Below are 71,302 nucleotides of genomic sequence, written 5' to 3'. Positions count from 1 at the left end.
ATTGACTAAACTTGGGGAACTAAAAGGTTCAGGGACTTCTCTTCAAAGAACAACAAGGTTCAGGGACTTCTCTTCTCAGAAGTAAAAGGTTTAGGGACTGCTCTTCATAGAACTAAAAGGTTCAGGGACTTCTCTTCATAGAATTAAAAGGTTCATGGACTTCTCTTCATAGAACTAAAAGGTTCAGGGACTTCTCTTCATAGAAATAAAAGGTTCAGGGACTTCTCTTCTCAGAGCTAAAAGGTTCAGGGACTTCTCTTCATAGAACTAAAAGGTTCAGGGACTTCTCTTCTCAGAGCTAAAAGGTTCAGGGACTTCTCGTCATAGAACTAAAAGGTTCAGGGACTTCTCTTCATAGAACTAAAAGCTTCAGGGACTTCTCTTTTCAGAACTACAAGGTTCAGGGACTTCTCTTCATACAACTAAATGGTTCATGGACTTCTCTTCAGGAACTAAAAGGTTCAGGGACTTCTCTTGAGAACCTAAATGGTTCATGGACTTCTCTTCAGGAACTAAAAGGTTCAGGGACTTCTCTTGGGCAACTAAAAGGTTCAGGGACTTCTCTTCATAGAAGTAAAAGGTTCAGGGACTTTTCTTCTCAGAACAAAAAGGTTCAGGGACTTCTCTTGAAAGAACTAAAAGGTTCAGGGACTTCTCTTCTCAGAAGTAAAAGGTCTAGGGACTGCTATTCATAGAACTAAAAGGTTCAGGGAATTCTCTTCATAAAACTAAAAGGTTCAGGGACTTCTCTTGAGCAACTAAAAGGTTCAAGAACTTCTCATCATAGAACTAAAAGGTTCAGGGACTTCTCTTCTCAGAACTAAAAGGTTGAGGGACTTCTCTTCATAGAACTAAAAGGTTTAGGGACTGCTCTTCATAGAACTAAAAGGTTCAGGGACTTCTCTTCATAGAACTAAAAGGTTCAGGAAGTTCTCTTCTCAGAACTAAAAGGTTCAGGGACTTCTCTTCATAGAACTAAAAGGTTCAGGGGCTTCTCTTCATAGAACTAAAAGGTTCAGGGACTTCTCTTCATAGAACTAAAAGGTTCAGGGACTGCTCTTCATAGAACTAAAAGGTTCAGGGACTGCTCTTCATAGAACTAAAAGGTTCAGGGACTTCTCTTCAGGAACTAAAAGGTTCAGGGACTTCTCTTGGGCAACTAAAAGGTTCAGGGACTTCTCTTCATAGAAGTAAAAGGTTCAGGGACTTTTCTTCTCAGAACAAAAAGGTTCAGGGACTTCTCTTGAAAGAACTAAAAGGTTCAGGGACTTCTCTTCTCAGAAGTAAAAGGTCTAGGGACTGCTATTCATAGAACTAAAAGGTTCAGGGAATTCTCTTCATAAAACTAAAAGGTTCAGGGACTTCTCTTGAGCAACTAAAAGGTTCAAGAACTTCTCATCATAGAACTAAAAGGTTCAGGGACTTCTCTTCTCAGAACTAAAAGGTTGAGGGACTTCTCTTCAAAGAACTACAAGTTTCAGGGACTTCTCTTCTCAGAAGTAAAAGGTTTAGGGACTGCTCTTCATAGAACTAAAAGGTTCAGGGACTTCTCTTCATAGAACTAAAAGGTTCAGGGACTTCTCTTTATTGAACTAAAAGGTTCAGGGACTTCTCTACAGGAACTAAAAGGTTCAGGGACTTCTCTTCAGGAACTAAAAGGTTCAGGGACTTCTCTCCATAGAACTAAAAGGTTCATGGACTTCTCTTCAGGAACAAAAAGGTTCAGGGACTTCTGTTCAGGAACTAAAAGGTTCAGGGACTTCTCTTCATAGAACTAAACGGTTCATGGACAACTCTTCAGGAACTAAAAGGTTCAGGGACTTCTCTTGAGCAACAAAAAGGTTCAGGGACTTCTCATCATAGAACTAAAAGGTTCAGGGACTTGTCTTCATAGAACTAAAAGGTTCAGGGACTTCTCTTCATAGAAATATAAGGTTCAGGGACTTCTCTTCTCAGAACTAAAAGGTTGAGGGACTTCTCTTCAAAGAACAACAAGGTTCATTGACTTCTCTTCTCAGAAGTAAAAGGTTTAGGGACTGCTCTTCATAGAACTAAAAGGTTCAGGGACTTCTCTTCATAGAATTAAAAGGTTCAGGGTCTTCTCTTCACGAACTAAACGGTTCATTGACATCCCTTGGGGAACTAAAAGGTTCAGGGACTTCTCTTCATAGAACTAAAAGGTTCAGCGACATCTCTTCATAGAACTATAAGGTTCAGGGACTTCTCTTCTGAGAACTGAAAGGTTGAGGGACTTCTCTTCATAGAACTAAAAGGTTCAGGGACTTCTCTTCATAGAACTAAAAGGTTCATGGACTTCTCTTCAGGAACTAAACGGTTCATTGACTTAACTTGGGGAACTAAAAGGTTCAGGGACTTCTCTTCATAGAACTAAAAGGTTCAGGGACTTCTCTTCATAGAACTAAAAGGTTCAGGGACTTCTCTTCTCAGAACTAAAAGGTTCAGGGACTTCTATTCAGAAACTAAAAGGATCAGGGACTTCTCTTCATAGAACTAAAAGGTTCAGGGACTTCTCTTCAAAGAACTAAAAGGTTCAGGGACTTCTCTTCATAGAACTAAAAGGTTCAGGAAGTTCTCTTCTCAGAACTAAAAGGTTTAGGGACTGCTCTTCATAGAACTAAAAGGTTCAGGGACTTCTCTTCATAGAATTAAACGGTTCATGGACTTCTCTTCACGAACTAAACGGTTCATTGACATCCCTTGGGGAACTAAAAGGTTCAGGGACTTCTCTTCATAGAACTAAAAGGTTCAGGGACATCTCTTCATAGAACTATAAGGTTCAGGGACTTCTCTTCTCAGAACTAAAAGGTTCAGGGACTTCTCTTCATAGAACTAAAAGGTTTAGGGACTGCTCTTCATAGAACTAAAAGGTTCAGGGACTTCTCTTCATAGAACTAAAAGGTTCAGGAAGTTCTCTTCTCAGAACTAAAAGGTTCAGGGACTTCTCTTCATAGAACTAAAAGGTTCAGGGGCTTCTCTTCATAGAACTAAAAGGTTCAGGGACTTCTCTTCATAGAACTAAAAGGTTCAGGGACTGCTCTTCATAGAACTAAAAGGTTCAGGGACTGCTCTTCATAGAACTAAAAGGTTCAGGGACTTCTCTTCAGGAACTAAAAGGTTCAGGGACTTCTCTCCATAGAACTAAAAGGTTCAGGGACTTCTCTTCAAAGTACTAAAAGGTTATGGGACTTCTCTTCATAGAACTAAAAGGTTCAGGGACATCTCTTCATAGAACTAAAAGGTTCAGGGACTTCTCTTCTCAGCACTAAAAGGTTCAGGGACTTCTCTTCATAGACCTAAAAGGTTCATGGACATCTCTTCAGGAACAAAAAGGTTCAGGGACTTCTCTTGAGGAACAATAAGGTTCAGGGACTTCTCTTGAAAGAACTAAAAGGTTCAGGAACTTCTCTTCCACAAACTAAAAGGTTCAAGGACTTTTCGTCATAGAACTAAAAGGTTCAGGGACTTCTCTTCATAGAACTAAAACCTTCAGGGACTTCTCTTTTCAGAACTACAAGGTTCAGGGACTTCTCTTCATAGAACTAAATGGTTCAGGGACTTCTCTTCAGGAACTAAAAGGTTCAGGGACTTCTCTTCTCAGAACTAAAAGGTTGAGGGACTACTCTTCAAAGAACAACAAGGTTCATTGACCTCTCTTCTCAGAAGTAAAAGGTTTAGGGACTGCTCTTCATAGAACTAAAAGGTTCAGGGACTTCTCTTCATAGAATTAAAAGGTTCAGGGTCTTTTCTTCACGAACTAAACGGTTCATTGACATCCCTTGGGGAACTAAAAGGTTCAGGGACTTCTCTTCATAGAACTAAAAGGTTCAGCGACATCTCTTCATAGAACTATAAAGTTCAGGGACTTCTCTTCTGAGAACTAAAAGGTTGAGGGACTTCTCTTCATAGAACTAAAAGGTTCAGGGACTTCTCTTCATAGAACTCAAAGGTTCATGGACTTCTCTTCACGAACTAAACGGTTCATTGACTAAACTTGGGGAACTAAAAGGTTCAGGGACTTCTCTTCATAGAACTAAAAGGTTCAGGGACTTCTCTTCAAAGAACAACAAGGTTCAGGGACTTCTCTTCTCAGAAGTAAAAGGTTTAGGGACTGCTCTTCATAGAACTAAAAGGTTCAGGGACTTCTCTTCATAGAATTAAAAGGTTCATGGACTTCTCTTCATAGAACTAAAAGGTTCAGGGACTTCTCTTCATAGAAATAAAAGGTTCAGGGACTTCTCTTCTCAGAGCTAAAAGGTTCAGGGACTTCTCTTCATAGAACTAAAAGGTTCAGGGACTTCTCTTGAAAGAACAAAAAGGTTCAGGGACTTCTCTTCAAAGAACTAAAAGGTTCCCGGACTTCTCTTGAGGAACTAAAAGGTTCAGGGACTTCTCTCCATAGAACTAAAAGGTTCAGGGACTTCTCTTTACAGAACTAAAAGGTTCAGGGACTTCTCTTCAGGAATTAAAAGGTTCAGGGACTTCTCTTCAGGAACTAAAAGGTTCAGGGACTTCTCTTCATAGACCTAAAAGGTTCATGGACATCTCTTCAGGAACTAAACGGTTCATTGACATCCCTTGGGGAACTAAAAGGTTCAGGGACTTCTCTTCATAGAACTAAAAGGTTCAGGGACTTCTCTTCTCAGAGCTAAAAGGTTCAGGGACTTCTCTTCATAGAACTAAAAGGTTCAGGGACTTCTCTTGAAAGAACAAAAAGGTTCAGGGACATCTCTTCAAAAAACTAAAAGGTTCCCGGACTTCTCTTGAGGAACTAAAAGGTTCAGGGACTTCTCTTCATAGAACTAAAAGGTTCAGGGACTTCTCTTTATAGAACTAAAAGGTTCAGGGACTTCTCTACAGGAACTAAAAGGTTCAGGGACTTCTCTTCAGGAACTAAAAGGTTCAGGGACTTCTCTCCATAGAACTAAAAGGTTCATGGACTTCTCTTCAGGAACAAAAAGGTTCAGGGACTTCTGTTCAGGAACTAAAAGGTTCAGGGACTTCTCTTCATAGAACTAAAAGGTTCATGGACAACTCTTCAGGAACTAAAAGGTTCAGGGACTTCTCTTGAGCAACAAAAAGGTTCAGGGACTTCTCATCATAGAACTAAAAGGTTCAGGGACTTGTCTTCATAGAACTAAAAGGTTCAGGGACTTCTCTTCATAGAAATATAAGGTTCAGGGACTTCTCTTCTCAGAACTAAAAGGTTGAGGGACTTCTCTTCAAAGAACAACAAGGTTCATTGACTTCTCTTCTCAGAAGTAAAAGGTTTAGGGACTGCTCTTCATAGAACTAAAAGGTTCAGGGACTTCTCTTCATAGAATTAAAAGGTTCAGGGTCTTCTCTTCACGAACTAAACGGTTCATTGACATCCCTTGGGGAACTAAAAGGTTCAGGGACTTCTCTTCATAGAACTAAAAGGTTCAGCGACATCTCTTCATAGAACTATAAGGTTCAGGGACTTCTCTTCTGAGAACTGAAAGGTTGAGGGACTTCTCTTCATAGAACTAAAAGGTTCAGGGACTTCTCTTCATAGAACTAAAAGGTTCATGGACTTCTCTTCAGGAACTAAACGGTTCATTGACTTAACTTGGGGAACTAAAAGGTTCAGGGACTTCTCTTCATAGAACTAAAAGGTTCAGGGACTTCTCTTCATAGAACTAAAAGGTTCAGGGACTTCTCTTCTCAGAACTAAAAGGTTCAGGGACTTCTATTCAGAAACTAAAAGGATCAGGGACTTCTCTTCATAGAACTAAAAGGTTCAGGGACTTCTCTTCAAAGAACTAAAAGGTTCAGGGACTTCTCTTCATAGAACTAAAAGGTTCAGGAAGTTCTCTTCTCAGAACTAAAAGGTTCAGGGACTTCTCTTCATAGAACTAAAAGGTTCAGGGGCTTCTCTTCAAAGAACTAAAAGGTTCAGGGACTTCTCTTCAAAGTACTAAAAGGTTATGGGACTTCTCTTCATAGAACTAAAAGGTTCAGGGACTTCTCTTCTCAGAACTAAAAGGTTCAGGGACTGGTCTTCATAGAACTAAAATGTTCAGGGACTTCTCTTCATAGAAATATAAGGTTCAGGGACTTCTCTTCTCAGAACTAAAAGGTTGAGGGACTTCTCTTCAAAGAACAACAAGGTTCAGGGACTTCTCTTCTCAGAAGTAAAAGGTTTAGGGACTGCTCTTCATAGAACTAAAAGGTTCAGGGACTTCTCTTCATAGAATTAAACGGTTCATGGACTTCTCTTCACGAACTAAACGGTTCATTGACATCCCTTGGGGAACTAAAAGGTTCAGGGACTTCTCTTCATAGAACTAAAAGGTTCAGGGACATCTCTTCATAGAACTATAAGGTTCAGGGACTTCTCTTCTCAGAACTAAAAGGTTCAGGGACTTCTCTTCATAGAACTAAAAGGTTTAGGAACTGCTCTTCATAGAACTAAAAGGTTCAGGGACTTCTCTTCATAGAACTAAAAGGTTCAGGAAGTTCTCTTCTCAGAACTAAAAGGTTCAGGGACTTCTCTTCATAGAACTAAAAGGTTCAGGGGCTTCTCTTCATAGAACTAAAAGGTTCAGGGACTTCTCTTCATAGAACTAAAAGGTTCAGGGACTGCTCTTCATAGAACTAAAAGGTTCAGGGACTTCTCTTCAGGAACTAAAAGGTTCAGGGACTTCTCTCCATAGAACTAAAAGGTTCAGGGACTTCTCTTCAAAGTACTAAAAGGTTATGGGACTTCTCTTCATAGAACTAAAAGGTTCAGGGACATCTCTTCATAGAACTAAAAGGTTCAGGGACTTCTCTTCTCAGCACTAAAAGGTTCAGGGACTTCTCTTCATAGACCTAAAAGGTTCATGGACATCTCTTCAGGAACAAAAAGGTTCAGGGACTTCTCTTGAGGAACAATAAGGTTCAGGGACTTCTCTTGAAAGAACTAAAAGGTTCAGGAACTTCTCTTCCACAAACTAAAAGGTTCAAGGACTTTTCGTCATAGAACTAAAAGGTTCAGGGACTTCTCTTCATAGAACTAAAACCTTCAGGGACTTCTCTTTTCAGAACTACAAGGTTCAGGGACTTCTCTTCATAGAACTAAATGGTTCAGGGACTTCTCTTCAGGAACTAAAGGGTTCAGGGACTTCTCTTCTCAGAACTAAAAGGTTGAGGGACTACTCTTCAAAGAACAACAAGGTTCATTGACCTCTCTTCTCAGAAGTAAAAGGTTTAGGGACTGCTCTTCATAGAACTAAAAGGTTCAGGGACTTCTCTTCATAGAATTAAAAGGTTCAGGGTCTTCTCTTCACGAACTAAACGGTTCATTGACATCCCTTGGGGAACTAAAAGGTTCAGGGACTTCTCTTCATAGAACTAAAAGGTTCAGCGACATCTCTTCATAGAACTATAAAGTTCAGGGACTTCTCTTCTGAGAACTAAAAGGTTGAGGGACTTCTCTTCATAGAACTAAAAGGTTCAGGGACTTCTCTTCATAGAACTCAAAGGTTCATGGACTTCTCTTCACGAACTAAACGGTTCATTGACTAAACTTGGGGAACTAAAAGGTTCAGGGACTTCTCTTCAAAGAACAACAAGGTTCAGGGACTTCTCTTCTCAGAAGTAAAAGGTTTAGGGACTGCTCTTCATAGAACTAAAAGGTTCAGGGACTTCTCTTCATAGAATTAAAAGGTTCATGGACTTCTCTTCATAGAACTAAAAGGTTCAGGGACTTCTCTTCATAGAAATAAAAGGTTCAGGGACTTCTCTTCTCAGAGCTAAAAGGTTCAGGGACTTCTCTTCATAGAACTAAAAGGTTCAGGGACTTCTCTTGAAAGAACAAAAAGGTTCAGGGACTTCTCTTCAAAGAACTAAAAGGTTCCCGGACTTCTCTTGAGGAACTAAAAGGTTCAGGGACTTCTCTCCATAGAACTAAAAGGTTCAGGGACTTCTCTATACAGAACTAAAAGGTTCAGGGACTTCTCTTCAGGAATTAAAAGGTTCAGGGACTTCTCTTCAGGAACTAAAAGGTTCAGGGACTTCTCTTCATAGACCTAAAAGGTTCATGGACATCTCTTCAGGAACTAAACGGTTCATTGACATCCCTTGGGAAACTAACAGGTTCAGGGACTTCTCTTCATAGAACTAAAAGGTTCAGGGACTTCTCTTCTCAGAGCTAAAAGGTTCAGGGACTTCTCTTCATAGAACTAAAAGGTTGAGGGACTTCTCTTGAAAGAACAAAAAGGTTCAGGGACATCTCTTCAAAGAACTAAAAGGTTCCCGGACTTCTCTTGAGGAACTAAAAGGTTCAGGGACTTCTCTTCATAGAACTAAAAGGTTCAGGGACTTCTCTACAGGAACTAAAAGGTTCAGGGACTTCTCTTCAGGAACTAAAAGGTTCAGGGACTTCTCTCCATAGAACTAAAAGGTTCATGGACTTCTCTTCAGGAACAAAAAGGTTCAGGGACTTCTGTTCAGGAACTAAAAGGTTCAGGGACTTCTCTTCATAGAACTAAAAGGTTCATGGACAACTCTTCAGGAACTAAAAGGTTCAGGGACTTCTCTTCATAGAACTAAAAAGTTCAGGGACTACTCTTCAAAGAACTAAAAGGTTCAGGGACTTCTCTTCAAAGAACTAAAAGGTTCAGAGACTTCTCTTTAGGAACTAATTGTTTCAGGGACGTCTCTTAAAAGAACTAAAAGGTTCAGGGACTTCTCTTCAAGAGCAAAAATGTTCAGGGACTTCTCTTCCAAGAACTAAAAGGATCAGGGACATCTCTTCCAAGAACTAAAAGGTTCAGGGACTTCTCTTTATAGAACTAAAAGGTTCAGGGACTTCTCTTCTCAGAACTTAAGAGTTCAGGGACTTCTCTTCATAGAACTAAAAGTTTTACGGACTTCTCTTCTCCGAACTAAAAGGTTCAGGGACTTCTCTTCATAGAACTAAAAGGTTCAGGGACTTCTCTTTTCAGAATTAAAAGTTTCAGGGACTTCTCTTCATAGAACTAAAAAGTTTGGGGACATCTCTTCAAAGAACTAAAAGGTTCAGGGACTTCTCTTCATAGAACTAAAAGGTTCAGGGACTTCTTTTCATAGACCTAAAAGGTTCATGGACTTCTCTTTAAAGAACTAAAACGTTCAGGGACTTCTATTCAGGAACTAAACGAAACAAAAAGGTTCAGGGACTTCTCTTTATAGAACTAAAAGGTTCAGGGACTTCTCTTCTCAGAACTAAAGGGTTCAGGGACTTCTCTTCATAGAACTAAAAGGTTCAGGGATTTTTCTGTAAAGAACTAAAAGGTTCAGGGACTTCTCATTATAGAACTAAAAGGTTCAGGGACTGCTATTCATAGAAGTAAAAGGTTCAGGGACTTCTCTTCATAGAACTAAAAGATTCAGGGACTTCTCTTCATAGAACTAAAAGGTTCAGGGACTTCTCTGTAAAGAACTAAAAGGTTCAGGGACTTCTCATTATAGAACTGAAATGTTCATTGACATCTCTTCAAAGAACTAAATGGTTCAGGGACTTCTCTTCAGGAACTAAAAGGTTCAGGGACTTCTCTTCATAGAACTAAAAGGTTCAGGGACTTCTCTTCTCAGAACTAAAAGGTTCAGGGACTTCTCTTCATAGACCTAAAAGGTTCATGGACATCTCTTCAGGAACTAAAAATTTCAGGGACTTCTCTTGAGGAACAATAAGGTTCAGGGACTTCTCTTGAAAGAACTAAAAGGTTCAGGGACTTCTCTTGAAAGAACTAAAAGGTTCAGGAACTTCTCTTCCACAAACTAAAAGGTTCAAGGACTTCTCTTTTCAGAACTACAAGGTTCAGGGACTTCTCTTCATAGAACTAAATGGTTCATGGACTTCTCTTCAGGAACTAAAAGGTTCAGGGACTTCTCTTGAGAACCTAAATGGTTCATTTACTTCTCTTCAGGAACTAAAAGGTTCAGGGACTTCTCTTGGGCAACTAAAAGGTTCAGGGACTTCTCTTCATAGAAGTAAAAGGTTCAGGGACTTTTCTTCTCAGAACAAAAAGGTTCAGGGACTTCTCTTGAAAGAACTAAAAGGTTCAGGGACTTCTCTTCTCAGAAGTAAAAGGTCTAGGGACTGCTATTCATAGAACTAAAAGGTTCAGGGACTTCTCTTCATAGAAATAAAAGGTTCAGGGACTTCTCTTCTCAGAGCTAAAAGGTTCAGGGACTTCTCTTCATAGAACTAAAAGGTTCAGGGACTTCTCTTGAAAGAACAAAAATGTTCAGGGACTTCTCTTCAAAGAACTAAAAGGTTCCCGGACTTCTCTTGAGGAACTAAAAGGTTCAGGGACTTCTCTCCATAGAACTAAAAGGTTCAGGGACTTCTCTTTACAGAACTAAAAGGTTCAGGGACTTCTCTTCAGGAACTAAAAGGTTCAGGGACTTCTCTTCAGGAACTAAAAGGTTCAGGGACTTCTCCTCATAGACCTAAAAGGTTCATGGACATCTCTTCAGGAACTAAACGGTTCATTGACATCCCTTGGGGAACGAAAAGGTTCAGGGACTTCTCTTCATAGAACTAAAAGGTTCAGGGACTTCTCTTCTCAGAGCTAAAAGGTTCAGGGACTTCTCTTCATAGAACTAAAAGGTTCAGGGACTTCTCTTGAAAGAACAAAAAGGTTCAGGGACATCTCTTCAAAGAACTAAAAGGTTCCCGGACTTCTCTTGAGGAACTAAAAGGTTCAGGGACTTCTCTTCATAGAACTAAAATGTTCAGGGACTTCTCTTTACAGAACTAAAAGGTTCAGGGACTTCTCTACAGGAACTAAAAGGTTCAGGGACTTCTCTTCAGGAACTAAAAGGTTCAGGGACTTCTCTCCATAGAACTAAAAGGTTCATGGACTTCTCTTCAGGAACTAAAAGGTTCAGGGACTTCTCTTCAGGAACTAAAAGGTTCAGGGACTTCTCTTCATAGAACTAAAAGGTTCATGGACAACTCTTCAGGAACTAAAAGGTTCAGGGACTTCTCTTGAGCAACAAAAAGGTTCAGGGACTTCTCATCATAGAACTAAAAGGTTCAGGGACTTCTCTTCAAAGAAATATAAGGTTCAGGGACTTCTCTTCTCAGAACTAAAAGGTTGAGGGACTTCTCTTCAAAGAACAACAAGGTTCATTGACTTCTCTTCTCAGCAGTAAAAGGTTTAGGGACTGCTCTTCAAAGAAATAAAAGGTTCAGGGACTTCTCTTCACGAACTAAAAGGTTCAGGGACTTCTCTTCATAGAACTAAAAGGTTCATGGACAACTCTTCAGGAACTAAAAGGTTCAGGGACTTCTGTTCATAGAACTAAAAGGTTCAGGGACTTCTCTTTATAGAACTAAAAGGTTCAGGGACTTCTCTACAGGAACTAAAAGGTTCAGGGACTTCTCTTCAGGAACTAAAAGGTTCAGGGACTTCTCTTGAGCAACAAAAAGGTTCAGGGACTTCTCATCATAGAACTAAAAGGTTCAGGGACTTCTCTTCATAGAAATATAAGGTTCAGGGACTTCTCTTCTCAGAACTAAAAGGTTGAGGGACTTCTCTTCAAAGAACAACAAGGTTCATTGACTTCTCTTCTCAGCAGTAAAAGGTTTAGGGACTGCTCTTCATAGAACTAAAAGGTTCAGGGACTTCTCTTCACGAACTAAAAGGTTCAGGGACTTCTCTTCATAGAACTAAAAGGTTCATGGACAACTCTTCAGGAACTAAAAGGTTCAGGGACTTCTCTTCATAGAACTAAAAGGTTCAGGGACTTCTCTTTATAGAACTAAAAGGTTCAGGGACTTCTCTACAGGAACTAAAAGGTTCAGGGACTTCTCTTCAGGAACTAAAAGGTTCAGGGACTTCTCTCCATAGAACTAAAAGGTTCATGGACTTCTCTTCAGGAACAAAAAGCTACAGGGACTTCTGTTCAGGAACTAAAAGGTTCAGGGACTTCTCTTCATAGAACTAAAAGGTTCATGGACAACTCTTCAGGAACTAAAAGGTTCAGGGACTTCTCTTGAGCAACAAAAGGTTCAGGGACTTCTCATCATAAAACTAAAAGGTTCAGGGACTTGTCTTCATAGAACTAAAAGGTTCAGGGACTTCTCTTCATAGAAATATAAGGTTCAGGGACTTCTCTTCTCAGAACTAAAAGGTTGAGGGACTTCTCTTCAAAGAACAACAAGGTTCATTGACTTCTCTTCTCAGAAGTAAAAGGTTTAGGGACTGCTCTTCATAGAACTAAAAGGTTCAGGGATTTCTCTTCATAGAATTAAAAGGTTCAGGGTCTTCTCTTCACGAACTAAACGGTTCATTGACATCCCTTGGGGAACTAAAAGGTTCAGGGACTTCTCTCCATAGAACTAAAAGGTTCAGGGACTTCTCTTTACAGAACTAAAAGGTTCAGGGACTTCTCTTCAGGAACTAAAAGGTTCAGGGACTTCTCTTCAGGAACTAAAAGGTTCAGGGACTTCTCCTCATAGACCTAAAAGGTTCATGGACATCTCTTCAGGAACTAAACGGTTCATTGACATCCCTTGGGGAACGAAAAGGTTCAGGGACTTCTCTTCATAGAACTAAAAGGTTCATGGACAACTCTTCAGGAACTAAAAGGTTCAGGGACTTCTCTTGAGCAACAAAAAGGTTCAGGGACTTCTCATCATAGAACTAAAAGGTTCAGGGACTTGTCTTCATAGAACTAAAAGGTTCAGGGACTTCTCTTCATAGAAATATAAGGTTCAGGGACTTCTCTTCTCATAACTAAAAGGTTGAGGGACTTCTCTTCAAAGAACAACAAGGTTCATTGACTTCTCTTCTCAGAAGTAAAAGGTTTAGGGACTGCTCTTCATAGAACTAAAAGGTTCAGGGACTTCTCTTCATAGAATTAAAAGGTTCAGGGTCTTTTCTTCACGAACTAAACGGTTCATTGACATCCATTGGGGAACTAAAAGGTTCAGGGACTTCTCTTCATAGAACTAAAAGGTTCAGCGACATCTCTTCATAGAACTATTTAAGTTCAGGGACTTCTCTTCTGAGAACTAAAAGGTTGAGGGACTTCTCTTCATAGAACTAAAAGGTTCAGGGACTTCTCTTCATAGAACTAAAAGGTTCAGGGACTTCTTTTCATAGACCTAAAAGGTTCATGGACTTCTCTTTAAAGAACTAAAACGTTCAGGGACTTCTATTCAGGAACTAAACGGTTCAGGGACTTCTCTTTATAGAACTAAAAGGTTCAGGGACTTCTCTTCTCAGAACTAAAGGGTTCAGGGACTTCTCTTCATAGAACTAAAAGGTTCAGGGACTTCTCTTCATAGAACTAAAAGGTTCAGGGACTTCTTTTCATAGACCTAAAAGGTTCATGGACTTCTCTTTAAAGAACTAAAACGTTCAGGGACTTCTATTCAGGAACTAAACGGTTCAGGGACTTCTCTTTATAGAACTAAAAGGTTCAGGGACTTCTCTTCTCAGAACTAAAGGGTTCAGGGACTTCTCTTCATAGAACTAAAAGGTTCAGGGATTTTTCTGTAAAGAACTAAAAGGTTCAGGGACTTCTCATTATAGAACTAAAAGGTTCAGGGACTTCTATTCATAGAAGTAAAAGGTTCAGGGACTTCTCTTCATAGAACTAAAAGATTCAGGGACTTCTCTTCATAGAACTAAAAGGTTCAGGGACTTCTCTGTAAAGAACTAAAAGGTTCAGGGACTTCTCATTATAGAACTAAAATGTTCATTGACATCTCTTCAAAGAACTAAATGGTTCAGGGACTTCTCTTCAGGAACTAAAAGGTTCAGGGACTTCTCTTCATAGAACTAAAAGGTTCAGGGACTTCTCTTCTCAGAACTAAAAGGTTCAGGGACTTCTCTTCATAGACCTAAAAGGTTCATGGACATCTCTTCAGGAACTAAAAATTTCAGGGACTTCTCTTGAGGAACAATAAGGTTCAGGGACTTCTCTTGAAAGAACTAAAAGGTTCAGGGACTTCTCTTGAAAGACCTAAAAGGTTCAGGAACTTCTCTTCCACAAACTAAAAGGTTCAAGGACTTTTCGTCATAGAACTAAAAGGTTCAGGGACTTCTCTTCATAGAACTAAAAGCTTCAGGGACTTCTCTTTTCAGAACTACAAGGTTCAGGGACTTCTCTTCATAGAACTAAATGGTTCATGGACTTCTCTTCAGGAACTAAAAGGTTCATGGACTTCTCTTGAGAACCTAAATGGTTCATGGACTTCTCTTCAGGAACTAAAAGGTTCAGGGACTTCTCTTGGGCAACTAAAAGGTTCAGGGACTTCTCTTCATAGAAGTAAAAGGTTCAGGGACTTTTCTTCTCAGAACAAAAAGGTTCAGGGACTTCTCTTGAAAGAACTAAAAGGTTCAGGGACTTCTCTTCTCAGAAGTAAAAGGTCTAGGGACTGCTATTCATAGAACTAAAAGGTTCAGGGACTTCTCTTCATAAAACTAAAAGGTTCATGGACTTCTCTTCAGGAACTAAAAGGTTTAGGGACTTCTCTTGAGCAACAAGAAGGTTAAGGAACTTCTCATCATAGAACTAAAAGGTTCAGGGACTTCTCTTCTCAGAACTAAAAGGTTGAGGGACTTCTCTTCAAAGAACTACAAGGTTCAGGGACTTCTGTTCTCAGAAGTAAAAGGTTTAGGGACTGCTATTCATAGAACTAAAAGGTTCAGGGACTTCTCTTCATAGAATTAAAAGGTTTATGGACTTCTCTTCATAGAACTAAAAGGTTCAGGGACTTCTCTTCATAGAAATAAAAGGTTCAGGGACTTCTCTTCTCAGAGCTAAAAGGTTCAGGGACTTCTCTTCATAGAACTAAAAGGTTCAGGGACTTCTCTTGAAAGAACAAAAATGTTCAGGGACTTCTCTTCAAAGAACTAAAAGGTTCCCGGACTTCTCTTGAGGAACTAAAAGGTTCAGGGACTTCTCTCCATAGAACTAAAAGGTTCAGGGACTTCTCTTTACAGAACTAAAAGGTTCAGGGACTTCTCTTCAGGAACTAAAAGGTTCAGGGACTTCTCTTCAGGAACTAAAAGGTTCAGGGACTTCTCCTCATAGACCTAAAAGGTTCATGGACATCTCTTCAGGAACTAAACGGTTCATTGACATCCCTTGGGGAACGAAAAGGTTCAGGGACTTCTCTTCATAGAACTAAAAGGTTCAGGGACTTCTCTTCTCAGAGCTAAAAGGTTCAGGGACTTCTCTTCATAGAACTAAAAGGTTCAGGGACTTCTCTTGAAAGAACAAAAAGGTTCAGGGACATCTCTTCAAAAAACTAAAAGGTTCCCGGACTTCTCTTGAGGAACTAAAAGGTTCAGGGACTTCTCTTCATAGAACTAAAATGTTCAGGGACTTCTCTTTACAGAACTAAAAGGTTCAGGGACTTCTCTACAGGAACTAAAAGGTTCAGGGACTTCTCTTCAGGAACTAAAAGGTTCAGGGACTTCTCTCCATAGAACTAAAAGGTTCATGGACTTCTCTTCAGGAACTAAAAGGTTCAGGGACTTCTCTTCAGGAACTAAAAGGTTCAGGGACTTCTCTTCATAGAACTAAAAGGTTCATGGACAACTCTTCAGGAACTAAAAGGTTCAGGGACTTCTCTTGAGCAACAAAAAGGTTCAGGGACTTCTCATCATAGAACTAAAAGGTTCAGGGACTTCTCTTCATAGAAATATAAGGTTCAAGGACTTCTCTTCTCAGAACTAAAAGGTTGAGGGACTTCTCTTCAAAGAACAACAAGGTTCATTGACTTCTCTTCTCAGCAGTAAAAGGTTTAGGGACTGCTCTTCATAGAACTAAAAGGTTCAGGGACTTCTCTTCACGAACTAAAAGGTTCAGGGACTTCTCTTCATAGAACTAAAAGGTTCATGGACAACTCTTCAGGAACTAAAAGGTTCAGGGACTTCTGTTCATAGAACTAAAAGGTTCAGGGACTTCTCTTTATAGAACTAAAAGGTTCAGGGACTTCTCTACAGGAACTAAAAGGTTCAGGGACTTCTCTTCAGGAACTAAAAGGTTCAGGGACTTCTCTTGAGCAACAAAAAGGTTCAGGGACTTCTCATCATAGAACTAAAAGGTTCAGGGACTTCTCTTCATAGAAATATAAGGTTCAGGGACTTCTCTTCTCAGAACTAAAAGGTTGAGGGACTTCTCTTCAAAGAACAACAAGGTTCATTGACTTCTCTTCTCAGCAGTAAAAGGTTTAGGGACTGCTCTTCATAGAACTAAAAGGTTCAGGGACTTCTCTTCACGAACTAAAAGGTTCAGGGACTTCTCTTCATAGAACTAAAAGGTTCATGGACAACTCTTCAGGAACTAAAAGGTTCAGGGACTTCTCTTCATAGAACTAAAAGGTTCAGGGACTTCTCTTTATAGAACTAAAAGGTTCAGGGACTTCTCTACAGGAACTAAAAGGTTCAGGGACTTCTCTTCAGGAACTAAAAGGTTCAGGGACTTCTCTCCATAGAACTAAAAGGTTCATGGACTTCTCTTCAGGAACAAAAAGCTACAGGGACTTCTGTTCAGGAACTAAAAGGTTCAGGGACTTCTCTTCATAGAACTAAAAGGTTCATGGACAACTCTTCAGGAACTAAAAGGTTCAGGGACTTCTCTTGAGCAACAAAAGGTTCAGGGACTTCTCATCATAAAACTAAAAGGTTCAGGGACTTGTCTTCATAGAACTAAAAGGTTCAGGGACTTCTCTTCATAGAAATATAAGGTTCAGGGACTTCTCTTCTCAGAACTAAAAGGTTGAGGGACTTCTCTTCAAAGAACAACAAGGTTCATTGACTTCTCTTCTCAGAAGTAAAAGGTTTAGGGACTGCTCTTCATAGAACTAAAAGGTTCAGGGATTTCTCTTCATAGAATTAAAAGGTTCAGGGTCTTCTCTTCACGAACTAAACGGTTCATTGACATCCCTTGGGGAACTAAAAGGTTCAGGGACTTCTCTCCATAGAACTAAAAGGTTCAGGGACTTCTCTTTACAGAACTAAAAGGTTCAGGGACTTCTCTTCAGGAACTAAAAGGTTCAGGGACTTCTCTTCAGGAACTAAAAGGTTCAGGGACTTCTCCTCATAGACCTAAAAGGTTCATGGACATCTCTTCAGGAACTAAACGGTTCATTGACATCCCTTGGGGAACGAAAAGGTTCAGGGACTTCTCTTCATAGAACTAAAAGGTTCATGGACAACTCTTCAGGAACTAAAAGGTTCAGGGACTTCTCTTGAGCAACAAAAAGGTTCAGGGACTTCTCATCATAGAACTAAAAGGTTCAGGGACTTGTCTTCATAGAACTAAAAGGTTCAGGGACTTCTCTTCATAGAAATATAAGGTTCAGGGACTTCTCTTCTCATAACTAAAAGGTTGAGGGACTTCTCTTCAAAGAACAACAAGGTTCATTGACTTCTCTTCTCAGAAGTAAAAGGTTTAGGGACTGCTCTTCATAGAACTAAAAGGTTCAGGGACTTCTCTTCATAGAATTAAAAGGTTCAGGGTCTTTTCTTCACGAACTAAACGGTTCATTGACATCCATTGGGGAACTAAAAGGTTCAGGGACTTCTCTTCATAGAACTAAAAGGTTCAGCGACATCTCTTCATAGAACTATTTAAGTTCAGGGACTTCTCTTCTGAGAACTAAAAGGTTGAGGGACTTCTCTTCATAGAACTAAAAGGTTCAGGGACTTCTCTTCATAGAACTAAAAGGTTCAGGGACTTCTTTTCATAGACCTAAAAGGTTCATGGACTTCTCTTTAAAGAACTAAAACGTTCAGGGACTTCTATTCAGGAACTAAACGGTTCAGGGACTTCTCTTTATAGAACTAAAAGGTTCAGGGACTTCTCTTCTCAGAACTAAAGGGTTCAGGGACTTCTCTTCATAGAACTAAAAGGTTCAGGGACTTCTCTTCATAGAACTAAAAGGTTCAGGGACTTCTTTTCATAGACCTAAAAGGTTCATGGACTTCTCTTTAAAGAACTAAAACGTTCAGGGACTTCTATTCAGGAACTAAACGGTTCAGGGACTTCTCTTTATAGAACTAAAAGGTTCAGGGACTTCTCTTCTCAGAACTAAAGGGTTCAGGGACTTCTCTTCATAGAACTAAAAGGTTCAGGGATTTTTCTGTAAAGAACTAAAAGGTTCAGGGACTTCTCATTATAGAACTAAAAGGTTCAGGGACTTCTATTCATAGAAGTAAAAGGTTCAGGGACTTCTCTTCATAGAACTAAAAGATTCAGGGACTTCTCTTCATAGAACTAAAAGGTTCAGGGACTTCTCTGTAAAGAACTAAAAGGTTCAGGGACTTCTCATTATAGAACTAAAATGTTCATTGACATCTCTTCAAAGAACTAAATGGTTCAGGGACTTCTCTTCAGGAACTAAAAGGTTCAGGGACTTCTCTTCATAGAACTAAAAGGTTCAGGGACTTCTCTTCTCAGAACTAAAAGGTTCAGGGACTTCTCTTCATAGACCTAAAAGGTTCATGGACATCTCTTCAGGAACTAAAAATTTCAGGGACTTCTCTTGAGGAACAATAAGGTTCAGGGACTTCTCTTGAAAGAACTAAAAGGTTCAGGGACTTCTCTTGAAAGACCTAAAAGGTTCAGGAACTTCTCTTCCACAAACTAAAAGGTTCAAGGACTTTTCGTCATAGAACTAAAAGGTTCAAGGACTTTTCGTCATAGAACTAAAAGGTTCAGGGACTTCTCTTCATAGAACTAAAAGCTTCAGGGACTTCTCTTTTCAGAACTACAAGGTTCAGGGACTTCTCTTCATAGAACTAAATGGTTCATGGACTTCTCTTCAGGAACTAAAAGGTTCATGGACTTCTCTTGAGAACCTAAATGGTTCATGGACTTCTCTTCAGGAACTAAAAGGTTCAGGGACTTCTCTTGGGCAACTAAAAGGTTCAGGGACTTCTCTTCATAGAAGTAAAAGGTTCAGGGACTTTTCTTCTCAGAACAAAAAGGTTCAGGGACTTCTCTTGAAAGAACTAAAAGGTTCAGGGACTTCTCTTCTCAGAAGTAAAAGGTCTAGGGACTGCTATTCATAGAACTAAAAGGTTCAGGGACTTCTCTTCATAAAACTAAAAGGTTCATGGACTTCTCTTCAGGAACTAAAAGGTTTAGGGACTTCTCTTGAGCAACAAGAAGGTTAAGGAACTTCTCATCATAGAACTAAAAGGTTCAGGGACTTCTCTTCTCAGAACTAAAAGGTTGAGGGACTTCTCTTCAAAGAACTACAAGGTTCAGGGACTTCTGTTCTCAGAAGTAAAAGGTTTAGGGACTGCTATTCATAGAACTAAAAGGTTCAGGGACTTCTCTTCATAGAATTAAAAGGTTTATGGACTTCTCTTCATAGAACTAAAAGGTTCAGGGACTTCTCTTCATAGAAATAAAAGGTTCAGGGACTTCTCTTCTCAGAGCTAAAAGGTTCAGGGACTTCTCTTCATAGAACTAAAAGGTTCAGGGACTTCTCTTGAAAGAACAAAAATGTTCAGGGACTTCTCTTCAAAGAACTAAAAGGTTCCCGGACTTCTCTTGAGGAACTAAAAGGTTCAGGGACTTCTCTCCATAGAACTAAAAGGTTCAGGGACTTCTCTTTACAGAACTAAAAGGTTCAGGGACTTCTCTTCAGGAACTAAAATGTTCAGGGACTTCTCTTCAGGAACTAAAAGGTTCAGGGACTTCTCCTCATAGACCTAAAAGGTTCATGGACATCTCTTCAGGAACTAAACGGTTCATTGACATCCCTTGGGGAACGAAAAGGTTCAGGGACTTCTCTTCATAGAACTAAAAGGTTCAGGGACTTCTCTTCTCAGAGCTAAAAGGTTCAGGGACTTCTCTTCATAGAACTAAAAGGTTCAGGGACTTCTCTTGAAAGAACAAAAAGGTTCAGGGACATCTCTTCAAAAAACTAAAAGGTTCCCGGACTTCTCTTGAGGAACTAAAAGGTTCAGGGACTTCTCTTCATAGAACTAAAATGTTCAGGGACTTCTCTTTACAGAACTAAAAGGTTCAGGGACTTCTCTACAGGAACTAAAAGGTTCAGGGACTTCTCTTCAGGAACTAAAAGGTTCAGGGACTTCTCTCCATAGAACTAAAAGGTTCATGGACTTCTCTTCAGGAACTAAAAGGTTCAGGGACTTCTCTTCAGGAACTAAAAGGTTCAGGGACTTCTCTTCATAGAACTAAAAGGTTCATGGACAACTCTTCAGGAACTAAAAGGTTCAGGGACTTCTCTTGAGCAACAAAAAGGTTCAGGGACTTCTCATCATAGAACTAAAAGGTTCAGGGACTTCTCTTCATAGAAATATAAGGTTCAAGGACTTCTCTTCTCAGAACTAAAAGGTTGAGGGACTTCTCTTCAAAGAACAACAAGGTTCATTGACTTCTCTTCTCAGCAGTAAAAGGTTTAGGGACTGCTCTTCATAGAACTAAAAGGTTCAGGGACTTCTCTTCACGAACTAAAAGGTTCAGGGACTTCTCTTCATAGAACTAAAAGGTTCATGGACAACTCTTCAGGAACTAAAAGGTTCAGGGACTTCTGTTCATAGAACTAAAAGGTTCAGGGACTTCTCTTTATAGAACTAAAAGGTTCAGGGACTTCTCTACAGGAACTAAAAGGTTCAGGGACTTCTCTTCAGGAACTAAAAGGTTCAGGGACTTCTCTTGAGCAACAAAAAGGTTCAGGGACTTCTCATCATAGAACTAAAAGGTTCAGGGACTTCTCTTCTCAGAACTAAAAGGTTGAGGGACTTCTCTTCAAAGAACAACAAGGTTCATTGACTTCTCTTCTCAGCAGTAAAAGGTTTAGGGACTGCTCTTCATAGAACTAAAAGGTTCAGGGACTTCTCTTCACGAACTAAAAGGTTCAGGGACTTCTCTTCATAGAAATAAAAGGTTCATGGACAACTCTTCAGGAACTAAAAGGTTCAGGGACTTCTCTTCATAGAACTAAAAGGTTCAGGGACTTCTCTTTATAGAACTAAAAGGTTCAGGGACTTCTCTACAGGAACTAAAAGGTTCAGGGACTTCTCTTCAGGAACTAAAAGGTTCAGGGACTTCTCTCCATAGAACTAAAAGGTTCATGGACTTCTCTTCAGGAACTAAAAGGTTCAGGGACTTCTCTTGGGCAACTAAAAGGTTCAGGGACTTCTCTTCATAGAAGTAAAAGGTTCAGGGACTTTTCTTCTCAGAACAAAAAGGTTCAGGGACTTCTCTTGAAAGAACTAAAAGGTTCAGGGACTTCTCTTCTCAGAAGTAAAAGGTCTAGGGACTGCTATTCATAGAACTAAAAGGTTCAGGGACTTCTCTTCATAAAACTAAAAGGTTCATGGACTTCTCTTCAGGAACTAAAAGGTTTAGGGACTTCTCTTGAGCAACAAGAAGGTTAAGGAACTTCTCATCATAGAACTAAAAGGTTCAGGGACTTCTCTTCTCAGAACTAAAAGGTTGAGGGACTTCTCTTCAAAGAACTACAAGGTTCAGGGACTTCTGTTCTCAGAAGTAAAAGGTTTAGGGACTGCTATTCATAGAACTAAAAGGTTCAGGGACTTCTCTTCATAGAATTAAAAGGTTCATGGACTTCTCTTCATAGAACTAAAAGGTTCAGGGACTTCTCTTCATAGAAATAAAAGGTTCAGGGACTTCTCTTCTCAGAGCTAAAAGGTTCAGGGACTTCTCTTCATAGAACTAAAAGGTTCAGGGACTTCTCTTGAAAGAACAAAAATGTTCAGGGACTTCTCTTCAAAGAACTAAAAGGTTCCCGGACTTCTCTTGAGGAACTAAAAGGTTCAGGGACTTCTCTCCATAGAACTAAAAGGTTCAGGGACTTCTCTTTACAGAACTAAAAGGTTCAGGGACTTCTCTTCAGGAACTAAAAGGTTCAGGGACTTCTCTTCAGGAACTAAAAGGTTCAGGGACTTCTCCTCATAGACCTAAAAGGTTCATGGACATCTCTTCAGGAACTAAACGGTTCATTGACATCCCTTGGGGAACGAAAAGGTTCAGGGACTTCTCTTCATAGAACTAAAAGGTTCAGGGACTTCTCTTCTCAGAGCTAAAAGGTTCAGGGACTTCTCTTCATAGAACTAAAAGGTTCAGGGACTTCTCTTGAAAGAACAAAAAGGTTCAGGGACATCTCTTCAAAGAACTAAAAGGTTCCCGGACTTCTCTTGAGGAACTAAAAGGTTCAGGGACTTCTCTTCATAGAACTAAAATGTTCAGGGACTTCTCTTTACAGAACTAAAAGGTTCAGGGACTTCTCTACAGGAACTAAAAGGTTCAGGGACTTCTCTTCAGGAACTAAAAGGTTCAGGGACTTCTCTCCATAGAACTAAAAGGTTCATGGACTTCTCTTCAGGAACTAAAAGGTTCAGGGACTTCTCTTCAGGAACTAAAAGGTTCAGGGACTTCTCTTCATAGAACTAAAAGGTTCATGGACAACTCTTCAGGAACTAAAAGGTTCAGGGACTTCTCTTGAGCAACAAAAAGGTTCAGGGACTTCTCATCATAGAACTAAAAGGTTCAGGGACTTCTCTTCATAGAAATATAAGGTTCAAGGACTTCTCTTCTCAGAACTAAAAGGTTGAGGGACTTCTCTTCAAAGAACAACAAGGTTCATTGACTTCTCTTCTCAGCAGTAAAAGGTTTAGGGACTGCTCTTCATAGAACTAAAAGGTTCAGGGACTTCTCTTCACGAACTAAAAGGTTCAGGGACTTCTCTTCATAGAACTAAAAGGTTCATGGACAACTCTTCAGGAACTAAAAGGTTCAGGGACTTCTGTTCATAGAACTAAAAGGTTCAGGGACTTCTCTTTATAGAACTAAAAGGTTCAGGGACTTCTCTACAGGAACTAAAAGGTTCAGGGACTTCTCTTCAGGAACTAAAAGGTTCAGGGACTTCTCTTGAGTAACAAAAAGGTTCAGGGACTTCTCATCATAGAACTAAAAGGTTCAGGGACTTCTCTTCTCAGAACTAAAAGGTTGAGGGACTTCTCTTCAAAGAACAACAAGGTTCATTGACTTCTCTTCTCAGCAGTAAAAGGTTTAGGGACTGCTCTTCATAGAACTAAAAGGTTCAGGGACTTCTCTTCACGAACTAAAAGGTTCAGGGACTTCTCTTCATAGAAATAAAAGGTTCATGGACAACTCTTCAGGAACTAAAAGGTTCAGGGACTTCTCTTCATAGAACTAAAAGGTTCAGGGACTTCTCTTTATAGAACTAAAAGGTTCAGGGACTTCTCTACAGGAACTAAAAGGTTCAGGGACTTCTCTTCAGGAACTAAAAGGTTCAGGGACTTCTCTCCATAGAACTAAAAGGTTCATGGACTTCTCTTCAGGAACAAAAAGCTACAGGGACTTCTGTTCAGGAACTAAAAGGTTCAGGGACTTCTCTTCATAGAACTAAAAGGTTCATGGACAACTCTTCAGGAACTAAAAGGTTCAGGGACTTCTCTTGAGCAACAAAAAGGTTCAGGGACTTCTCATCATAAAACTAAAAGGTTCAGGGACTTGTCTTCATAGAACTAAAAGGTTCAGGGACTTCTCTTCAAAGAACAACAAGGTTCATTGACTTCTCTTCTCAGAAGTAAAAGGTTTAGGGACTGCTCTTCATAGAACTAAAAGGTTCAGGGATTTCTCTTCATAGAATTAAAAGGTTCAGGGTCTTCTCTTCACGAACTAAACGGTTCATTGACATCCCTTGGGGAACTAAAAGGTTCAGGGACTTCTCTCCATAGAACTAAAAGGTTCAGGGACTTCTCTTTACAGAACTAAAAGGTTCAGGGACTTCTCTTCAGGAACTAAAAGGTTCAGGGACTTCTCTTCAGGAACTAAAAGGTTCAGGGACTTCTCCTCATAGACCTAAAAGGTTCATGGACATCTCTTCAGGAACTAAACGGTTCATTGACATCCCTTGGGGAACGAAAAGGTTCAGGGACTTCTCTTCATAGAACTAAAAGGTTCATGGACAACTCTTCAGGAACTAAAAGGTTCAGGGACTTCTCTTGAGCAACAAAAAGGTTCAGGGACTTCTCATCATAGAACTAAAAGGTTCAGGGACTTGTCTTCATAGAACTAAAAGGTTCAGGGACTTCTCTTCATAGAAATATAAGGTTCAGGGACTTCTCTTCTCATAACTAAAAGGTTGAGGGACTTCTCTTCAAAGAACAACAAGGTTCATTGACTTCTCTTCTCAGAAGTAAAAGGTTTAGGGACTGCTCTTCATAGAACTAAAAGGTTCAGGGACTTCTCTTCATAGAATTAAAAGGTTCAGGGTCTTCTCTTCACGAACTAAACGGTTCATTGACATCCATTGGGGAACTAAAAGGTTCAGGGACTTCTCTTCATAGAACTAAAAGGTTCAGCGACATCTCTTCATAGAACTATTTAAGTTCAGGGACTTCTCTTCTGAGAACTAAAAGGTTGAGGGACTTCTCTTCATAGAACTAAAAGGTTCAGGGACTTCTCTTCATAGAACTAAAAGGTTCATGGACTTCTCTTCACGAACTAAACGGTTCATTGACTTAACTTGGGGAAATAAAAGGTTCAGGGACTTCTCTTCATAGAACTAAAAGGTTCAGGGACTTCTCTTCATAGAACTAAAAGGTTCAGGGACTTCTCTTCATAGAACTAAAAGGTTCATGGACTTCTCTTTTCAGAACTACAAGGTTCAGGGACTTCTCTTGAAAGAACTAAAAGGTTCAGGGACTTCTCTTGAAAGAACTAAAAGGTTCAGGAACTTCTCTTCCACAAACTAAAAGGTTCAAGGACTTTTCGTCATAGAACTAAAAGGTTCAGGGACTTCTCTTCATAGAACTAAAAGCTTCAGGGACTTCTCTTTTCAGAACTACAAGGTTCAGGGACTTCTCTTCATACAACTAAATGGTTCATGGACTTCTCTTCAGGAACTAAAAGGTTCAGGGACTTCTCTTGAGAACCTAAATGGTTCATGGACTTCTCTTCAGGAACTAAAAGGTTCAGGGACTTCTCTTGGGCAACTAAAAGGTTCAGGGACTTCTCTTCATAGAAGTAAAAGGTTCAGGGACTTTTCTTCTCAGAACAAAAAGGTTCAGGGACTTCTCTTGAAAGAACTAAAAGGTTCAGGGACTTCTCTTCTCAGAAGTAAAAGGTCTAGGGACTGCTATTCATAGAACTAAAAGGTTCAGGGAATTCTCTTCATAAAACTAAAAGGTTCAGGGACTTCTCTTGAGCAACTAAAAGGTTCAAGAACTTCTCATCATAGAACTAAAAGGTTCAGGGACTTCTCTTCTCAGAACTAAAAGGTTGAGGGACTTCTCTTCAAAGAACTACAAGGTTCAGGGACTTCTCTTCTCAGAAGTAAAAGGTTTAGGGACTGCTCTTCATAGAACTAAAAGGTTCAGGGACTTCTCTTCATAGAATTAAAAGGTTCATGGACTTCTCTTCATAGAACTAAAAGGTTCAGGGACTTCTCTTCATAGAAATAAAAGGTTCAGGGACTTCTCTTCTCAGAGCTAAAAGGTTCAGGGACTTCTCTTCATAGAACTAAAAGGTTCAGGGACTTCTCTTCTCAGAACTAAAAGGTTCAGGGACTTCTCTTCAAAGAACTAAAAGGTTCCCGGACTTCTCTTGAGGAACTAAAAGGTTCAGGGACTTCTCTCCATAGAACTAAAAGGTTCAGGGACTTCTCTTTACAGAACTAAAAGGTTCAGGGACTTCTCTTCAGGAATTAAAAGGTTCAGGGACTTCTCTTCAGGAACTAAAAGGTTCAGGGACTTCTCTTCATAGACCTAAAAGGTTCATGGACATCTCTTCAGGAACTAAACGGTTCATTGACATCCCTTGGGGAACTAAAAGGTTCAGGGACTTCTCTTCATAGAACTAAAAGGTTCAGGGACTTCTCTTCTCAGAGCTAAAAGGTTCAGGGACTTCTCTTCATAGAACTAAAAGGTTCAGGGACTTCTCTTCATAGAACTAAAAGGTTCAGGGACTTCTCTTGAAAGAACAAAAAGGTTCAGGGACATCTCTTCAAAAAACTAAAAGGTTCCCGGACTTCTCTTGAGGAACTAAAAGGTTCAGGGACTTCTCTTCATAGAACTAAAAGGTTCAGGGACTTCTCTTTATTGAACTAAAAGGTTCAGGGACTTCTCTACAGGAACTAAAAGGTTCAGGGACTTCTCTTCAGGAACTAAAAGGTTCAGGGACTTCTCTCCATAGAACTAAAAGGTTCATGGACTTCTCTTCAGGAACAAAAAGGTTCAGGGACTTCTGTTCAGGAACTAAAAGGTTCAGGGACTTCTCTTCATAGAACTAACAGGTTCATGGACAACTCTTCAGGAACTAAAAGGTTCAGGGACTTCTCTTGAGCAACAAAAAGGTTCAGGGACTTCTCATCATAGAACTAAAAGGTTCAGGGACTTGTCTTCATAGAACTAAAAGGTTGAGGGACTTCTCTTCATAGAAATATAAGGTTCAGGGACTTCTCTTCTCAGAACTAAAAGGTTGAGGGACTTCTCTTCAAAGAACAACAAGGTTCATTGACTTCTCTTCTCAGAAGTAAAAGGTTTAGGGACTGCTCTTCATAGAACTAAAAGGTTCAGGGACTTCTCTTCATAGAATTAAAAGGTTCAGGGTCTTCTCTTCACGAACTAAACGGTTCATTGACATCCCTTGGGGAACTAAAAGGTTCAGGGACTTCTCTTCATAGAACTAAAAGGTTCAGCGACATCTCTTCATAGAACTATAAGGTTCAGGGACTTCTCTTCTGAGAACTGAAAGGTTGAGGGACTTCTCTTCATAGAACTAAAAGGTTCAGGGACTTCTCTTCATAGAACTAAAAGGTTCATGGACTTCTCTTCAGGAACTAAACGGTTCATTGACTTAACTTGGGGAACTAAAAGGTTCAGGGACTTCTCTTCATAGAACTAAAAGGTTCAGGGACTTCTCTTCATAGAACTAAAAGGTTCAGGGACTTCTCTTCTCAGAACTAAAAGGTTCAGGGACTTCTATTCAGAAACTAAAAGGATCAGGGACTTCTCTTCATAGAACTAAAAGGTTCAGGGACTTCTCTTCAAAGAACTAAAAGGTTCAGGGACTTCTCTTCATAGAACTAAAAGGTTCAGGAAGTTCTCTTCTCAGAACTAAAAGGTTTAGGGACTGCTCTTCATAGAACTAAAAGGTTCAGGGACTTCTCTTCATAGAATTAAACGGTTCATGGACTTCTCTTCACGAACTAAACGGTTCATTGACATCCCTTGGGGAACTAAAAGGTTCAGGGACTTCTCTTCATAGAACTAAAAGGTTCAGGGACATCTCTTCATAGAACTATAAGGTTCAGGGACTTCTCTTCTCAGAACTAAAAGGTTCAGGGACTTCTCTTCATAGAACTAAAAGGTTTAGGGACTGCTCTTCATAGAACTAAAAGGTTCAGGGACTTCTCTTCATAGAACTAAAAGGTTCAGGAAGTTCTCTTCTCAGAACTAAAAGGTTCAGGGACTTCTCTTCATAGAACTAAAAGGTTCAGGGGCTTCTCTTCATAGAACTAAAAGGTTCAGGGACTTCTCTTCATAGAACTAAAAGGTTCAGGGACTGCTCTTCATAGAACTAAAAGGTTCAGGGACTGCTCTTCATAGAACTAAAAGGTTCAGGGACTTCTCTTCAGGAACTAAAAGGTTCAGGGACTTCTCTCCATAGAACTAAAAGGTTCAGGGACTTCTCTTCAAAGTACTAAAAGGTTATGGGACTTCTCTTCATAGAACTAAAAGGTTCAGGGACATCTCTTCATAGAACTAAAAGGTTCAGGGACTTCTCTTCTCAGCACTAAAAGGTTCAGGGACTTCTCTTCATAGACCTAAAAGGTTCATGGACATCTCTTCAGGAACAAAAAGGTTCAGGGACTTCTCTTGAGGAACAATAAGGTTCAGGGACTTCTCTTGAAAGAACTAAAAGGTTCAGGAACTTCTCTTCCACAAACTAAAAGGTTCAAGGACTTTTCGTCATAGAACTAAAAGGTTCAGGGACTTCTCTTCATAGAACTAAAACCTTCAGGGACTTCTCTTTTCAGAACTACAAGGTTCAGGGACTTCTCTTCATAGAACTAAATGGTTCAGGGACTTCTCTTCAGGAACTAAAAGGTTCAGGGACTTCTCTTCTCAGAACTAAAAGGTTGAGGGACTACTCTTCACAGAACAACAAGGTTCATTGACCTCTCTTCTCAGAAGTAAAAGGTTTAGGGACTGCTCTTCATAGAACTAAAAGGTTCAGGGACTTCTCTTCATAGAATTAAAAGGTTCAGGGTCTTCTCTTCACGAACTAAACGGTTCATTGACATCCCTTGGGGAACTAAAAGGTTCAGGGACTTCTCTTCATAGAACTAAAAGGTTCAGGGACTTCTCTTCATAGAACTAAAAGGTTCAGGGACTGCTCTTCATAGAACTAAAAGGTTCAGGGACTGCTCTTCATAGAACTAAAAGGTTCAGGGACTTCTCTTCAGGAACTAAAAGGTTCAGGGACTTCTCTCCATAGAACTAAAAGGTTCAGGGACTTCTCTTCAAAGTACTAAAAGGTTATGGGACTTCTCTTCATAGAACTAAAAGGTTCAGGGACATCTCTTCATAGAACTAAAAGGTTCAGGGACTTCTCTTCTCAGCACTAAAAGGTTCAGGGACTTCTCTTCATAGACCTAAAAGGTTCATGGACATCTCTTCAGGAACAAAAAGGTTCAGGGACTTCTCTTGAGGAACAATAAGGTTCAGGGACTTCTCTTGAAAGAACTAAAAGGTTCAGGAACTTCTCTTCCACAAACTAAAAGGTTCAAGGACTTTTCGTCATAGAACTAAAAGGTTCAGGGACTTCTCTTCATAGAACTAAAACCTTCAGGGACTTCTCTTTTCAGAACTACAAGGTTCAGGGACTTCTCTTCATAGAACTAAATGGTTCAGGGACTTCTCTTCAGGAACTAAAAGGTTCAGGGACTTCTCTTCTCAGAACTAAAAGGTTGAGGGACTACTCTTCACAGAACAACAAGGTTCATTGACCTCTCTTCTCAGAAGTAAAAGGTTTAGGGACTGCTCTTCATAGAACTAAAAGGTTCAGGGACTTCTCTTCATAGAATTAAAAGGTTCAGGGTCTTCTCTTCACGAACTAAACGGTTCATTGACATCCCTTGGGGAACTAAAAGGTTCAGGGACTTCTCTTCATAGAACTAAAAGGTTCAGCGACATCTCTTCATAGAACTATAAAGTTCAGGGACTTCTCTTCTGAGAACTAAAAGGTTGAGGGACTTCTCTTCATAGAACTAAAAGGTTCAGGGACTTCTCTTCATAGAACTCAAAGGTTCATGGACTTCTCTTCACGAACTAAACGGTTCATTGACTAAACTTGGGGAACTAAAAGGTTCAGGGACTTCTCTTCATAGAACTAAAAGGTTCAGGGACTTCTCTTCAAAGAACAACAAGGTTCAGGGACTTCTCTTCTCAGAAGTAAAAGGTTTAGGGACTGCTCTTCATAGAACTAAAAGGTTCAGGGACTTCTCTTCATAGAATTAAAAGGTTCATGGACTTCTCTTCATAGAACTAAAAGGTTCAGGGACTTCTCTTCATAGAAATAAAAGGTTCAGGGACTTCTCTTCTCAGAGCTAAAAGGTTCAGGGACTTCTCTTCATAGACCTAAAAGGTTCATGGACAACTCTTCAGGAACTAAAAGGTTCAGGGACTTCTCTTGAGCAACAAAAAGGTTCAGGGACTTCTCATCATAGAACTAAAAGGTTCAGGGACTTGTCTTCATAGAACTAAAAGGTTCAGGGACTTCTCTTCATAGAAATATAAGGTTCAGGGACTTCTCTTCTCAGAACTAAAAGGTTGAGGGACTTCTCTTCAAAGAACAAAAAGGTTCATTGACTTCTCTTCTCAGAAGTAAAAGGTTTAGGGACTGCTCTTCATAGAACTAAAAGGTTCAGGGACTTCTCTTCATAGAATTAAAAGGTTCAGGGTCTTCTCTTCACGAACTAAACGGTTCATTGACATCCCTTGGGGAACTAAAAGGTTCAGGGACTTCTCTTCATAGAACTAAAAGGTTCAGCGACATCTCTTCATAGAACTATAAGGTTCAGGGACTTCTCTTCTGAGAACTGAAAGGTTGAGGGACTTCTCTTCATAGAACTAAAAGGTTCAGGGACTTCTCTTCATAGAACTAAAAGGTTCATGGACTTCTCTTCAGGAACTAAACGGTTCATTGACTTAACTTGGGGAACTAAAAGGTTCAGGGACTTCTCTTCATAGAACTAAAAGGTTCAGGGACTTCTCTTCATAGAACTAAAAGGTTCAGGGACTTCTCTTCTCAGAACTAAAAGGTTCAGGGACTTCTATTCAGAAACTAAAAGGATCAGGGACTTCTCTTCATAGAACTAAAAGGTTCAGGGACTTCTCTTCAAAGAACTAAAAGGTTCAGGGACTTCTCTTCATAGAACTAAAAGGTTCAGGAAGTTCTCTTCTCAGAACTAAAAGGTTCAGGGACTTCTCTTCATAGAACTAAAAGGTTCAGGGGCTTCTCTTCAAAGAACTAAAAGGTTCAGGGACTTCTCTTCAAAGTACTAAAAGGTTATGGGACTTCTCTTCATAGAACTAAAAGGTTCAGGGACTTCTCTTCTCAGAACTAAAAGGTTCAGGGACTTGTCTTCATAGAACTAAAATGTTCAGGGACTTCTCTTCATAGAAATATAAGGTTCAGGGACTTCTCTTCTCAGAACTAAAAGGTTGAGGGACTTCTCTTCAAAGAACAACAAGGTTCAGGGACTTCTCTTCTCAGAAGTAAAAGGTTTAGGGACTGCTCTTCATAGAACTAAAAGGTTCAGGGACTTCTCTTCATAGAATTAAACGGTTCATGGACTTCTCTTCATGAACTAAACGGTTCATTGACATCCCTTGGGGAACTAAAAGGTTCAGGGACTTCTCTTCATAGAACTAAAAGGTTCAGGGACATCTCTTCATAGAACTATAAGGTTCAGGGACTTCTCTTCTCAGAACTAAAAGGTTCAGGGACTTCTCTTCATAGAACTAAAAGGTTTAGGGACTGCTCTTCATAGAACTAAAAGGTTCAGGGACTTCTCTTCATAGAACTAAAAGGTTCAGGAAGTTCTCTTCTCAGAACTAAAAGGTTCAGGGACTTCTCTTCATAGAACTAAAAGGTTCAGGGGCTTCTCTTCATAGAACTAAAAGGTTCAGGGACTTCTCTTCATAGAACTAAAAGGTTCAGGGACTGCTCTTCATAGAACTAAAAGGTTCAGGGACTGCTCTTCATAGAACTAAAAGGTTCAGGGACTTCTCTTCAGGAACTAAAAGGTTCAGGGACTTCTCTCCATAGAACTAAAAGGTTCAGGGACTTCTCTTCAAAGTACTAAAAGGTTATGGGACTTCTCTTCATAGAACTAAAAGGTTCAGGGACATCTCTTCATAGAACTAAAAGGTTCAGGGACTTCTCTTCTCAGCACTAAAAGGTTCAGGGACTTCTCTTCATAGACCTAAAAGGTTCATGGACATCTCTTCAGGAACAAAAAGGTTCAGGGACTTCTCTTGAGGAACAATAAGGTTCAGGGACTTCTCTTGAAAGAACTAAAAGGTTCAGGAACTTCTCTTCCACAAACTAAAAGGTTCAAGGACTTTTCGTCATAGAACTAAAAGGTTCAGGGACTTCTCTTCATAGAACTAAAACCTTCAGGGACTTCTCTTTTCAGAACTACAAGGTTCAGGGACTTCTCTTCATAGAACTAAATGGTTCAGGGACTTCTCTTCAGGAACTAAAAGGTTCAGGGACTTCTCTTCTCAGAACTAAAAGGTTGAGGGACTACTCTTCAAAGAACAACAAGGTTCATTGACCTCTCTTCTCAGAAGTAAAAGGTTTAGGGACTGCTCTTCATAGAACTAAAAGGTTCAGGGACTTCTCTTCATAGAATTAAAAGGTTCAGGGTCTTCTCTTCACGAACTAAACGGTTCATTGACATCCCTTGGGGAACTAAAAGGTTCAGGGACTTCTCTTCATAGAACTAAAAGGTTCAGCGACATCTCTTCATAGAACTATAAAGTTCAGGGACTTCTCTTCTGAGAACTAAAAGGTTGAGGGACTTCTCTTCATAGAACTAAAAGGTTCAGGGACTTCTCTTCATAGAACTCAAAGGTTCATGGACTTCTCTTCACGAACTAAACGGTTCATTGACTAAACTTGGGGAACTAAAAGGTTCAGGGACTTCTCTTCAAAGAACAACAAGGTTCAGGGACTTCTCTTCTCAGAAGTAAAAGGTTTAGGGACTGCTCTTCATAGAACTAAAAGGTTCAGGGACTTCTCTTCATAGAATTAAAAGGTTCATGGACTTCTCTTCATAGAACTAAAAGGTTCAGGGACTTCTCTTCATAGAAATAAAAGGTTCAGGGACTTCTCTTCTCAGAGCTAAAAGGTTCAGGGACTTCTCTTCATAGAACTAAAAGGTTCAGGGACTTCTCTTGAAAGAACAAAAAGGTTCAGGGACTTCTCTTCAAAGAACTAAAAGGTTCCCGGACTTCTCTTGAGGAACTAAAAGGTTCAGGGACTTCTCTCCATAGAACTAAAAGGTTCAGGGACTTCTCTATACAGAACTAAAAGGTTCAGGGACTTCTCTTCAGGAATTAAAAGGTTCAGGGACTTCTCTTCAGGAACTAAAAGGTTCAGGGACTTCTCTTCATAGACCTAAAAGGTTCATGGACATCTCTTCAGGAACTAAACGGTTCATTGACATCCCTTGGGAAACTAACAGGTTCAGGGACTTCTCTTCATAGAACTAAAAGGTTCAGGGACTTCTCTTCTCAGAGCTAAAAGGTTCAGGGACTTCTCTTCATAGAACTAAAAGGTTGAGGGACTTCTCTTGAAAGAACAAAAAGGTTCAGGGACATCTCTTCAAAGAACTAAAAGGTTCAGGGACTTCTCTACAGGAACTAAAAGGTTCAGGGACTTCTCTTCAGGAACTAAAAGGTTCAGGGACTTCTCTCCATAGAACTAAAAGGTTCATGGACTTCTCTTCAGGAACAAAAAGGTTCAGGGACTTCTGTTCAGGAACTAAAAGGTTCAGGGACTTCTCTTCATAGAACTAAAAGGTTCATGGACAACTCTTCAGGAACTAAAAGGTTCAGGGACTTCTCTTGAGCAACAAAAAGGTTCAGGGACTTCTCATCATAGAACTAAAAGGTTCAGGGACTTGTCTTCATAGAACTAAAAGGTTCAGGGACTTCTCTTCATAGAAATATAAGGTTCAGGGACTTCTCTTCTCAGAACTAAAAGGTTGAGGGACTTCTCTTCTCAGAACTAAAAGGTTGAGGGACTTCTCTTCAAAGAACAACAAGGTTCATTGACTTCTCTTCTCAGAAGTAAAAGGTTTAGGGACTGCTCTTCATAGAACTAAAAGGTTCAGGGACTTCTCTTCATAGAATTAAAAGGTTCAGGGTCTTCTCTTCACGAACTAAACGGTTCATTGACATCCCTTGGGGAACTAAAAGGTTCAGGGACTTCTCTTCATAGAACTAAAAGGTTCAGCGACATCTCTTCATAGAACTATAAGGTTCAGGGACTTCTCTTCTGAGAACTAAAAGGTTGAGGGACTTCTCTTCATAGAACTAAAAGGTTCAGGGACTTCTCTTCATAGAACTAAAAGGTTCATGGACTTCTCTTCAGGAACTAAACGGTTCATTGACTTAACTTGGGGAACTAAAAGGTTCAGGGACTTCTCTTCATAGAACTAAAAGGTTCAGGGACTTCTCTTCATAGAACTAAAAGGTTCAGGGACTTCTCTTCTCAGAACTAAAAGGTTCAGGGACTTCTATTCAGAAACTAAAAGGATCAGGGACTTCTCTTCATAGAACTAAAAGGTTCAGGGACTTCTCTTCAAAGAACCAAAAGGTTCAGGGACTTCTCTTCATAGAACTAAAAGGTTCAGGAAGTTCTCTTCTCAGAACTAAAAGGTTCAGGGACTTCTCTTCATAGAACTGAAAGGTTCAGGGGCTTCTCTTCAAAGAACTAAAAGGTTCAGGGACTTCTCTTCAAAGTACTAAAAGGTTCAGGGACTTCTCTTCATAGAACTAAAAGGTTCAGGGACTTCTCTTCAAAGAACCAAAAGGTTCAGGGACTTCTCTTCATAGAACTAAAAGGTTCAGGAAGTTCTCTTCTCAGAACTAAAAGGTTCAGGGACTTCTCTTCATAGAACTAAAAGGTTCAGGGGCTTCTCTTCAAAGAACTAAAAGGTTCAGGGACTTCTCTTCATAGAAATATAAGGTTCAGGGACTTCTCTTCATAGAACTAAAAGGTTGAGGGACTTCTCTTCAAAGAACAACAAGGTTCAGGGACTTCGCTTCTCAGAAGTAAAAGGTTTAGGGACTGCTCTTCATAGAACTAAAAGGTTCAGGGACTTCTCTTCATAGAATTAAACGGTTCATGGACTTCTCTTCACGAACTAAACGGTTCATTGACATCCCTTGGGGAACTAAAAGGTTCAGGGACTTCTCTTCATAGAACTAAAAGGTTCAGGGACATCTCTTCATAGAACTATAAGGTTCAGGGACTTCTCTTCTCAGAACTAAAAGGTTCAGGGACTTCTCTTCATAGAACTAAAAGGTTTAGGGACTGCTCTTCATAGAACTAAAAGGTTCAGGGACTTCTCTTCATAGAACTAAAAGGTTCAGGAAGTTCTCTTCTCAGAACTAAAAGGTTCAGGGACTTCTCTTCATAGAACTAAAAGGTTTAGGGACTGCTCTTCATAGAACTAAAAGGTTCAGGGACTTCTCTTCATAGAACTAAAAGGTTCAGGAAGTTCTCTTCTCAGAACTAAAAGGTTCAGGGACTTCTCTTCATAGAACTAAAAGGTTTAGGGACTGCTCTTCATAGAACTAAAAGGTTCAGGGACTTCTCTTCATAGAACTAAAAGGTTCAGGGACTTCTCTTCATAGAACTAAAAGGTTCAGCGACATCTCTTCATAGAACTATAAAGTTCAGGGACTTCTCTTCTGAGAACTAAAAGGTTGAGGGACTTCTCTTCATAGAACTAAAAGGTTCAGGGACTTCTCTTCATAGAACTAAAAGGTTCAGGGACTTCTCTTCACGAACTAAACGGTTCATTGACTAAACTTGGGGAACTAAAAGGTTCAGGGACTTCTCTTCATAGAACTAAAAGGTTCAGGGACTTCTCTTCATAGAACTAAAAGGTTCAGGGACTTCTCTTCTCAGAACTAAAAGGTTCAGGGACTTCTATTCAGAAACTAAAAGGATCAGGGACTTCTCTTCAAAGAACTAAAAGGTTCAGGGGCTTCTCTTCAAAGAACTAAAAGGTTCAGGGACTTCTCTTCATAGAACTAAAAGGTTCAGGGACTTCTCTTCTCAGAGCTAAAAGGTTCAAGGACTTCTCTTCATGAACTAAAAGGTTCAGGGACATCTCTTCAGGAAATAAACGGTTCAGGGACTTCTCTTCAGGAACTAAAAGGTTCAGGGACTTCTCTCCATTGAACTAAAAGGTTCAGGGACTTCTCTTCAAAGTACTAAAAGGTTTTGGGACTTCTCTTCATAGAACTAAAAGGTTCAGGGACTTCTCTTCTCAGATCTAAAAGGTTCAGGGACTTGTCTTCATAGAACTAAAAGGTTCAGGGACTTCTCTTCATAGAAATATAAGGTTCAGGGACTTCTCTTCTCAGAACTAAAAGGTTGAGGGACTTCTCTTCAAAGAACAACAAGGTTCAGGGACTTCTCTTCTCAGAAGTAAAAGGTTTAGGGACTGCTCTTCATAGAACTAAAAGGTTCAGGGACTTCTCTTCATAGAAATATAAGGTTCAGGGACTTCTCTTCTCAGAACTAAAAGGTTGAGGGACTTCTCTTCAAAGAACAACAAGGTTCATTGACTTCTCTTCTCAGAAGTAAAAGGTTTAGGGACTGCTCTTCATAGAACTAAAAGGTTCAGGGACTTCTCTTCATAGAATTAAAAAGTTCAGGGTCTTCTCTTCACGAACTAAACGGTTCATTGACATCCCTTGGGGAACTAAAAGGTTCAGGGACTTCTCTTCATAGAACTAAAAGGTTCAGCGACTTCTCTTTACAGAACTAAAAGGTTCAAGGACTTCTCTTCAGGAACTAAAAGGTTCAGGGACTTCTCTTCAGGAACTAAAAGGTTCAGGGACTTCTCTTCAAAGAACAACAAGGTTCATTGACTTCTCTTCTCAGAAGTAAAAGGTTTAGGGACTGCTCTTCATAGAACTAAAAGGTTCAGGGACTTCTCTTCATAGAATTAAAAAGTTCAGGGTCTTCTCTTCACGAACTAAACGGTTCATTGACATCCCTTGGGGAACTAAAAGGTTCAGGGACTTCTCTTCATAGAACTAAAAGGTTCAGCGACTTCTCTTTACAGAACTAAAAGGTTCAAGGACTTCTCTTCAGGAACTAAAAGGTTCAGGGACTTCTCTTCAGGAACTAAAAGGTTCAGGGACTTCTCCTCATGGACCTAAAAGGTTCATGGACATCTCTTCAGGAACTAAACGGTTCATTGACATCCCTTGGGGAACGAAAAGGTTCAGGGACTTCTCTTCATAGAACTAAAAGGTTCAGGGACTTCTCTTCTCAGAGCTAAAAGGTTCAGGGACTTCTCTTCATAGAACTAAAAGGTTCAGGGACTTCTCTTGAAAGAACAAAAAGGTTCAGGGACATCTCTTCAAAGAACTAAAAGGTTCCCGGACTTCTCTTGAGGAACTAAAAGGTTCAGGGACTTCTCTTCATAGAACTAAAAGGTTCAGGGACTTCTCTTTACAGAACTAAAAGGTTCAGGGACTTCTCTACAGGAACTAAAAGGTTCAGGGACTTCTCTTCAGGAACTAAAAGGTTCAGGGACTTCTCTCCATTGAACTAAAAGGTTCAGGGACTTCTCTTCAAAGTACTAAAAGGTTTTGGGACTTCTCTTCATAGAACTAAAAGGTTCAGGGACTTCTCTTCAAAGAACCAAAAGGTTCAGGGACTTCTCTTCATAGAACTAAAAGGTTCAGGAAGTTCTCTTCTCAGAACTAAAAGGTTCAGGGACTTCTCTTCATAGAACTGAAAGGTTCAGGGGCTTCTCTTCAAAGAACTAAAAGGTTCAGGGACTTCTCTTCAAAGTACTAAAAGGTTCAGGGACTTCTCTTCATAGAACTAAAAGGTTCAGGGACTTCTCTTCAAAGAACCAAAAGGTTCAGGGACTTCTCTTCATAGAACTAAAAGGTTCAGGAAGTTCTCTTCTCAGAACTAAAAGGTTCAGGGACTTCTCTTCATAGAACTAAAAGGTTCAGGGGCTTCTCTTCAAAGAACTAAAAGGTTCAGGGACTTCTCTTCATAGAAATATAAGGTTCAGGGACTTCTCTTCATAGAACTAAAAGGTTGAGGGACTTCTCTTCAAAGAACAACAAGGTTCAGGGACTTCGCTTCTCAGAAGTAAAAGGTTTAGGGACTGCTCTTCATAGAACTAAAAGGTTCAGGGACTTCTCTTCATAGAATTAAACGGTTCATGGACTTCTCTTCACGAACTAAACGGTTCATTGACATCCCTTGGGGAACTAAAAGGTTCAGGGACTTCTCTTCATAGAACTAAAAGGTTCAGGGACATCTCTTCATAGAACTATAAGGTTCAGGGACTTCTCTTCTCAGAACTAAAAGGTTCAGGGACTTCTCTTCATAGAACTAAAAGGTTTAGGGACTGCTCTTCATAGAACTAAAAGGTTCAGGGACTTCTCTTCATAGAACTAAAAGGTTCAGGAAGTTCTCTTCTCAGAACTAAAAGGTTCAGGGACTTCTCTTCATAGAACTAAAAGGTTTAGGGACTGCTCTTCATAGAACTAAAAGGTTCAGGGACTTCTCTTCATAGAACTAAAAGGTTCAGGAAGTTCTCTTCTCAGAACTAAAAGGTTCAGGGACTTCTCTTCATAGAACTAAAAGGTTTAGGGACTGCTCTTCATAGAACTAAAAGGTTCAGGGACTTCTCTTCATAGAACTAAAAGGTTCAGGGACTTCTCTTCATAGAACTAAAAGGTTCAGCGACATCTCTTCATAGAACTATAAAGTTCAGGGACTTCTCTTCTGAGAACTAAAAGGTTGAGGGACTTCTCTTCATAGAACTAAAAGGTTCAGGGACTTCTCTTCATAGAACTAAAAGGTTCAGGGACTTCTCTTCACGAACTAAACGGTTCATTGACTAAACTTGGGGAACTAAAAGGTTCAGGGACTTCTCTTCATAGAACTAAAAGGTTCAGGGACTTCTCTTCATAGAACTAAAAGGTTCAGGGACTTCTCTTCTCAGAACTAAAAGGTTCAGGGACTTCTATTCAGAAACTAAAAGGATCAGGGACTACTCTTCATAGAACTAAAAGGTTCAGGGACTTCTCTTCAAAGAACTAAAAGGTTCAGGGACTTCTCTTCATAGCACTAAAAGGTTCAGGAAGTTCTCTTCTCAGAACTAAAAGGTTCAGGGACTTCTCTTCAAAGAACTAAAAGGTTCAGGGGCTTCTCTTCAAAGAACTAAAAGGTTCAGGGACTTCTCTTCATAGAACTAAAAGGTTCAGGGACTTCTCTTCTCAGAGCTAAAAGGTTCAAGGACTTCTCTTCATGAACTAAAAGGTTCAGGGACATCTCTTCAGGAAATAAACGGTTCAGGGACTTCTCTTCAGGAACTAAAAGGTTCAGGGACTTCTCTCCATTGAACTAAAAGGTTCAGGGACTTCTCTTCAAAGTACTAAAAGGTTTTGGGACTTCTCTTCATAGAACTAAAAGGTTCAGGGACTTCTCTTCTCAGATCTAAAAGGTTCAGGGACTTGTCTTCATAGAACTAAAAGGTTCAGGGACTTCTCTTCATAGAAATATAAGGTTCAGGGACTTCTCTTCTCAGAACTAAAAGGTTGAGGGACTTCTCTTCAAAGAACAACAAGGTTCAGGGACTTCTCTTCTCAGAAGTAAAAGGTTTAGGGACTGCTCTTCATAGAACTAAAAGGTTCAGGGACTTCTCTTCATAGAAATATAAGGTTCAGGGACTTCTCTTCTCAGAACTAAAAGGTTGAGGGACTTCTCTTCAAAGAACAACAAGGTTCATTGACTTCTCTTCTCAGAAGTAAAAGGTTTAGGGACTGCTCTTCATAGAACTAAAAGGTTCAGGGACTTCTCTTCATAGAATTAAAAAGTTCAGGGTCTTCTCTTCACGAACTAAACGGTTCATTGACATCCCTTGGGGAACTAAAAGGTTCAGGGACTTCTCTTCATAGAACTAAAAGGTTCAGCGACTTCTCTTTACAGAACTAAAAGGTTCAAGGACTTCTCTTCAGGAACTAAAAGGTTCAGGGACTTCTCTTCAGGAACTAAAAGGTTCAGGGACTTCTCTTCAAAGAACAACAAGGTTCATTGACTTCTCTTCTCAGAAGTAAAAGGTTTAGGGACTGCTCTTCATAGAACTAAAAGGTTCAGGGACTTCTCTTCATAGAATTAAAAAGTTCAGGGTCTTCTCTTCACGAACTAAACGGTTCATTGACATCCCTTGGGGAACTAAAAGGTTCAGGGACTTCTCTTCATAGAACTAAAAGGTTCAGCGACTTCTCTTTACAGAACTAAAAGGTTCAAGGACTTCTCTTCAGGAACTAAAAGGTTCAGGGACTTCTCTTCAGGAACTAAAAGGTTCAGGGACTTCTCCTCATGGACCTAAAAGGTTCATGGACATCTCTTCAGGAACTAAACGGTTCATTGACATCCCTTGGGGAACGAAAAGGTTCAGGGACTTCTCTTCATAGAACTAAAAGGTTCAGGGACTTCTCTTCTCAGAGCTAAAAGGTTCAGGGACTTCTCTTCATAGAACTAAAAGGTTCAGGGACTTCTCTTGAAAGAACAAAAAGGTTCAGGGACATCTCTTCAAAGAACTAAAAGGTTCCCGGACTTCTCTTGAGGAACTAAAAGGTTCAGGGACTTCTCTTCATAGAACTAAAAGGTTCAGGGACTTCTCTTTACAGAACTAAAAGGTTCAGGGACTTCTCTACAGGAACTAAAAGGTTCAGGGACTTCTCTTCAGGAACTAAAAGGTTCAGGGACTTCTCTCCATAGAACTAAAAGGTTCATGGACTTCTCTTCAGGAACTAAAAGGTTCAGGGACTTCTCTTCAGGAACTAAAAGGTTCAGGGACTTCTCTTCATAGAACTAAAAGGTTCATGGACAACTCTTCAGGAACTAAAAGGTTCAGGGACTTCTCTTGAGCAACAAAAAGGTTCAGGGACTTCTCATCATAGAACTAAAAGGTTCAGGGACTTCTCTTCAAAGTACTAAAAGGTTATGGGACTTCTCTTCATAGAACTAAAAGGTTCAGGGACATCTCTTCATAGAACTAAAAGGTTCAGGGACTTCTCTTCTCAGCACTAAAAGGTTCAGGGACTTCTCTTCATAGACCTAAAAGGTTCATGGACATCTCTTCAGGAACAAAAAGGTTCAGGGACTTCTCTTGAGGAACAATAAGGTTCAGGGACTTCTCTTGAAAGAACTAAAAGGTTCAGGAACTTCTCTTCCACAAACTAAAAGGTTCAAGGACTTTTCGTCATAGAACTAAAAGGTTCAGGGACTTCTCTTCATAGAACTAAAACCTTCAGGGACTTCTCTTTTCAGAACTACAAGGTTCAGGGACTTCTCTTCATAGAACTAAATGGTTCAGGGACTTCTCTTCAGGAACTAAAAGGTTCAGGGACTTCTCTTCTCAGAACTAAAAGGTTGAGGGACTACTCTTCACAGCACAACAAGGTTCATTGACCTCTCTTCTCAGAAGTAAAAGGTTTAGGGACTGCTCTTCATAGAACTAAAAGGTTCAGGGACTTCTCTTCATAGAATTAAAAGGTTCAGGGTCTTCTCTTCACGAACTAAACGGTTCATTGACATCCCTTGGGGAACTAAAAGGTTCAGGGACTTCTCTTCATAGAACTAAAAGGTTCAGGGACTTCTCTTCATAGAACTAAAAGGTTCAGGGACTGCTCTTCATAGAACTAAAAGGTTCAGGGACTGCTCTTCATAGAACTAAAAGGTTCAGGGACTTCTCTTCAGGAACTAAAAGGTTCAGGGACTTCTCTCCATAGAACTAAAAGGTTCAGGGACTTCTCTTCAAAGTACTAAAAGGTTATGGGACTTCTCTTCATAGAACTAAAAGGTTCAGGGACATCTCTTCATAGAACTAAAAGGTTCAGGGACTTCTCTTCTCAGCACTAAAAGGTTCAGGGACTTCTCTTCATAGACCTAAAAGGTTCATGGACATCTCTTCAGGAACAAAAAGGTTCAGGGACTTCTCTTGAGGAACAATAAGGTTCAGGGACTTCTCTTGAAAGAACTAAAAGGTTCAGGAACTTCTCTTCCACAAACTAAAAGGTTCAAGGACTTTTCGTCATAGAACTAAAAGGTTCAGGGACTTCTCTTCATAGAACTAAAACCTTCAGGGACTTCTCTTTTCAGAACTACAAGGTTCAGGGACTTCTCTTCATAGAACTAAATGGTTCAGGGACTTCTCTTCAGGAACTAAAAGGTTCAGGGACTTCTCTTCATAGAACTAAAAGGTTCAGGGACTTCTCTTCATAGAACTAAAAGGTTCAGGGACTTCTCTTCTCAGAACTAAAAGGTTCAGGGACTTCTATTCAGAAACTAAAAGGATCAGGGACTACTCTTCATAGAACTAAAAGGTTCAGGGACTTCTCTTCAAAGAACTAAAAGGTTCAGGGACTTCTCTTCATAGCACTAAAAGGTTCAGGAAGTTCTCTTCTCAGAACTAAAAGGTTCAGGGACTTCTCTTCAAAGAACTAAAAGGTTCAGGGGCTTCTCTTCAAAGAACTAAAAGGTTCAGGGACTTCTCTTCATAGAACTAAAAGGTTCAGGGACTTCTCTTCTCAGAGCTAAAAGGTTCAAGGACTTCTCTTCATGAACTAAAAGGTTCAGGGACATCTCTTCAGGAAATAAACGGTTCAGGGACTTCTCTTCAGGAACTAAAAGGTTCAGGGACTTCTCTCCATTGAACTAAAAGGTTCAGGGACTTCTCTTCAAAGTACTAAAAGGTTTTGGGACTTCTCTTCATAGAACTAAAAGGTTCAGGGACTTCTCTTCTCAGATCTAAAAGGTTCAGGGACTTGTCTTCATAGAACTAAAAGGTTCAGGGACTTCTCTTCATAGAAATATAAGGTTCAGGGACTTCTCTTCTCAGAACTAAAAGGTTGAGGGACTTCTCTTCAAAGAACAACAAGGTTCAGGGACTTCTCTTCTCAGAAGTAAAAGGTTTAGGGACTGCTCTTCATAGAACTAAAAGGTTCAGGGACTTCTCTTCATAGAAATATAAGGTTCAGGGACTTCTCTTCTCAGAACTAAAAGGTTGAGGGACTTCTCTTCAAAGAACAACAAGGTTCATTGACTTCTCTTCTCAGAAGTAAAAGGTTTAGGGACTGCTCTTCATAGAACTAAAAGGTTCAGGGACTTCTCTTCATAGAATTAAAAAGTTCAGGGTCTTCTCTTCACGAACTAAACGGTTCATTGACATCCCTTGGGGAACTAAAAGGTTCAGGGACTTCTCTTCATAGAACTAAAAGGTTCAGCGACTTCTCTTTACAGAACTAAAAGGTTCAAGGACTTCTCTTCAGGAACTAAAAGGTTCAGGGACTTCTCTTCAGGAACTAAAAGGTTCAGGGACTTCTCTTCAAAGAACAACAAGGTTCATTGACTTCTCTTCTCAGAAGTAAAAGGTTTAGGGACTGCTCTTCATAGAACTAAAAGGTTCAGGGACTTCTCTTCATAGAATTAAAAAGTTCAGGGTCTTCTCTTCACGAACTAAACGGTTCATTGACATCCCTTGGGGAACTAAAAGGTTCAGGGACTTCTCTTCATAGAACTAAAAGGTTCAGCGACTTCTCTTTACAGAACTAAAAGGTTCAAGGACTTCTCTTCAGGAACTAAAAGGTTCAGGGACTTCTCTTCAGGAACTAAAAGGTTCAGGGACTTCTCCTCATGGACCTAAAAGGTTCATGGACATCTCTTCAGGAACTAAACGGTTCATTGACATCCCTTGGGGAACGAAAAGGTTCAGGGACTTCTCTTCATAGAACTAAAAGGTTCAGGGACTTCTCTTCTCAGAGCTAAAAGGTTCAGGGACTTCTCTTCATAGAACTAAAAGGTTCAGGGACTTCTCTTGAAAGAACAAAAAGGTTCAGGGACATCTCTTCAAAGAACTAAAAGGTTCCCGGACTTCTCTTGAGGAACTAAAAGGTTCAGGGACTTCTCTTCATAGAACTAAAAGGTTCAGGGACTTCTCTTTACAGAACTAAAAGGTTCAGGGACTTCTCTACAGGAACTAAAAGGTTCAGGGACTTCTCTTCAGGAACTAAAAGGTTCAGGGACTTCTCTCCATAGAACTAAAAGGTTCATGGACTTCTCTTCAGGAACTAAAAGGTTCAGGGACTTCTCTTCAGGAACTAAAAGGTTCAGGGACTTCTCTTCATAGAACTAAAAGGTTCATGGACAACTCTTCAGGAACTAAAAGGTTCAGGGACTTCTCTTGAGCAACAAAAAGGTTCAGGGACTTCTCATCATAGAACTAAAAGGTTCAGGGACTTCTCTTCAAAGTACTAAAAGGTTATGGGACTTCTCTTCATAGAACTAAAAGGTTCAGGGACATCTCTTCATAGAACTAAAAGGTTCAGGGACTTCTCTTCTCAGCACTAAAAGGTTCAGGGACTTCTCTTCATAGACCTAAAAGGTTCATGGACATCTCTTCAGGAACAAAAAGGTTCAGGGACTTCTCTTGAGGAACAATAAGGTTCAGGGACTTCTCTTGAAAGAACTAAAAGGTTCAGGAACTTCTCTTCCACAAACTAAAAGGTTCAAGGACTTTTCGTCATAGAACTAAAAGGTTCAGGGACTTCTCTTCATAGAACTAAAACCTTCAGGGACTTCTCTTTTCAGAACTACAAGGTTCAGGGACTTCTCTTCATAGAACTAAATGGTTCAGGGACTTCTCTTCAGGAACTAAAAGGTTCAGGGACTTCTCTTCTCAGAACTAAAAGGTTGAGGGACTACTCTTCACAGCACAACAAGGTTCATTGACCTCTCTTCTCAGAAGTAAAAGGTTTAGGGACTGCTCTTCATAGAACTAAAAGGTTCAGGGACTTCTCTTCATAGAATTAAAAGGTTCAGGGTCTTCTCTTCACGAACTAAACGGTTCATTGACATCCCTTGGGGAACTAAAAGGTTCAGGGACTTCTCTTCATAGAACTAAAAGGTTCAGGGACTTCTCTTCATAGAACTAAAAGGTTCAGGGACTGCTCTTCATAGAACTAAAAGGTTCAGGGACTGCTCTTCATAGAACTAAAAGGTTCAGGGACTTCTCTTCAGGAACTAAAAGGTTCAGGGACTTCTCTCCATAGAACTAAAAGGTTCAGGGACTTCTCTTCAAAGTACTAAAAGGTTATGGGACTTCTCTTCATAGAACTAAAAGGTTCAGGGACATCTCTTCATAGAACTAAAAGGTTCAGGGACTTCTCTTCTCAGCACTAAAAGGTTCAGGGACTTCTCTTCATAGACCTAAAAGGTTCATGGACATCTCTTCAGGAACAAAAAGGTTCAGGGACTTCTCTTGAGGAACAATAAGGTTCAGGGACTTCTCTTGAAAGAACTAAAAGGTTCAGGAACTTCTCTTCCACAAACTAAAAGGTTCAAGGACTTTTCGTCATAGAACTAAAAGGTTCAGGGACTTCTCTTCATAGAACTAAAACCTTCAGGGACTTCTCTTTTCAGAACTACAAGGTTCAGGGACTTCTCTTCATAGAACTAAATGGTTCAGGGACTTCTCTTCAGGAACTAAAAGGTTCAGGGACTTCTCTTCTCAGAACTAAAAGGTTGAGGGACTACTCTTCACAGAACAACAAGGTTCATTGACCTCTCTTCTCAGAAGTAAAAGGTTTAGGGACTGCTCTTCATAGAACTAAAAGGTTCAGGGACTTCTCTTCATAGAATTAAAAGGTTCAGGGTCTTCTCTTCACGAACTAAACGGTTCATTGACATCCCTTGGGGAACTAAAAGGTTCAGGGACTTCTCTTCATAGAACTAAAAGGTTCAGCGACATCTCTTCATAGAACTATAAAGTTCAGGGACTTCTCTTCTGAGAACTAAAAGGTTGAGGGACTTCTCTTCATAGAACTAAAAGGTTCAGGGACTTCTCTTCATAGAACTCAAAGGTTCATGGACTTCTCTTCACGAACTAAACGGTTCATTGACTAAACTTGGGGAACTAAAAGGTTCAGGGACTTCTCTTCATAGAACTAAAAGGTTCAGGGACTTCTCTTCAAAGAACAACAAGGTTCAGGGACTTCTCTTCTCAGAAGTAAAAGGTTTAGGGACTGCTCTTCATAGAACTAAAAGGTTCAGGGACTTCTCTTCATAGAATTAAAAGGTTCATGGACTTCTCTTCATAGAACTAAAAGGTTCAGGGACTTCTCTTCATAGAAATAAAAGGTTCAGGGACTTCTCTTCTCAGAGCTAAAAGGTTCAGGGACTTCTCTTCATAGAACTAAAAGGTTCAGGGACTTCTCTTGAAAGAACAAAAAGGTTCAGGGACTTCTCTTCAAAGAACTAAAAGGTTCCCGGACTTCTCTTGAGGAACTAAAAGGTTCAGGGACTTCTCTCCATAGAACTAAAAGGTTCAGGGACTTCTCTTTACAGAACTAAAAGGTTCAGGGACTTCTCTTCAGGAATTAAAAGGTTCAGGGACTTCTCTTCAGGAACTAAAAGGTTCAGGGACTTCTCTTCATAGACCTAAAAGGTTCATGGACATCTCTTCAGGAACTAAACGGTTCATTGACATCCCTTGGGGAACTAAAAGGTTCAGGGACTTGTCTTCATAGAACTAAAAGGTTCAGGGACTTCTCTTCTCAGAGCTAAAAGGTTCAGGGACTTCTCTTCATAGAACTAAAAGGTTCAGGGACTTCTCTTGAAAGAACAAAAAGGTTCAGGGACATCTCTTCAAAAAACTAAAAGGTTCCCGGACTTCTCTTGAGGAACTAAAAGGTTCAGGGACTTCTCTTCATAGAACTAAAAGGTTCAGGGACTTCTCTTTATAGAACTAAAAGGTTCAGGGACTTCTCTACAGGAACTAAAAGGTTCAGGGACTTCTCTTCAGGAACTAAAAGGTTCAGGGACTTCTCTCCATAGAACTAAAAGGTTCATGGACTTCTCTTCAGGAACAAAAAGGTTCAGGGACTTCTGTTCAGGAACTAAAAGGTTCAGGGACTTCTCTTCATAGAACTAAAAGGTTCATGGACAACTCTTCAGGAACTAAAAGGTTCAGGGACTTCTCTTGAGCAACAAAAAGGTTCAGGGACTTCTCATCATAGAACTAAAAGGTTCAGGGACTTGTCTTCATAGAACTAAAAGGTTCAGGGACTTCTCTTCATAGAAATATAAGGTTCAGGGACTTCTCTTCTCAGAACTAAAAGGTTGAGGGACTTCTCTTCAAAGAACAACAAGGTTCATTGACTTCTCTTCTCAGAAGTAAAAGGTTTAGGGACTGCTCTTCATAGAACTAAAAGGTTCAGGGACTTCTCTTCATAGAATTAAAAGGTTCAGGGTCTTCTCTTCACGAACTAAACGGTTCATTGACATCCCTTGGGGAACTAAAAGGTTCAGGGACTTCTCTTCATAGAACTAAAAGGTTCAGCGACATCTCTTCATAGAACTATAAGGTTCAGGGACTTCTCTTCTGAGAACTGAAAGGTTGAGGGACTTCTCTTCATAGAACTAAAAGGTTCAGGGACTTCTCTTCATAGAACTAAAAGGTTCATGGACTTCTCTTCAGGAACTAAACGGTTCATTGACTTAACTTGGGGAACTAAAAGGTTCAGGGACTTCTCTTCATAGAACTAAAAGGTTCAGGGACTTCTCTTCATAGAACTAAAAGGTTCAGGGACTTCTCTTCTCAGAACTAAAAGGTTCAGGGACTTCTATTCAGAAACTAAAAGGATCAGGGACTTCTCTTCATAGAACTAAAAGGTTCAGGGACTTCTCTTCAAAGAACTAAAAGGTTCAGGGACTTCTCTTCATAGAACTAAAAGGTTCAGGAAGTTCTCTTCTCAGAACTAAAAGGTTCAGGGACTTCTCTTCATAGAACTAAAAGGTTCAGGGGCTTCTCTTCAAAGAACTAAAAGGTTCAGGGACTTCTCTTCAAAGTACTAAAAGGTTATGGGACTTCTCTTCATAGAACTAAAAGGTTCAGGGACTTCTCTTCTCAGAACTAAAAGGTTCAGGGACTTGTCTTCATAGAACTAAAATGTTCAGGGACTTCTCTTCATAGAAATATAAGGTTCAGGGACTTCTCTTCTCAGAACTAAAAGGTTGAGGGACTTCTCTTCAAAGAACAACAAGGTTCAGGGACTTCTCTTCTCAGAAGTAAAAGGTTTAGGGACTGCTCTTCATAGAACTAAAAGGTTCAGGGACTTCTCTTCATAGAATTAAACGGTTCATGGACTTCTCTTCACGAACTAAACGGTTCATTGACATCCCTTGGGGAACTAAAAGGTTCAGGGACTTCTCTTCATAGAACTAAAAGGTTCAGGGACATCTCTTCATAGAACTATAAGGTTCAGGGACTTCTCTTCTCAGAACTAAAAGGTTCAGGGACTTCTCTTCATAGAACTAAAAGGTTTAGGGACTGCTCTTCATAGAACTAAAAGGTTCAGGGACTTCTCTTCATAGAACTAAAAGGTTCAGGAAGTTCTCTTCTCAGAACTAAAAGGTTCAGGGACTTCTCTTCATAGAACTAAAAGGTTCAGGGGCTTCTCTTCATAGAACTAAAAGGTTCAGGGACTTCTCTTCATAGAACTAAAAGGTTCAGGGACTGCTCTTCATAGAACTAAAAGGTTCAGGGACTGCTCTTCATAGAACTAAAAGGTTCAGGGACTTCTCTTCAGGAACTAAAAGGTTCAGGGACTTCTCTCCATAGAACTAAAAGGTTCAGGGACTTCTCTTCAAAGTACTAAAAGGTTATGGGACTTCTCTTCATAGAACTAAAAGGTTCAGGGACATCTCTTCATAGAACTAAAAGGTTCAGGGACTTCTCTTCTCAGCACTAAAAGGTTCAGGGACTTCTCTTCATAGACCTAAAAGGTTCATGGACATCTCTTCAGGAACAAAAAGGTTCAGGGACTTCTCTTGAGGAACAATAAGGTTCAGGGACTTCTCTTGAAAGAACTAAAAGGTTCAGGAACTTCTCTTCCACAAACTAAAAGGTTCAAGGACTTTTCGTCATAGAACTAAAAGGTTCAGGGACTTCTCTTCATAGAACTAAAACCTTCAGGGACTTCTCTTTTCAGAACTACAAGGTTCAGGGACTTCTCTTCATAGAACTAAATGGTTCAGGGACTTCTCTTCAGGAACTAAAAGGTTCAGGGACTTCTCTTCTCAGAACTAAAAGGTTGAGGGACTACTCTTCAAAGAACAACAAGGTTCATTGACCTCTCTTCTCAGAAGTAAAAGGTTTAGGGACTGCTCTTCATAGAACTAAAAGGTTCAGGGACTTCTCTTCATAGAATTAAAAGGTTCAGGGTCTTCTCTTCACGAACTAAACGGTTCATTGACATCCCTTGGGGAACTAAAAGGTTCAGGGACTTCTCTTCATAGAACTAAAAGGTTCAGCGACATCTCTTCATAGAACTATAAAGTTCAGGGACTTCTCTTCTGAGAACTAAAAGGTTGAGGGACTTCTCTTCATAGAACTAAAAGGTTCAGGGACTTCTCTTCATAGAACTCAAAGGTTCATGGACTTCTCTTCACGAACTAAACGGTTCATTGACTAAACTTGGGGAACTAAAAGGTTCAGGGACTTCTCTTCAAAGAACAACAAGGTTCAGGGACTTCTCTTCTCAGAAGTAAAAGGTTTAGGGACTGCTCTTCATAGAACTAAAAGGTTCAGGGACTTCTCTTCATAGAATTAAAAGGTTCATGGACTTCTCTTCATAGAACTAAAAGGTTCAGGGACTTCTCTTCATAGAAATAAAAGGTTCAGGGACTTCTCTTCTCAGAGCTAAAAGGTTCAGGGACTTCTCTTCATAGAACTAAAAGGTTCAGGGACTTCTCTTGAAAGAACAAAAAGGTTCAGGGACTTCTCTTCAAAGAACTAAAAGGTTCCCGGACTTCTCTTGAGGAACTAAAAGGTTCAGGGACTTCTCTCCATAGAACTAAAAGGTTCAGGGACTTCTCTATACAGAACTAAAAGGTTCAGGGACTTCTCTTCAGGAATTAAAAGGTTCAGGGACTTCTCTTCAGGAACTAAAAGGTTCAGGGACTTCTCTTCATAGACCTAAAAGGTTCATGGACATCTCTTCAGGAACTAAACGGTTCATTGACATCCCTTGGGAAACTAACAGGTTCAGGGACTTCTCTTCATAGAACTAAAAGGTTCAGGGACTTCTCTTCTCAGAGCTAAAAGGTTCAGGGACTTCTCTTCATAGAACTAAAAGGTTGAGGGACTTCTCTTGAAAGAACAAAAAGGTTCAGGGACATCTCTTCAAAGAACTAAAAGGTTCCCGGACTTCTCTTGAGGAACTAAAAGGTTCAGGGACTTCTCTTCATAGAACTAAAAGGTTCAGGGACTTCTCTACAGGAACTAAAAGGTTCAGGGACTTCTCTTCAGGAACTAAAAGGTTCAGGGACTTCTCTCCATAGAACTAAAAGGTTCATGGACTTCTCTTCAGGAACAAAAAGGTTCAGGGACTTCTGTTCAGGAACTAAAAGGTTCAGGGACTTCTCTTCATAGAACTAAAAGGTTCATGGACAACTCTTCAGGAACTAAAAGGTTCAGGGACTTCTCTTGAGCAACAAAAAGGTTCAGGGACTTCTCATCATAGAACTAAAAGGTTCAGGGACTTGTCTTCATAGAACTAAAAGGTTCAGGGACTTCTCTTCATAGAAATATAAGGTTCAGGGACTTCTCTTCTCAGAACTAAAAGGTTGAGGGACTTCTCTTCTCAGAACTAAAAGGTTGAGGGACTTCTCTTCAAAGAACAACAAGGTTCATTGACTTCTCTTCTCAGAAGTAAAAGGTTTAGGGACTGCTCTTCATAGAACTAAAAGGTTCAGGGACTTCTCTTCATAGAATTAAAAGGTTCAGGGTCTTCTCTTCACGAACTAAACGGTTCATTGACATCCCTTGGGGAACTAAAAGGTTCAGGGACTTCTCTTCATAGAACTAAAAGGTTCAGCGACATCTCTTCATAGAACTATAAGGTTCAGGGACTTCTCTTCTGAGAACTAAAAGGTTGAGGGACTTCTCTTCATAGAACTAAAAGGTTCAGGGACTTCTCTTCATAGAACTAAAAGGTTCATGGACTTCTCTTCAGGAACTAAACGGTTCATTGACTTAACTTGGGGAACTAAAAGGTTCAGGGACTTCTCTTCATAGAACTAAAAGGTTCAGGGACTTCTCTTCATAGAACTAAAAGGTTCAGGGACTTCTCTTCTCAGAACTAAAAGGTTCAGGGACTTCTATTCAGAAACTAAAAGGATCAGGGACTTCTCTTCATAGAACTAAAAGGTTCAGGGACTTCTCTTCAAAGAACCAAAAGGTTCAGGGACTTCTCTTCATAGAACTAAAAGGTTCAGGAAGTTCTCTTCTCAGAACTAAAAGGTTCAGGGACTTCTCTTCATAGAACTAAAAGGTTCAGGGGCTTCTCTTCAAAGAACTAAAAGGTTCAGGGACTTCTCTTCAAAGTACTAAAAGGTTCAGGGACTTCTCTTCATAGAACTAAAAGGTTCAGGGACTTCTCTTCAAAGAACCAAAAGGTTCAGGGACTTCTCTTCATAAAACTAAAAGGTTCAGGAAGTTCTCTTCTCAGAACTAAAAGGTTCAGGGACTTCTCTTCATAGAACTAAAAGGTTCAGGGGCTTCTCTTCAAAGAACTAAAAGGTTCAGGGACTTCTCTTCATAGAAATATAAGGTTCAGGGACTTCTCTTCATAGAACTAAAAGGTTGAGGGACTTCTCTTCAAAGAACAACAAGGTTCAGGGACTTCGCTTCTCAGAAGTAAAAGGTTTAGGGACTGCTCTTCATAGAACTAAAAGGTTCAGGGACTTCTCTTCATAGAATTAAACGGTTCATGGACTTCTCTTCACGAACTAAACGGTTCATTGACATCCCTTGGGGAACTAAAAGGTTCAGGGACTTCTCTTCATAGAACTAAAAGGTTCAGGGACATCTCTTCATAGAACTATAAGGTTCAGGGACTTCTCTTCTCAGAACTAAAAGGTTCAGGGACTTCTCTTCATAGAACTAAAAGGTTTAGGGACTGCTCTTCATAGAACTAAAAGGTTCAGGGACTTCTCTTCATAGAACTAAAAGGTTCAGGAAGTTCTCTTCTCAGAACTAAAAGGTTCAGGGACTTCTCTTCATAGAACTAAAAGGTTTAGGGACTGCTCTTCATAGAACTAAAAGGTTCAGGGACTTCTCTTCATAGAACTAAAAGGTTCAGGAAGTTCTCTTCTCAGAACTAAAAGGTTCAGGGACTTCTCTTCATAGAACTAAAAGGTTTAGGGACTGCTCTTCATAGAACTAAAAGGTTCAGGGACTTCTCTTCATAGAACTAAAAGGTTCAGGGACTTCTCTTCATAGAACTAAAAGGTTCAGCGACATCTCTTCATAGAACTATAAAGTTCAGGGACTTCTCTTCTGAGAACTAAAAGGTTGAGGGACTTCTCTTCATAGAACTAAAAGGTTCAGGGACTTCTCTTCATAGAACTAAAAGGTTCAGGGACTTCTCTTCACGAACTAAACGGTTCATTGACTAAACTTGGGGAACTAAAAGGTTCAGGGACTTCTCTTCATAGAACTAAAAGGTTTAGGGACTGCTCTTCATAGAACTAAAAGGTTCAGGGACTTCTCTTCATAGAATTAAAAGGTTCATGGACTTCTCTTCATAGAACTAAAAGGTTCAGGGACTTCTCTTCATAGAAATAAAAGGTTCAGGGACTTCTCTTCTCAGAGCTAAAAGGTTCAGGGACTTCTCTTCATAGAACTAAAAGGTTCAGGGACTTCTCTTGAAAGAACAAAAAGGTTCAGGGACTTCTCTTCAAAGAACTAAAAGGTTCCCGGACTTCTCTTGAGGAACTAAAAGGTTCAGGGACTTCTCTCCATAGAACTAAAAGGTTCAGGGACTTCTCTATACAGAACTAAAAGGTTCAGGGACTTCTCTTCAGGAATTAAAAGGTTCAGGGACTTCTCTTCAGGAACTAAAAGGTTCAGGGACTTCTCTTCATAGACCTAAAAGGTTCATGGACATCTCTTCAGGAACTAAACGGTTCATTGACATCCCTTGGGAAACTAACAGGTTCAGGGACTTCTCTTCATAGAACTAAAAGGTTCAGGGACTTCTCTTCTCAGAGCTAAAAGGTTCAGGGACTTCTCTTCATAGAACTAAAAGGTTGAGGGACTTCTCTTGAAAGAACAAAAAGGTTCAGGGACATCTCTTCAAAGAACTAAAAGGTTCCCGGACTTCTCTTGAGGAACTAAAAGGTTCAGGGACTTCTCTTCATAGAACTAAAAGGTTCAGGGACTTCTCTACAGGAACTAAAAGGTTCAGGGACTTCTCTTCAGGAACTAAAAGGTTCAGGGACTTCTCTCCATAGAACTAAAAGGTTCATGGACTTCTCTTCAGGAACAAAAAGGTTCAGGGACTTCTGTTCAGGAACTAAAAGGTTCAGGGACTTCTCTTCATAGAACTAAAAGGTTCATGGACAACTCTTCAGGAACTAAAAGGTTCAGGGACTTCTCTTGAGCAACAAAAAGGTTCAGGGACTTCTCATCATAGAACTAAAAGGTTCAGGGACTTGTCTTCATAGAACTAAAAGGTTCAGGGACTTCTCTTCATAGAAATATAAGGTTCAGGGACTTCTCTTCTCAGAACTAAAAGGTTGAGGGACTTCTCTTCTCAGAACTAAAAGGTTGAGGGACTTCTCTTCAAAGAACAACAAGGTTCATTGACTTCTCTTCTCAGAAGTAAAAGGTTTAGGGACTGCTCTTCATAGAACTAAAAGGTTCAGGGACTTCTCTTCATAGAATTAAAAGGTTCAGGGTCTTCTCTTCACGAACTAAACGGTTCATTGACATCCCTTGGGGAACTAAAAGGTTCAGGGACTTCTCTTCATAGAACTAAAAGGTTCAGCGACATCTCTTCATAGAACTATAAGGTTCAGGGACTTCTCTTCTGAGAACTAAAAGGTTGAGGGACTTCTCTTCATAGAACTAAAAGGTTCAGGGACTTCTCTTCATAGAACTAAAAGGTTCATGGACTTCTCTTCAGGAACTAAACGGTTCATTGACTTAACTTGGGGAACTAAAAGGTTCAGGGACTTCTCTTCATAGAACTAAAAGGTTCAGGGACTTCTCTTCATAGAACTAAAAGGTTCAGGGACTTCTCTTCTCAGAACTAAAAGGTTCAGGGACTTCTATTCAGAAACTAAAAGGATCAGGGACTTCTCTTCATAGAACTAAAAGGTTCAGGGACTTCTCTTCAAAGAACCAAAAGGTTCAGGGACTTCTCTTCATAGAACTAAAAGGTTCAGGAAGTTCTCTTCTCAGAACTAAAAGGTTCAGGGACTTCTCTTCATAGAACTAAAAGGTTCAGGGGCTTCTCTTCAAAGAACTAAAAGGTTCAGGGACTTCTCTTCAAAGTACTAAAAGGTTCAGGGACTTCTCTTCATAGAACTAAAAGGTTCAGGGACTTCTCTTCAAAGAACCAAAAGGTTCAGGGACTTCTCTTCATAAAACTAAAAGGTTCAGGAAGTTCTCTTCTCAGAACTAAAAGGTTCAGGGACTTCTCTTCATAGAACTAAAAGGTTCAGGGGCTTCTCTTCAAAGAACTAAAAGGTTCAGGGACTTCTCTTCATAGAAATATAAGGTTCAGGGACTTCTCTTCATAGAACTAAAAGGTTGAGGGACTTCTCTTCAAAGAACAACAAGGTTCAGGGACTTCGCTTCTCAGAAGTAAAAGGTTTAGGGACTGCTCTTCATAGAACTAAAAGGTTCAGGGACTTCTCTTCATAGAATTAAACGGTTCATGGACTTCTCTTCACGAACTAAACGGTTCATTGACATCCCTTGGGGAACTAAAAGGTTCAGGGACTTCTCTTCATAGAACTAAAAGGTTCAGGGACATCTCTTCATAGAACTATAAGGTTCAGGGACTTCTCTTCTCAGAACTAAAAGGTTCAGGGACTTCTCTTCATAGAACTAAAAGGTTTAGGGACTGCTCTTCATAGAACTAAAAGGTTCAGGGACTTCTCTTCATAGAACTAAAAGGTTCAGGAAGTTCTCTTCTCAGAACTAAAAGGTTCAGGGACTTCTCTTCATAGAACTAAAAGGTTTAGGGACTGCTCTTCATAGAACTAAAAGGTTCAGGGACTTCTCTTCATAGAACTAAAAGGTTCAGGAAGTTCTCTTCTCAGAACTAAAAGGTTCAGGGACTTCTCTTCATAGAACTAAAAGGTTTAGGGACTGCTCTTCATAGAACTAAAAGGTTCAGGGACTTCTCTTCATAGAACTAAAAGGTTCAGGGACTTCTCTTCATAGAACTAAAAGGTTCAGCGACATCTCTTCATAGAACTATAAAGTTCAGGGACTTCTCTTCTGAGAACTAAAAGGTTGAGGGACTTCTCTTCATAGAACTAAAAGGTTCAGGGACTTCTCTTCATAGAACTAAAAGGTTCAGGGACTTCTCTTCACGAACTAAACGGTTCATTGACTAAACTTGGGGAACTAAAAGGTTCAGGGACTTCTCTTCATAGAACTAAAAGGTTTAGGGACTGCTCTTCATAGAACTAAAAGGTTCAGGGACTTCTCTTCATAGAATTAAAAGGTTCATGGACTTCTCTTCATAGAACTAAAAGGTTCAGGGACTTCTCTTCATAGAAATAAAAGGTTCAGGGACTTCTCTTCTCAGAGCTAAAAGGTTCAGGGACTTCTCTTCATAGAACTAAAAGGTTCAGGGACTTCTCTTGAAAGAACAAAAAGGTTCAGGGACTTCTCTTCAAAGAACTAAAAGGTTCCCGGACTTCTCTTGAGGAACTAAAAGGTTCAGGGACTTCTCTCCATAGAACTAAAAGGTTCAGGGACTTCTCTATACAGAACTAAAAGGTTCAGGGACTTCTCTTCAGGAATTAAAAGGTTCAGGGACTTCTCTTCAGGAACTAAAAGGTTCAGGGACTTCTCTTCATAGACCTAAAAGGTTCATGGACATCTCTTCAGGAACTAAACGGTTCATTGACATCCCTTGGGAAACTAACAGGTTCAGGGACTTCTCTTCATAGAACTAAAAGGTTCAGGGACTTCTCTTCTCAGAGCTAAAAGGTTCAGGGACTTCTCTTCATAGAACTAAAAGGTTGAGGGACTTCTCTTGAAAGAACAAAAAGGTTCAGGGACATCTCTTCAAAGAACTAAAAGGTTCCCGGACTTCTCTTGAGGAACTAAAAGGTTCAGGGACTTCTCTTCATAGAACTAAAAGGTTCAGGGACTTCTCTACAGGAACTAAAAGGTTCAGGGACTTCTCTTCAGGAACTAAAAGGTTCAGGGACTTCTCTCCATAGAACTAAAAGGTTCATGGACTTCTCTTCAGGAACAAAAAGGTTCAGGGACTTCTGTTCAGGAACTAAAAGGTTCAGGGACTTCTCTTCATAGAACTAAAAGGTTCATGGACAACTCTTCAGGAACTAAAAGGTTCAGGGACTTCTCTTGAGCAACAAAAAGGTTCAGGGACTTCTCATCATAGAACTAAAAGGTTCAGGGACTTGTCTTCATAGAACTAAAAGGTTCAGGGACTTCTCTTCATAGAAATATAAGGTTCAGGGACTTCTCTTCTCAGAACTAAAAGGTTGAGGGACTTCTCTTCTCAGAACTAAAAGGTTGAGGGACTTCTCTTCAAAGAACAACAAGGTTCATTGACTTCTCTTCTCAGAAGTAAAAGGTTTAGGGACTGCTCTTCATAGAACTAAAAGGTTCAGGGACTTCTCTTCATAGAATTAAAAGGTTCAGGGTCTTCTCTTCACGAACTAAACGGTTCATTGACATCCCTTGGGGAACTAAAAGGTTCAGGGACTTCTCTTCATAGAACTAAAAGGTTCAGCGACATCTCTTCATAGAACTATAAGGTTCAGGGACTTCTCTTCTGAGAACTAAAAGGTTGAGGGACTTCTCTTCATAGAACTAAAAGGTTCAGGGACTTCTCTTCATAGAACTAAAAGGTTCATGGACTTCTCTTCAGGAACTAAACGGTTCATTGACTTAACTTGGGGAACTAAAAGGTTCAGGGACTTCTCTTCATAGAACTAAAAGGTTCAGGGACTTCTCTTCATAGAACTAAAAGGTTCAGGGACTTCTCTTCTCAGAACTAAAAGGTTCAGGGACTTCTATTCAGAAACTAAAAGGATCAGGGACTTCTCTTCATAGAACTAAAAGGTTCAGGGACTTCTCTTCAAAGAACCAAAAGGTTCAGGGACTTCTCTTCATAGAACTAAAAGGTTCAGGAAGTTGTCTTCTCAGAACTAAAAGGTTCAGGGACTTCTCTTCATAGAACTAAAAGGTTCAGGGGCTTCTCTTCAAAGAACTAAAAGGTTCAGGGACTTCTCTTCAAAGTACTAAAAGGTTCAGGGACTTCTCTTCATAGAACTAAAAGGTTCAGGGACTTCTCTTCAAAGAACCAAAAGGTTCAGGGACTTCTCTTCATAGAACTAAAAGGTTCAGGAAGTTCTCTTCTCAGAACTAAAAGGTTCAGGGACTTCTCTTCATAGAACTAAAAGGTTCAGGGGCTTCTCTTCAAAGAACTAAAAGGTTCAGGGACTTCTCTTCATAGAAATATAAGGTTCAGGGACTTCTCTTCATAGAACTAAAAGGTTGAGGGACTTCTCTTCAAAGAACAACAAGGTTCAGGGACTTCGCTTCTCAGAAGTAAAAGGTTTAGGGACTGCTCTTCATAGAACTAAAAGGTTCAGGGACTTCTCTTCATAGAATTAAACGGTTCATGGACTTCTCTTCACGAACTAAACGGTTCATTGACATCCCTTGGGGAACTAAAAGGTTCAGGGACTTCTCTTCATAGAACTAAAAGGTTCAGGGACATCTCTTCATAGAACTATAAGGTTCAGGGACTTCTCTTCTCAGAACTAAAAGGTTCAGGGACTTCTCTTCATAGAACTAAAAGGTTTAGGGACTGCTCTTCATAGAACTAAAAGGTTCAGGGACTTCTCTTCATAGAACTAAAAGGTTCAGGAAGTTCTCTTCTCAGAACTAAAAGGTTCAGGGACTTCTCTTCATAGAACTAAAAGGTTTAGGGACTGCTCTTCATAGAACTAAAAGGTTCAGGGACTTCTCTTCATAGAACTAAAAGGTTCAGGAAGTTCTCTTCTCAGAACTAAAAGGTTCAGGGACTTCTCTTCATAGAACTAAAAGGTTTAGGGACTGCTCTTCATAGAACTAAAAGGTTCAGGGACTTCTCTTCATAGAACTAAAAGGTTCAGGGACTTCTCTTCATAGAACTAAAAGGTTCAGCGACATCTCTTCATAGAACTATAAAGTTCAGGGACTTCTCTTCTGAGAACTAAAAGGTTGAGGGACTTCTCTTCATAGAACTAAAAGGTTCAGGGACTTCTCTTCATAGAACTAAAAGGTTCAGGGACTTCTCTTCACGAACTAAACGGTTCATTGACTAAACTTGGGGAACTAAAAGGTTCAGGGACTTCTCTTCATAGAACTAAAAGGTTCAGGGACTTCTCTTCATAGAACTAAAAGGTTCAGGGACTTCTCTTCTCAGAACTAAAAGGTTCAGGGACTTCTATTCAGAAACTAAAAGGATCAGGGACTACTCTTCATAGAACTAAAAGGTTCAGGGACTTCTCTTCAAAGAACTAAAAGGTTCAGGGACTTCTCTTCATAGCACTAAAAGGTTCAGGAAGTTCTCTTCTCAGAACTAAAAGGTTCAGGGACTTCTCTTCAAAGAACTAAAAGGTTCAGGGGCTTCTCTTCAAAGAACTAAAAGGTTCAGGGACTTCTCTTCATAGAACTAAAAGGTTCAGGGACTTCTCTTCTCAGAGCTAAAAGGTTCAAGGACTTCTCTTCATGAACTAAAAGGTTCAGGGACATCTCTTCAGGAAATAAACGGTTCAGGGACTTCTCTTCAGGAACTAAAAGGTTCAGGGACTTCTCTCCATTGAACTAAAAGGTTCAGGGACTTCTCTTCAAAGTACTAAAAGGTTTTGGGACTTCTCTTCATAGAACTAAAAGGTTCAGGGACTTCTCTTCTCAGATCTAAAAGGTTCAGGGACTTGTCTTCATAGAACTAAAAGGTTCAGGGACTTCTCTTCATAGAAATATAAGGTTCAGGGACTTCTCTTCTCAGAACTAAAAGGTTGAGGGACTTCTCTTCAAAGAACAACAAGGTTCAGGGACTTCTCTTCTCAGAAGTAAAAGGTTTAGGGACTGCTCTTCATAGAACTAAAAGGTTCAGGGACTTCTCTTCATAGAAATATAAGGTTCAGGGACTTCTCTTCTCAGAACTAAAAGGTTGAGGGACTTCTCTTCAAAGAACAACAAGGTTCATTGACTTCTCTTCTCAGAAGTAAAAGGTTTAGGGACTGCTCTTCATAGAACTAAAAGGTTCAGGGACTTCTCTTCATAGAATTAAAAAGTTCAGGGTCTTCTCTTCACGAACTAAACGGTTCATTGACATCCCTTGGGGAACTAAAAGGTTCAGGGACTTCTCTTCATAGAACTAAAAGGTTCAGCGACTTCTCTTTACAGAACTAAAAGGTTCAAGGACTTCTCTTCAGGAACTAAAAGGTTCAGGGACTTCTCTTCAGGAACTAAAAGGTTCAGGGACTTCTCTTCAAAGAACAACAAGGTTCATTGACTTCTCTTCTCAGAAGTAAAAGGTTTAGGGACTGCTCTTCATAGAACTAAAAGGTTCAGGGACTTCTCTTCATAGAATTAAAAAGTTCAGGGTCTTCTCTTCACGAACTAAACGGTTCATTGACATCCCTTGGGGAACTAAAAGGTTCAGGGACTTCTCTTCATAGAACTAAAAGGTTCAGCGACTTCTCTTTACAGAACTAAAAGGTTCAAGGACTTCTCTTCAGGAACTAAAAGGTTCAGGGACTTCTCTTCAGGAACTAAAAGGTTCAGGGACTTCTCCTCATGGACCTAAAAGGTTCATGGACATCTCTTCAGGAACTAAACGGTTCATTGACATCCCTTGGGGAACGAAAAGGTTCAGGGACTTCTCTTCATAGAACTAAAAGGTTCAGGGACTTCTCTTCTCAGAGCTAAAAGGTTCAGGGACTTCTCTTCATAGAACTAAAAGGTTCAGGGACTTCTCTTGAAAGAACAAAAAGGTTCAGGGACATCTCTTCAAAGAACTAAAAGGTTCCCGGACTTCTCTTGAGGAACTAAAAGGTTCAGGGACTTCTCTTCATAGAACTAAAAGGTTCAGGGACTTCTCTTTACAGAACTAAAAGGTTCAGGGACTTCTCTACAGGAACTAAAAGGTTCAGGGACTTCTCTTCAGGAACTAAAAGGTTCAGGGACTTCTCTCCATAGAACTAAAAGGTTCATGGACTTCTCTTCAGGAACTAAAAGGTTCAGGGACTTCTCTTCAGGAACTAAAAGGTTCAGGGACTTCTCTTCATAGAACTAAAAGGTTCATGGACAACTCTTCAGGAACTAAAAGGTTCAGGGACTTCTCTTGAGCAACAAAAAGGTTCAGGGACTTCTCATCATAGAACTAAAAGGTTCAGGGACTTCTCTTCAAAGTACTAAAAGGTTATGGGACTTCTCTTCATAGAACTAAAAGGTTCAGGGACATCTCTTCATAGAACTAAAAGGTTCAGGGACTTCTCTTCTCAGCACTAAAAGGTTCAGGGACTTCTCTTCATAGACCTAAAAGGTTCATGGACATCTCTTCAGGAACAAAAAGGTTCAGGGACTTCTCTTGAGGAACAATAAGGTTCAGGGACTTCTCTTGAAAGAACTAAAAGGTTCAGGAACTTCTCTTCCACAAACTAAAAGGTTCAAGGACTTTTCGTCATAGAACTAAAAGGTTCAGGGACTTCTCTTCATAGAACTAAAACCTTCAGGGACTTCTCTTTTCAGAACTACAAGGTTCAGGGACTTCTCTTCATAGAACTAAATGGTTCAGGGACTTCTCTTCAGGAACTAAAAGGTTCAGGGACTTCTCTTCTCAGAACTAAAAGGTTGAGGGACTACTCTTCACAGCACAACAAGGTTCATTGACCTCTCTTCTCAGAAGTAAAAGGTTTAGGGACTGCTCTTCATAGAACTAAAAGGTTCAGGGACTTCTCTTCATAGAATTAAAAGGTTCAGGGTCTTCTCTTCACGAACTAAACGGTTCATTGACATCCCTTGGGGAACTAAAAGGTTCAGGGACTTCTCTTCATAGAACTAAAAGGTTCAGGGACTTCTCTTCATAGAACTAAAAGGTTCAGGGACTGCTCTTCATAGAACTAAAAGGTTCAGGGACTGCTCTTCATAGAACTAAAAGGTTCAGGGACTTCTCTTCAGGAACTAAAAGGTTCAGGGACTTCTCTCCATAGAACTAAAAGGTTCAGGGACTTCTCTTCAAAGTACTAAAAGGTTATGGGACTTCTCTTCATAGAACTAAAAGGTTCAGGGACATCTCTTCATAGAACTAAAAGGTTCAGGGACTTCTCTTCTCAGCACTAAAAGGTTCAGGGACTTCTCTTCATAGACCTAAAAGGTTCATGGACATCTCTTCAGGAACAAAAAGGTTCAGGGACTTCTCTTGAGGAACAATAAGGTTCAGGGACTTCTCTTGAAAGAACTAAAAGGTTCAGGAACTTCTCTTCCACAAACTAAAAGGTTCAAGGACTTTTCGTCATAGAACTAAAAGGTTCAGGGACTTCTCTTCATAGAACTAAAACCTTCAGGGACTTCTCTTTTCAGAACTACAAGGTTCAGGGACTTCTCTTCATAGAACTAAATGGTTCAGGGACTTCTCTTCAGGAACTAAAAGGTTCAGGGACTTCTCTTCATAGAACTAAAAGGTTCAGGGACTTCTCTTCATAGAACTAAAAGGTTCAGGGACTTCTCTTCTCAGAACTAAAAGGTTCAGGGACTTCTATTCAGAAACTAAAAGGATCAGGGACTACTCTTCATAGAACTAAAAGGTTCAGGGACTTCTCTTCAAAGAACTAAAAGGTTCAGGGACTTCTCTTCATAGCACTAAAAGGTTCAGGAAGTTCTCTTCTCAGAACTAAAAGGTTCAGGGACTTCTCTTCAAAGAACTAAAAGGTTCAGGGGCTTCTCTTCAAAGAACTAAAAGGTTCAGGGACTTCTCTTCATAGAACTAAAAGGTTCAGGGACTTCTCTTCTCAGAGCTAAAAGGTTCAAGGACTTCTCTTCATGAACTAAAAGGTTCAGGGACATCTCTTCAGGAAATAAACGGTTCAGGGACTTCTCTTCAGGAACTAAAAGGTTCAGGGACTTCTCTCCATTGAACTAAAAGGTTCAGGGACTTCTCTTCAAAGTACTAAAAGGTTTTGGGACTTCTCTTCATAGAACTAAAAGGTTCAGGGACTTCTCTTCTCAGATCTAAAAGGTTCAGGGACTTGTCTTCATAGAACTAAAAGGTTCAGGGACTTCTCTTCATAGAAATATAAGGTTCAGGGACTTCTCTTCTCAGAACTAAAAGGTTGAGGGACTTCTCTTCAAAGAACAACAAGGTTCAGGGACTTCTCTTCTCAGAAGTAAAAGGTTTAGGGACTGCTCTTCATAGAACTAAAAGGTTCAGGGACTTCTCTTCATAGAAATATAAGGTTCAGGGACTTCTCTTCTCAGAACTAAAAGGTTGAGGGACTTCTCTTCAAAGAACAACAAGGTTCATTGACTTCTCTTCTCAGAAGTAAAAGGTTTAGGGACTGCTCTTCATAGAACTAAAAGGTTCAGGGACTTCTCTTCATAGAATTAAAAAGTTCAGGGTCTTCTCTTCACGAACTAAACGGTTCATTGACATCCCTTGGGGAACTAAAAGGTTCAGGGACTTCTCTTCATAGAACTAAAAGGTTCAGCGACTTCTCTTTACAGAACTAAAAGGTTCAAGGACTTCTCTTCAGGAACTAAAAGGTTCAGGGACTTCTCTTCAGGAACTAAAAGGTTCAGGGACTTCTCTTCAAAGAACAACAAGGTTCATTGACTTCTCTTCTCAGAAGTAAAAGGTTTAGGGACTGCTCTTCATAGAACTAAAAGGTTCAGGGACTTCTCTTCATAGAATTAAAAAGTTCAGGGTCTTCTCTTCACGAACTAAACGGTTCATTGACATCCCTTGGGGAACTAAAAGGTTCAGGGACTTCTCTTCATAGAACTAAAAGGTTCAGCGACTTCTCTTTACAGAACTAAAAGGTTCAAGGACTTCTCTTCAGGAACTAAAAGGTTCAGGGACTTCTCTTCAGGAACTAAAAGGTTCAGGGACTTCTCCTCATGGACCTAAAAGGTTCATGGACATCTCTTCAGGAACTAAACGGTTCATTGACATCCCTTGGGGAACGAAAAGGTTCAGGGACTTCTCTTCATAGAACTAAAAGGTTCAGGGACTTCTCTTCTCAGAGCTAAAAGGTTCAGGGACTTCTCTTCATAGAACTAAAAGGTTCAGGGACTTCTCTTGAAAGAACAAAAAGGTTCAGGGACATCTCTTCAAAGAACTAAAAGGTTCCCGGACTTCTCTTGAGGAACTAAAAGGTTCAGGGACTTCTCTTCATAGAACTAAAAGGTTCAGGGACTTCTCTTTACAGAACTAAAAGGTTCAGGGACTTCTCTACAGGAACTAAAAGGTTCAGGGACTTCTCTTCAGGAACTAAAAGGTTCAGGGACTTCTCTCCATAGAACTAAAAGGTTCATGGACTTCTCTTCAGGAACTAAAAGGTTCAGGGACTTCTCTTCAGGAACTAAAAGGTTCAGGGACTTCTCTTCATAGAACTAAAAGGTTCATGGACAACTCTTCAGGAACTAAAAGGTTCAGGGACTTCTCTTGAGCAACAAAAAGGTTCAGGGACTTCTCATCATAGAACTAAAAGGTTCAGGGACTTCTCTTCAAAGTACTAAAAGGTTATGGGACTTCTCTTCATAGAACTAAAAGGTTCAGGGACATCTCTTCATAGAACTAAAAGGTTCAGGGACTTCTCTTCTCAGCACTAAAAGGTTCAGGGACTTCTCTTCATAGACCTAAAAGGTTCATGGACATCTCTTCAGGAACAAAAAGGTTCAGGGACTTCTCTTGAGGAACAATAAGGTTCAGGGACTTCTCTTGAAAGAACTAAAAGGTTCAGGAACTTCTCTTCCACAAACTAAAAGGTTCAAGGACTTTTCGTCATAGAACTAAAAGGTTCAGGGACTTCTCTTCATAGAACTAAAACCTTCAGGGACTTCTCTTTTCAGAACTACAAGGTTCAGGGACTTCTCTTCATAGAACTAAATGGTTCAGGGACTTCTCTTCAGGAACTAAAAGGTTCAGGGACTTCTCTTCTCAGAACTAAAAGGTTGAGGGACTACTCTTCACAGCACAACAAGGTTCATTGACCTCTCTTCTCAGAAGTAAAAGGTTTAGGGACTGCTCTTCATAGAACTAAAAGGTTCAGGGACTTCTCTTCATAGAATTAAAAGGTTCAGGGTCTTCTCTTCACGAACTAAACGGTTCATTGACATCCCTTGGGGAACTAAAAGGTTCAGGGACTTCTCTTCATAGAACTAAAAGGTTCAGGGACTTCTCTTCATAGAACTAAAAGGTTCAGGGACTGCTCTTCATAGAACTAAAAGGTTCAGGGACTGCTCTTCATAGAACTAAAAGGTTCAGGGACTTCTCTTCAGGAACTAAAAGGTTCAGGGACTTCTCTCCATAGAACTAAAAGGTTCAGGGACTTCTCTTCAAAGTACTAAAAGGTTATGGGACTTCTCTTCATAGAACTAAAAGGTTCAGGGACATCTCTTCATAGAACTAAAAGGTTCAGGGACTTCTCTTCTCAGCACTAAAAGGTTCAGGGACTTCTCTTCATAGACCTAAAAGGTTCATGGACATCTCTTCAGGAACAAAAAGGTTCAGGGACTTCTCTTGAGGAACAATAAGGTTCAGGGACTTCTCTTGAAAGAACTAAAAGGTTCAGGAACTTCTCTTCCACAAACTAAAAGGTTCAAGGACTTTTCGTCATAGAACTAAAAGGTTCAGGGACTTCTCTTCATAGAACTAAAACCTTCAGGGACTTCTCTTTTCAGAACTACAAGGTTCAGGGACTTCTCTTCATAGAACTAAATGGTTCAGGGACTTCTCTTCAGGAACTAAAAGGTTCAGGGACTTCTCTTCTCAGAACTAAAAGGTTGAGGGACTACTCTTCACAGAACAACAAGGTTCATTGACCTCTCTTCTCAGAAGTAAAAGGTTTAGGGACTGCTCTTCATAGAACTAAAAGGTTCAGGGACTTCTCTTCATAGAATTAAAAGGTTCAGGGTCTTCTCTTCACGAACTAAACGGTTCATTGACATCCCTTGGGGAACTAAAAGGTTCAGGGACTTCTCTTCATAGAACTAAAAGGTTCAGCGACATCTCTTCATAGAACTATAAAGTTCAGGGACTTCTCTTCTGAGAACTAAAAGGTTGAGGGACTTCTCTTCATAGAACTAAAAGGTTCAGGGACTTCTCTTCATAGAACTCAAAGGTTCATGGACTTCTCTTCACGAACTAAACGGTTCATTGACTAAACTTGGGGAACTAAAAGGTTCAGGGACTTCTCTTCATAGAACTAAAAGGTTCAGGGACTTCTCTTCAAAGAACAACAAGGTTCAGGGACTTCTCTTCTCAGAAGTAAAAGGTTTAGGGACTGCTCTTCATAGAACTAAAAGGTTCAGGGACTTCTCTTCATAGAATTAAAAGGTTCATGGACTTCTCTTCATAGAACTAAAAGGTTCAGGGACTTCTCTTCATAGAAATAAAAGGTTCAGGGACTTCTCTTCTCAGAGCTAAAAGGTTCAGGGACTTCTCTTCATAGAACTAAAAGGTTCAGGGACTTCTCTTGAAAGAACAAAAAGGTTCAGGGACTTCTCTTCAAAGAACTAAAAGGTTCCCGGACTTCTCTTGAGGAACTAAAAGGTTCAGGGACTTCTCTCCATAGAACTAAAAGGTTCAGGGACTTCTCTTTACAGAACTAAAAGGTTCAGGGACTTCTCTTCAGGAATTAAAAGGTTCAGGGACTTCTCTTCAGGAACTAAAAGGTTCAGGGACTTCTCTTCATAGACCTAAAAGGTTCATGGACATCTCTTCAGGAACTAAACGGTTCATTGACATCCCTTGGGGAACTAAAAGGTTCAGGGACTTGTCTTCATAGAACTAAAAGGTTCAGGGACTTCTCTTCTCAGAGCTAAAAGGTTCAGGGACTTCTCTTCATAGAACTAAAAGGTTCAGGGACTTCTCTTGAAAGAACAAAAAGGTTCAGGGACATCTCTTCAAAAAACTAAAAGGTTCCCGGACTTCTCTTGAGGAACTAAAAGGTTCAGGGACTTCTCTTCATAGAACTAAAAGGTTCAGGGACTTCTCTTTATAGAACTAAAAGGTTCAGGGACTTCTCTACAGGAACTAAAAGGTTCAGGGACTTCTCTTCAGGAACTAAAAGGTTCAGGGACTTCTCTCCATAGAACTAAAAGGTTCATGGACTTCTCTTCAGGAACAAAAAGGTTCAGGGACTTCTGTTCAGGAACTAAAAGGTTCAGGGACTTCTCTTCATAGAACTAAAAGGTTCATGGACAACTCTTCAGGAACTAAAAGGTTCAGGGACTTCTCTTGAGCAACAAAAAGGTTCAGGGACTTCTCATCATAGAACTAAAAGGTTCAGGGACTTGTCTTCATAGAACTAAAAGGTTCAGGGACTTCTCTTCATAGAAATATAAGGTTCAGGGACTTCTCTTCTCAGAACTAAAAGGTTGAGGGACTTCTCTTCAAAGAACAACAAGGTTCATTGACTTCTCTTCTCAGAAGTAAAAGGTTTAGGGACTGCTCTTCATAGAACTAAAAGGTTCAGGGACTTCTCTTCATAGAATTAAAAGGTTCAGGGTCTTCTCTTCACGAACTAAACGGTTCATTGACATCCCTTGGGGAACTAAAAGGTTCAGGGACTTCTCTTCATAGAACTAAAAGGTTCAGCGACATCTCTTCATAGAACTATAAGGTTCAGGGACTTCTCTTCTGAGAACTGAAAGGTTGAGGGACTTCTCTTCATAGAACTAAAAGGTTCAGGGACTTCTCTTCATAGAACTAAAAGGTTCATGGACTTCTCTTCAGGAACTAAACGGTTCATTGACTTAACTTGGGGAACTAAAAGGTTCAGGGACTTCTCTTCATAGAACTAAAAGGTTCAGGGACTTCTCTTCATAGAACTAAAAGGTTCAGGGACTTCTCTTCTCAGAACTAAAAGGTTCAGGGACTTCTATTCAGAAACTAAAAGGATCAGGGACTTCTCTTCATAGAACTAAAAGGTTCAGGGACTTCTCTTCAAAGAACTAAAAGGTTCAGGGACTTCTCTTCATAGAACTAAAAGGTTCAGGAAGTTCTCTTCTCAGAACTAAAAGGTTCAGGGACTTCTCTTCATAGAACTAAAAGGTTCAGGGGCTTCTCTTCAAAGAACTAAAAGGTTCAGGGACTTCTCTTCAAAGTACTAAAAGGTTATGGGACTTCTCTTCATAGAACTAAAAGGTTCAGGGACTTCTCTTCTCAGAACTAAAAGGTTCAGGGACTTGTCTTCATAGAACTAAAATGTTCAGGGACTTCTCTTCATAGAAATATAAGGTTCAGGGACTTCTCTTCTCAGAACTAAAAGGTTGAGGGACTTCTCTTCAAAGAACAACAAGGTTCAGGGACTTCTCTTCTCAGAAGTAAAAGGTTTAGGGACTGCTCTTCATAGAACTAAAAGGTTCAGGGACTTCTCTTCATAGAATTAAACGGTTCATGGACTTCTCTTCACGAACTAAACGGTTCATTGACATCCCTTGGGGAACTAAAAGGTTCAGGGACTTCTCTTCATAGAACTAAAAGGTTCAGGGACATCTCTTCATAGAACTATAAGGTTCAGGGACTTCTCTTCTCAGAACTAAAAGGTTCAGGGACTTCTCTTCATAGAACTAAAAGGTTTAGGGACTGCTCTTCATAGAACTAAAAGGTTCAGGGACTTCTCTTCATAGAACTAAAAGGTTCAGGAAGTTCTCTTCTCAGAACTAAAAGGTTCAGGGACTTCTCTTCATAGAACTAAAAGGTTCAGGGGCTTCTCTTCATAGAACTAAAAGGTTCAGGGACTTCTCTTCATAGAACTAAAAGGTTCAGGGACTGCTCTTCATAGAACTAAAAGGTTCAGGGACTGCTCTTCATAGAACTAAAAGGTTCAGGGACTTCTCTTCAGGAACTAAAAGGTTCAGGGACTTCTCTCCATAGAACTAAAAGGTTCAGGGACTTCTCTTCAAAGTACTAAAAGGTTATGGGACTTCTCTTCATAGAACTAAAAGGTTCAGGGACATCTCTTCATAGAACTAAAAGGTTCAGGGACTTCTCTTCTCAGCACTAAAAGGTTCAGGGACTTCTCTTCATAGACCTAAAAGGTTCATGGACATCTCTTCAGGAACAAAAAGGTTCAGGGACTTCTCTTGAGGAACAATAAGGTTCAGGGACTTCTCTTGAAAGAACTAAAAGGTTCAGGAACTTCTCTTCCACAAACTAAAAGGTTCAAGGACTTTTCGTCATAGAACTAAAAGGTTCAGGGACTTCTCTTCATAGAACTAAAACCTTCAGGGACTTCTCTTTTCAGAACTACAAGGTTCAGGGACTTCTCTTCATAGAACTAAATGGTTCAGGGACTTCTCTTCAGGAACTAAAAGGTTCAGGGACTTCTCTTCTCAGAACTAAAAGGTTGAGGGACTACTCTTCAAAGAACAACAAGGTTCATTGACCTCTCTTCTCAGAAGTAAAAGGTTTAGGGACTGCTCTTCATAGAACTAAAAGGTTCAGGGACTTCTCTTCATAGAATTAAAAGGTTCAGGGTCTTCTCTTCACGAACTAAACGGTTCATTGACATCCCTTGGGGAACTAAAAGGTTCAGGGACTTCTCTTCATAGAACTAAAAGGTTCAGCGACATCTCTTCATAGAACTATAAAGTTCAGGGACTTCTCTTCTGAGAACTAAAAGGTTGAGGGACTTCTCTTCATAGAACTAAAAGGTTCAGGGACTTCTCTTCATAGAACTCAAAGGTTCATGGACTTCTCTTCACGAACTAAACGGTTCATTGACTAAACTTGGGGAACTAAAAGGTTCAGGGACTTCTCTTCAAAGAACAACAAGGTTCAGGGACTTCTCTTCTCAGAAGTAAAAGGTTTAGGGACTGCTCTTCATAGAACTAAAAGGTTCAGGGACTTCTCTTCATAGAATTAAAAGGTTCATGGACTTCTCTTCATAGAACTAAAAGGTTCAGGGACTTCTCTTCATAGAAATAAAAGGTTCAGGGACTTCTCTTCTCAGAGCTAAAAGGTTCAGGGACTTCTCTTCATAGAACTAAAAGGTTCAGGGACTTCTCTTGAAAGAACAAAAAGGTTCAGGGACTTCTCTTCAAAGAACTAAAAGGTTCCCGGACTTCTCTTGAGGAACTAAAAGGTTCAGGGACTTCTCTCCATAGAACTAAAAGGTTCAGGGACTTCTCTATACAGAACTAAAAGGTTCAGGGACTTCTCTTCAGGAATTAAAAGGTTCAGGGACTTCTCTTCAGGAACTAAAAGGTTCAGGGACTTCTCTTCATAGACCTAAAAGGTTCATGGACATCTCTTCAGGAACTAAACGGTTCATTGACATCCCTTGGGAAACTAACAGGTTCAGGGACTTCTCTTCATAGAACTAAAAGGTTCAGGGACTTCTCTTCTCAGAGCTAAAAGGTTCAGGGACTTCTCTTCATAGAACTAAAAGGTTGAGGGACTTCTCTTGAAAGAACAAAAAGGTTCAGGGACATCTCTTCAAAGAACTAAAAGGTTCCCGGACTTCTCTTGAGGAACTAAAAGGTTCAGGGACTTCTCTTCATAGAACTAAAAGGTTCAGGGACTTCTCTACAGGAACTAAAAGGTTCAGGGACTTCTCTTCAGGAACTAAAAGGTTCAGGGACTTCTCTCCATAGAACTAAAAGGTTCATGGACTTCTCTTCAGGAACAAAAAGGTTCAGGGACTTCTGTTCAGGAACTAAAAGGTTCAGGGACTTCTCTTCATAGAACTAAAAGGTTCATGGACAACTCTTCAGGAACTAAAAGGTTCAGGGACTTCTCTTGAGCAACAAAAAGGTTCAGGGACTTCTCATCATAGAACTAAAAGGTTCAGGGACTTGTCTTCATAGAACTAAAAGGTTCAGGGACTTCTCTTCATAGAAATATAAGGTTCAGGGACTTCTCTTCTCAGAACTAAAAGGTTGAGGGACTTCTCTTCTCAGAACTAAAAGGTTGAGGGACTTCTCTTCAAAGAACAACAAGGTTCATTGACTTCTCTTCTCAGAAGTAAAAGGTTTAGGGACTGCTCTTCATAGAACTAAAAGGTTCAGGGACTTCTCTTCATAGAATTAAAAGGTTCAGGGTCTTCTCTTCACGAACTAAACGGTTCATTGACATCCCTTGGGGAACTAAAAGGTTCAGGGACTTCTCTTCATAGAACTAAAAGGTTCAGCGACATCTCTTCATAGAACTATAAGGTTCAGGGACTTCTCTTCTGAGAACTAAAAGGTTGAGGGACTTCTCTTCATAGAACTAAAAGGTTCAGGGACTTCTCTTCATAGAACTAAAAGGTTCATGGACTTCTCTTCAGGAACTAAACGGTTCATTGACTTAACTTGGGGAACTAAAAGGTTCAGGGACTTCTCTTCATAGAACTAAAAGGTTCAGGGACTTCTCTTCATAGAACTAAAAGGTTCAGGGACTTCTCTTCTCAGAACTAAAAGGTTCAGGGACTTCTATTCAGAAACTAAAAGGATCAGGGACTTCTCTTCATAGAACTAAAAGGTTCAGGGACTTCTCTTCAAAGAACCAAAAGGTTCAGGGACTTCTCTTCATAGAACTAAAAGGTTCAGGAAGTTCTCTTCTCAGAACTAAAAGGTTCAGGGACTTCTCTTCATAGAACTAAAAGGTTCAGGGGCTTCTCTTCAAAGAACTAAAAGGTTCAGGGACTTCTCTTCAAAGTACTAAAAGGTTCAGGGACTTCTCTTCATAGAACTAAAAGGTTCAGGGACTTCTCTTCAAAGAACCAAAAGGTTCAGGGACTTCTCTTCATAAAACTAAAAGGTTCAGGAAGTTCTCTTCTCAGAACTAAAAGGTTCAGGGACTTCTCTTCATAGAACTAAAAGGTTCAGGGGCTTCTCTTCAAAGAACTAAAAGGTTCAGGGACTTCTCTTCATAGAAATATAAGGTTCAGGGACTTCTCTTCATAGAACTAAAAGGTTGAGGGACTTCTCTTCAAAGAACAACAAGGTTCAGGGACTTCGCTTCTCAGAAGTAAAAGGTTTAGGGACTGCTCTTCATAGAACTAAAAGGTTCAGGGACTTCTCTTCATAGAATTAAACGGTTCATGGACTTCTCTTCACGAACTAAACGGTTCATTGACATCCCTTGGGGAACTAAAAGGTTCAGGGACTTCTCTTCATAGAACTAAAAGGTTCAGGGACATCTCTTCATAGAACTATAAGGTTCAGGGACTTCTCTTCTCAGAACTAAAAGGTTCAGGGACTTCTCTTCATAGAACTAAAAGGTTTAGGGACTGCTCTTCATAGAACTAAAAGGTTCAGGGACTTCTCTTCATAGAACTAAAAGGTTCAGGAAGTTCTCTTCTCAGAACTAAAAGGTTCAGGGACTTCTCTTCATAGAACTAAAAGGTTTAGGGACTGCTCTTCATAGAACTAAAAGGTTCAGGGACTTCTCTTCATAGAACTAAAAGGTTCAGGAAGTTCTCTTCTCAGAACTAAAAGGTTCAGGGACTTCTCTTCATAGAACTAAAAGGTTTAGGGACTGCTCTTCATAGAACTAAAAGGTTCAGGGACTTCTCTTCATAGAACTAAAAGGTTCAGGGACTTCTCTTCATAGAACTAAAAGGTTCAGCGACATCTCTTCATAGAACTATAAAGTTCAGGGACTTCTCTTCTGAGAACTAAAAGGTTGAGGGACTTCTCTTCATAGAACTAAAAGGTTCAGGGACTTCTCTTCATAGAACTAAA

This window comes from Symphodus melops (assembly GCF_947650265.1).
Source record: "Symphodus melops genome assembly, chromosome: 16".
NCBI lineage: Eukaryota > Metazoa > Chordata > Actinopteri > Labriformes > Labridae > Symphodus > Symphodus melops.
The sequence above is the reverse complement of the archived record's forward strand: the minus strand, read 5'-3'. Positions refer to the sequence as shown.